This window comes from Neoarius graeffei, chromosome 28, assembly GCF_027579695.1.
Source record: "Neoarius graeffei isolate fNeoGra1 chromosome 28, fNeoGra1.pri, whole genome shotgun sequence".
NCBI classification, from domain to species: Eukaryota; Metazoa; Chordata; class Actinopteri; order Siluriformes; family Ariidae; genus Neoarius; species Neoarius graeffei.
The window spans coordinates 12952082-13021303 of record NC_083596.1 but is presented as its reverse complement, the minus strand read 5'-3'; the positions used below and the strand labels follow the sequence as shown (position 1 = coordinate 13021303).

At 41.2% G+C, this 69222-nt stretch overlaps 2 protein-coding genes across 3 annotated transcripts in view; both read right to left on the bottom strand.

Moving 5' to 3' along the window:
* Nucleotides 1–27875: 27875 nt before the first annotated feature.
* smyd1a (SET and MYND domain containing 1a) lies at nucleotides 27876–53516 on the bottom strand. Of its 2 annotated transcripts, XM_060913142.1 has the most exons (11): nucleotides 53307–53516; nucleotides 53050–53231; nucleotides 45210–45386; nucleotides 43190–43403; nucleotides 42393–42523; nucleotides 42162–42200; nucleotides 39421–39616; nucleotides 38372–38464; nucleotides 33835–33998; nucleotides 33582–33750; nucleotides 27876–28550 (listed from the first exon to the last, which is right to left on the bottom strand). In XM_060913142.1, exons 2-11 carry the CDS (start codon nucleotides 53184–53186, stop codon nucleotides 28425–28427), a joined length of 1446 nt encoding a protein of 481 aa, XP_060769125.1. In that variant the 5' UTR covers nucleotides 53187–53231; nucleotides 53307–53516; the 3' UTR covers nucleotides 27876–28424. The 2 variants fall into 2 exon arrangements, with proteins under 2 accessions (XP_060769125.1, XP_060769126.1); XM_060913143.1 differs by lacking the exon at nucleotides 53307–53516 and having other exon boundaries at nucleotides 53050–53299.
* Nucleotides 53517–66217: 12701 nt separating this feature from the next.
* Nucleotides 66218–69222, bottom strand: part of spra (sepiapterin reductase a) — a 15449-nt gene continuing 12444 nt past the window's right edge. Inside the window, exon 3 of the mRNA XM_060912172.1 lies at nucleotides 66218–69222. This exon is cut by the window's right edge and continues 452 nt beyond it. The gene's annotated coding sequence lies outside the window, so the exon portion shown is untranslated.

Genomic DNA, 69222 nt, shown 5'->3' with positions numbered 1-69222 from the left:
AGACTCTAAAATTAAAAAATTAAATTAAAAAATTAAAGCGAATAGCAGAAGTTTGAAATCGGCTTCTCAATATATCTGCCATAAAGCTAAAAAAAAAACAACTTACAAAACCTTTCATTTGACCTTTCAGAAGGACCAAACAAAACCTGTGATAATCAAAAGGTCAACTTTCTTAAAATAAACACCACTTACTTAATATCGAATCAGTAGCCTTGGCTAACCTCGAGGTGAATTTCGTTTATCTTTTTATCTGCTGATTATCTTCCGATACTACGAAGTTATAATGAGGATTCTCTTATTTCGTTTCTGGTTCTGACTGGTTCCGAAGTTTATCAAGAAATCGAACGGGTAATCAAACTTGATCAGGATAAGTGCTGATTGGTTACGAAGTTTTGCTCCTGTCATTTCGCTGGTTTGTTTACATTCTAAGCGGAAATGATTTTGTTGGACATTTTGTATAAAGTTTTTATTGATAGAATTTGCAAAAAATAAAATTAAAATGCTCTGTTTCTCAAAATCCAGTGAATATGGATAGAATAAAACAGTTATTCCACTCAATCCCGTCATACATGGCTTATAGCCAACTCCACGTTACGTGTCTCAGCTTGTGTATGACTCGATTTCGTGGAATAACTGTTAAATAGATTAAAAGAATATGAGAAAATACCACAAATAGTTAGATTGCCATCAAATTACATTACAGGCTTCTTAACTGTCTTGGCATGCTTTATCTTTTCTTTCCTACTCCTGCTGGCCTCATAAACATGACTAGTATCCCCCACTTACTCTGCTGCCCCCCTCCTCGCCAGTACCATACTGTACCTCAGACTCCTGGCCCACTCTGCACCCTACCACCTCAATAAACAAATCCAGTGACCCCATTTACTCTGCCCCCCAGCTCTTTACCTGATTTGCACATTTATCTTACTGTTTACCTGATTTGCACATTTGTTTACCCGATTAGTACATTTGTTTATTTTATCTTATTGTTTACCTGATTTGCACAGTGGCTTATTTATTTTATCTTATTTTTATCTTGTTTATTTAGTTCGTATTTCTTAACATCTTAGAATAGACCATTTTTATGTAGCTCCTTTATTAGAATAGGCTGTCTTTATTTAGTATTTATTTATTTAGCACCTTAAAGTGCATATTCTGGACCAATTTTTTTTTTAAATATGAAAGTATGTCCCTTTACACACTCATCCAGAAGGGTATTTTTGCACAAGGCTATCTGTCTACAGCAGAAAAAATTAAATAACAAAACGCATCTGGAAAAATCCCAAGGGAGTCTGGAGCCAGATTCGTGACGTCACCTGCGGAAGCGCCAGCAGGCTGCACGAGCTTGCACAGTTTAAGTGCACAGCCTGTGTAGACCAAGCGCTCCCATTTCTCTCTCATTGTCCGGTCTTTTGGGAAACGATGAGTACTAATCCCATCATGATTGGTGTTGCTCCACCCTCCTACGATACATCTGTTAACCATTTTAATAATTACGTGATAACGTTGAAGAAATTTGCAGAAAACTACCAGGTCGTTTTCTCATAAACAAACCAGCGCTGACGTAGGATTCAGAGGGAGGCGTCCCGCACGCGACATCACGAAAATCAATGTTTGCCGGGAAATCCAAATGCCACGTTTTTTCAGAGGCGGACCAATTCGCCTCAAATGGCTTGATTTCAACTGAATCTTTCTGGTATTGCGCAAGGTAAAAAAATTGCAGAGAATGCAGAATGTTACAGATATTTGACCAAAGTTTAATATAAAATAGGAAAATTACATTGATCTTGCTCCTGAATTTACCCGTGATATGCACTTTAACTCCAAGCCAAATTCCTTGTAGTTGCAACAATTACTTGGCAATAAAGTTTTCTGATTCTGATTAGAATTGTGTAAAATACGAACTGTGTACATTGGGATGTAATAAAATGTTTTAAAAATTGTTGATATACTCCAGGTATTGTGATAAGTATGTCTGTTAAATGTCACTAGTTTATAATAACATCATAGAAATCAGGAACATAAGTCAAGCTAGTTTTCCAAGTGTGTTGCATACTTACGGCAATATAACAGAAACAGCTCAAAACAGTGAAGACCCCAGGGATTATAACTCCATTCAAAAAAAGCACTAAATAGTGTGTCAACTTGTCATTTGGTATTATTTAGGTGCACTATTTGGTATGGTCGTGTGCACTTTTAAAATGGTGCATGCATAAGCATGAAGGGGAGCAAAGTTAAGTGTAACACATGACCAAAGGGCAAAGTACCAGGAATAGATTCACTGTACATACAGATTCAGCACCCTTCTGGAAAGAGTAAAATATAACAGCTGCTGTAGAATGCTTGGAAGTAAAATATATTTCATTTTATAGATTGATATATTTTTTCTTTTCTTTTTGCCACATTCATTCTTAAAATCTGGTTGTTGTTCATCATGTTACAGTGTAAACCTATGGAAGCCTGTTTCTGCTACCTGAAAAAAACAAAAGAGTGCCCTGAGAGCACAATATCCCTCGCTGGCAACTATATCCACGCTATAAGTATATATAGTTTTTTTTCTCTCTCCGTGCTTCCACGGAAGGCGGTCGCATTTTCTGCTCTCCCTCTCCCTCCTTTTTTCCCTGCTTGTGCTTCTGTGTCTTGTCTCGTCTGCTGTACTTTTTGAAGAGACTCTCCCTGCATTACTTTCTAAACTAAAAAAAGCATGGAATTGATAAACTGGTCTCCTAATGAAATTGACACAGTTTTCTCGATGAGAAGTTTGGGTTCGGGGGAACCCGTCTGTCCTGCTGGAACGTTTGCGGCTGGTTACATGATGGACGCGTGGGAGAGGTGGCGGGTCGTGTGCCTGGCGATTCTTTCTGTGGAGGACATTGAAGATATCTACCTATTTGGAACCATGATTACAGGACTTTTGCTGATTGGATTAGGCATTGCCCTGGAATATCGAGGAAATCAGACAACGGTGACAGCTGTTCAAAGCCCCACAAAGCTGCCCGATATGATTGAAGTGGTGGGCAAAGCTGTTGGCACTCAGACTGTGGACATTCAGAACTTTAACCACAAAATGGTTGTTATCTCAGAGCAGCTTTCAGCTTTGCAAGGAATACGTTTTTCGGAGATCAATTTGAATAGAATGGACGGAATGGACAGATATGGATGAGCGGTGTGGATGTGCAAAGACTGCATCTGGAAAGACCAAACAATACATATCTTATCGACATTCGGTGCCCTGAGACAGCACCGGCCTTGGTTCAGGCCATTGCTGAGACAACATTTCCCCCTGAAGGTCACTGCCGGGAGACACTCTCGCATTCCTCGCAGTCCTTCTCTAACTTTCCGCGGTCGCCATTTTTACCCCCAGTGTGACAAGCGGGTGCGTGACCAGTGCCTTCATGGCTGCAGGAGAGGATGGCTGCTTGCTTGCGCTGGATTACCTCCTCCCCTCCTCCCGATTCCCCCCCTCAAGTCCCGTGTTTAAAGTGTACTTGTGTTGTTGTTTGTGTTATTGTGTGCTTGTACGGAGGTTTTTAAATGCTCCCACAGTGTACTCCTGACAGGAGCATAGTGGGGGGGGTGTTCTTTTTTCCTCATCTTTCCTCATGTTACTACTGTGTTTCTTTTCTTTTATCCCTGTCTTCCTGTCCTGTTCCCCCTCTGTAAGGGCAGGTTGATGGCCAATTTCACTGGCAACAGTGACAATAAAGGGTTCATTCATTCATTCATTCATTCATTCATTCATTCATTCATTCAAGTGCTTAATACATCCACATAAAATTGTCAAAGTACAAGTTTGGTAATCAAGGGCCATAACTCTGGTGAAATGTGACCGAATTGAACGAAATTGTAATATGTGCATTAGTGACATATAACAAAGCCTTTTCCAAAGTTTCCGAAAATTCCTGAAAAAATTGTCAGAGGAGTTCATTTCAGAAGACGAGCACACTTTCACGAAATTATCAAAGTACAAGTTTGGTAATCAAGGGCCCTAACTCTGAAAAAATCCGACCGAATTGAACTAAATTGCAATATGTGTACTAACGACATATAACAAAGCCTTTTTCTAAGTTTCATAAAATTCCTCCAAGAATTGTGAGAGGAGTTCATTGCACACTTTCATGAAATTGTCAAAGAACAAGTTACGTAGGTAATCAAGGGCTGTAACGCTGGTAAAATGCGACTGAGCTGAACAAAATTGCAATATGCGTACAGTATTACCGACATATAACAAAGAATCCTGTCAAGTTTCGTGAAATTCCTCCAAAAATTGTGAGAGGAGTTGATTTCAGAAGGTGAGTACTCTTACCAGGATGGACAGATGGACATCGCCATGACATAATCCCCCTTCGGGCCTTTTGGCCAGCGGGGCATAAAAAACCTTATGTCGCATACCGATAATGGAGGAGAATGTTAAGGATCATATGGGAGATGAAAAGAAAAAAATGAGAGCATACTACAAGAACTTGGAAAGAGTTCTTGAAAGAGAATTGCTGAAAACACTAAAAGATAGAAGAAAGAAGTGGTTAGGATGTACTGAAAAGGGACAGGAATAGAAGGGAAACTAGAAAGGAAAAGGGGAAGAAAAAGAAGAAGAAGAAGAGATATACTAATGGGCAACTTGGGAGGAAGAAGACCGTATGGAGAATTAAAAAGAATAGTGGAGGATAGAGAAGAATGGAGGCTGTCAAACCTGTCAGAGGACAGAAGACTAAGACTAAGAAGAAGTCACGATAATGAGATACTATGTCCTAATTATGCCTTATGTTATAATAAAGACTTACTATTTCATAATAATGAGAAGATTTTCACATTATTATTATGATCATGAGAACTTAAGTCATAATTATGAGATACTTCTTCTATAAGGACACCACTGATGACGTTCTGACAGTCCATCATTGTTGTGTCTCGGACATTTAAACTTGGCAGTGCCCATTCCTCTCCAGGCTCGATCACTGGACAATTTAGAGTAGCCAGTTAACCTAACTGCATGTCTTTGGACTGTCGGGGAAAGCGGAGCACCCAGAGGAAACCCACGCAGACACGGGAAGAACATGCAAACTCCACACAGAAAGGCCCTCGTCAGCCATGAGATTTGAACCCAGAACCTTCTCGCTGTGAGGCAACCGTGCTAACCACTACACCACCCTAAGTCGTTATTATGAGAAAGGATTTCATTATTATGAGACAGATTCTGTAAGTAACAATTCTGAGATAATATCTCATGAGAGCGAAAGTCATAACTATGCAGAAATGATCTCCTTATTATGAGAAGTTACATCATAATAATAAGAAAACTTCTCATTATGATGGTGGCAGATATGGGCTTCCATAGTCAGTTATAAACAGCTGCATGATGATCTTTTGGATATTCATCTCCAACCCTCACAATAGAAATGTAATTATAATCTCAAAAGATTTCCAAAGTATTCAGCAGTCCATAAAAGTTTCATAATGCCTGTAGGTTCGAGACAAAATAGGTTATTCATTCATGCATTCATTCGTTTGTGCATTAATAACTAAGCACATTAACCAAATATACCATGCACTGAGAGGCTTCACTTGAAATGATGGATTCTCTGAGGTGACTGATATAACTGCTGAGTTACTGCATCTCTGCTTGGTTCGCTAGATCCTCAGTAGCAGAAGAAAGCACTCCAGATAGTCATCTCCACAGCTCAAAAAATTATCGGCTGCTCTCTGCCCTCCCTGGAGGAAATTTACATAACACGCTGCCTCAGTAAAGCTCACAGCATCCTTAAGGACCCATCACATCCCGGACACCACCTATTCGAACTGTTGCCTTCTGGAAGGCGTTTCAGGGCAATAAAAACAAGAACAATCAGACTGAAAAACATAACAGCACTTGTCGTGGAAACTCTCAAAACTTTCCCAAGCAAAAATAATCCAAAGTCAAAGAGGTTGCAGAAAAGTTTCGACCTTTATTAAATCAATGTATAAAAGCCGAGTACAATCTGCAGAGTGAACTGGTTCCAAATCATCTATTTTTATAGTATTCCACCAACGCCACTATGACTTACACTATGTAAGGATACATTTCAGCCTCGCTCTCCCAATATTTCCAACTTGAACTGCACTGTTCTTAGTTCAAGGACAGACCTCCCTGATTGTTCTTAATATTAAAACAAACCATCTGTGCTAAGTGACAAATCTGTATCCAAACAAGTCTTGAGTCTGCTTTAACACATGCTTCAGGGTTCCATTAACAGTATAAAGCTTTGACCAGGGCGGCATGGTGGTGTAGTGGTTAGCGCTGTTGCCTCACAGCAAGAAGGTCTGGGTTCGAGCCCTGTGGCCGGTGAGGGCCTTTCTGTGTGGAGTTTGCATGTTCTCCCCGTGTCCGCGTGGGTTTCCTCCGGGTGCTCCGGTTTCCCCCACAGTCCAAAGACATGCAGGTTAGGTTAACTGGTGACTCTAAATTGACCGTAAGTGTGAATGTGAGTGTGAATGGTTGTCTGTGTCTATGTGTCAGCCCTGTGATGACCTGGCGACTTGTCCAGGGTGTACTCTGCCTTTCGCCCGTAGTTGGCTGGGATGGGCTCCGGCTTGCCTGTGACCCTGTAGAACAGGATAAAGCGGCTAGAGATAATGAGATGAGATGAGATGAGCTTTGACCAATTTATTTGTAACATCAACTTCATTAACTCTTTACTGAAAATCAACACGACTGGCTTTGAATCAAAATACAATCATCATGAACCAAATTATTGCTTATGTGATTACATCAAGGTGTGTGTGTGTTTACATATGAATCAAAATACAATAATCATAAACCAAATTATTGCTTATATGATGACATCAAGGTCTGTGAGCGTGGTTACACATGTGTGATTATATTAAGGATATACAGTGGTATGCAAAAGTTTGGGCACCCCTGGTCAAAATTACTGTTACTGTGAGCAGTTAAGCAAGTTGAAGATGAAATGATCTCCAAAAGGCATAAAGTTAAAGATGAAACACACTTTTCAACATTTTAAGCAATATCGGTGTATTATTTTGGTTTTGTACAATTTTAGACTGGGCGGCACGGTGGTGTAGTGGTTAGCGCTGTTGCCTCACAGCAAGAAGGTCCTGGGTTCGAGCCCCGGGGCCGGCGAGGGCCTTTCTGTGTGGAGTTTGCATGTTCTCCCCGTGTCCGCGTGGGTTTCCTCTGGGTGCTCCGGTTTCCCCCACAGTCCAAAGACATGCAGGTTAGGTTAACTGGTGACTCTAAATTGACCGTAAGTGTGAATGTGAGTGTGAATGGTTGTCTGTGTCTATGTGTCAGCCCTGTGATGACCTGGCGACTTGTCCAGGGTGTACCCCGCCTTTCGCCCATAGTCAGCTGGGAAAGGCTCCAGCTTGCCTGCGACCCTGTAGAAGGATAAAGCGGCTAGAGATAATGACATGAGATGAGACAATTTTAGAGTGAAAAAAGGAACTTGCAAAAGTATGGGAACCCTAGGCGATTTGAACACTCAGATCACTTTGACCAAGGTCTCAGATCTTAATTAGTTTGTTCGGGTTATGGCTTGTTCACACACTCATTGTTAGGAAAGGCCAGGTGATGCAAATTTCAAAGCTTTATAAATACCCAGGCTCCTCTAACCTAGTCCCAAAAATCAGCAGCCATGGGTTCTTCTAAGCAGCTTCCTACCACTCTGAAAATGAAAATGGTTGAGGTCCACAAAGCAGGAGAAGGCTATAAGAAGATAGAAAAACATTTTCAAGTTGCCGTTTCCTCAGTTCGAAATGTAATTAAGAAATGGCAGTTAACAGGAACAGTGGAGGTCAAGATAAAGTCTGGAAGACCAGGGAAAATTTTCAGAGAGAGCTGCTCATAGGATTGCTAGAAAGGCAAATCAGAACCCCTGCTTGACTGCAAAAGACCTTCAGGAAGATTTAGCAGACTCTGGAGTTGTGGTACTCAGATCACTCAGTTCTACTGTTCAGTGACACCTGCACAAATATGGCCTTCATGGAAGAGTCATCAGAAGAAAACCTCTCCTGCATCCTCACCACAAAATTCACCGTCAGAAGTTTACAAAAGAACATCTAAACAAGCCTGATACATTTTGAAAACATGTCCTGTGGACCAATGAGGTTAAAGTGCATATCACGAGTAAATTCAAGAGGAAGATCAATGTAATTCTCCGATTTTATATTAAACTTTGGTCAAATATCTGTCACATTTTGCATTTTGTGCAATTTTTTTACCTTGCGCAATACCAGAAAAATTCAGTTGAAATCAAGCCATTTGAGGCAAATTGGTCCGCCTCTGAAAAAACTTGGCATTTGGATTTCCCGGGAAACATTGATTTTTGTGACGTCGCGTATGGGACGCCTCCTTCTGAATCCTACATCAGTGCTGGTTTGTTTATGAGAAAATGACCTGGTGGTTTTCTGCAAATTTCTTCAACGTTATCACGTAATTATTAAAATGGTTAACAGATGTATCGTAGGAGGGTGTAGCAACACCAATCTTGATGGGATTAGTACTCATCATTTTCCAAAAGACCAGACAGTGAGAGAGAAATGGGAGCGCTTGGTCTACACAGGCTGTGCACTGAAACTATGCAAAGCTCATGTAGCCTGCTAGCGCTTCCACAGGTAACGTCACGATTCTGGCTCCAGACTCCCTTGGGATTTTTCCAGATGCATTTTGTTTGTTTTTTCTGCTGTAGACAGATGGCCTTGTGCAAAATTACCCTTCTGGATGAGTATGTAAAGGGACATACTTTCATATAAAAAAACAAACAAAACTGGTCCAGAATATGCACTTTAAAATGGAACTCTTTGGCAGCAACAAGCAAAGGTATGTTTGGAGAAAAAAGGGCACAGAATTTCATGAAAAGAACACTTCTCCAACCGTTAAGCATGGGGGTGGATCAATCATGCTTTGGGGTTGTTGCAGCCAGTGGTACAGGGAACATTTCACAGGTAGAGGGAAGAATGAATTCAATGAAATTCCAGCAAATTCTAGAAGCAAATGTAACCCACCTGGCAGGTAAGTGACCACTGGACCAGAATTCTCTAGATTTGCAGGGAGAAGTGATGGAGGATAGGATTTGACACCACTTGAGTAAGAGGAAACACGCAGAGGTAAGTTTGAACAAGATCATTGTATTCACACACATAAAAAAAAGCACTTTTACAAATACAGCCGGCTTTCAGTTTGTTTTCTTTTAAAGTGTCTTTTAAATTGGTTGCACCCTTTAAAAAAATAAAATGTCTCTTCTTTTCCGAAAAAAAAAAGAATAGTTCCTCTCAATTTCTGTGAGTCTTTCTGGTCTTACCATACTGACAGGATGACAGATGAAAGAGGAGAGGGTCCTCTTCAGTCCAGATGTTCACATGGTTGGCTCGCCATCCCCCTCGTCAGGGAGAGAATTCAGTTCCATCCAAAATCCAGGGTATCCAAAAAAACCCAGCCTGTACAATATAACAGGCTTAAATAAATCCACTCACTTTTTTTCACTGTACAGTTTCTAACTATGATCTACCTCAATGTATAATACAACATTTAACTGTTAACTTAGAAAAGATAACTGCTGCATTAGTGATAACATATGAAGTATGTTAACGGAGGATGATGAGGGATAAATCTATAAATAGAATAGGGTTGATTTTTATATTAGAACTAACTTAGTATATGGTATATATGGTATATATTTATTTATGGGGATAGTTTATATATTTATATTTACAGGGATAGGTATGTAGTAGATATTTATTTTTGTAATTATATATTTATATAGATATTTATGAAGTGTATATATGGTATATAGTATATATATATTTTTTTGTAGTTATATATTTATATAGATATTTCTGATGTGTATATATGGTATGTAGTATCTATTTATTTTTGTAATTATATATTTATATAGATATTTATGAAGTGTATATATGGTATGTAGTATATATTTATTTTTGTAATTATATATTTATAAAGATATTCATGAAGTGTATATATGGTATATATTTTTATAGGTTTAATGTAGTTTGGATTTCGGGGTAGTTAAAAAGGGGTGGGAAATTAAAAAAGTATTGTACTTCTTCCCACTCCTTTTTCGAACAATGTGCGGTGTTTTGTAATGTCTTAGCTCTTTATGTATTTTATTTATTAATTTCTTGTTTTCTTTCTTTTGTATGTACAAATAGTTACATACATTTTTTATACATGTTCGAAAATAAATAAATTCATTCATTCATTCATTCATTCATTCAAATATCAGCCTCACAGTTTTTTATAATGAAAATAAAATCATTAATTGACTGATAAACAATCAAGAAACCCATATGTAAATGATTATAAAACCACTCACAGTTCAACAGTAATTACTCACACTGGATTAAGGTAAGTAAAATAATGTAATATAAATTTGTTGTAAGTTTGTTTCACAACCCTGATATCTCGTGCCTATGTGCAACAGCACAGTGCTGCACAGAAGAACGAAGCAATCTCATAACCCATGACACTCATCTTAATGATGTCTCTCTCTATTCACACAATGTAAATAACGTGCACACATACATGTTATTTACCTGCTGGGAGGTCCGTATCGTGAAATACCGTGACCGAGGTCTTGAAAGTACTGAGCGAGGCCCTCTGGGCCGGGGTCAGTATTCAAGGCCGAGGTCATGGTATTTCACCATACGGACTGACCTTAAGCTGGTAAATAATATATTTATTTTTTTCTTTACCAAATTCTAACAGAAAACGAGAGCACCCAAAAGGGAAAGCCGAGCTGAAGCAAGCCGCCGTTTTGAATCCTCATTCACGGCTGTAATGCAAATTGCTTCCTCCTCGGTATACAAGTGCACTTCCATGGCAGGAAAAAAAAACAAACTATATTTTTCTGCCTATGTAGTCCCCTATTTATACAAAATTGAGTCATTCAGGATTCAGCCAGGGCGGCACGGTGGTGTAGTGGTTAGCGCTGTTGCCTCACAGCAAGAAGGTCCGGGTTCGATCCCCGTGGCCGGCGAGGGCCTTTCTGTGCGGAGTTTGCATGTTCTCCCCGTGTCCGCGTGGGTTTCCTCCGGGTGCTCCGGTTTCCCCCACAGTCCAAAGACATGCAGGTTAGGTTAACTGGTGACTCTAAATTGAGCGTAGGTGTGAATGTGAGTGTGAATGGTTGTCTGTGTCTATGTGTCAGCCCTGTGATGACCTGGCGACTTGTCCAGGGTGTACCCCGCCTTTCGCCCGTAGTCAGCTGGGATAGGCTCCAGCTTGCCTGCGACCCTGTAGAACAGGATAAAGCGGCTAGAGATAATGAGATGAGATGAGGATTCAGCCATGTTTTTGCTCGGCGTTAGCAACAGTTACAGGTTTTTAGCTTTCTCCTGAAATGTTTTCTTTTATTTCTTCTTCCTCAGGGTAGTAAAACTCGCTTTCGCTGGTTTTCATGGATATAAAGGTTCAGATAAATGTAACAGTTAAAAGAAGCATAGAGATGTTGATAATCATGCACCAAGCAAAACACCAATTAGTTCTCAACTTATGCATAAAACAACAAAAACACTTGGAAAATATCTGCAGCTGGGGGCAGCCATTTTCTAAATATGTAAATTGTGGGATCACGTGGGCATGTCATCACCGGTTTTCGTGGATTCACGTCATTCTTTAAAGTTCAGTCATCTACGGTGTATCTGGTGGGCCATGTCACTGTTAAACATGTTTTAGGAACAGAAGAAACAATCATGAACAAATGAACAACAAAAACTGTTGATTCAGAAAATAAAATCACGTGAAAATACAACTGGATATCGTCTGGCAAGTGCCTTTACAGGCTGACGATGAATGACTGCTTGTCATTTCTTCAGGAACATTATGCTTGCTGGCTGCTTTGCAAACTGACACTCTATTATCCTTCACATCACAGAATGCATTGGTCAGTGCAGTAGGAGAGTAGGATCTGTGCTTGTGTCTTTTCAAGGCAGGACAGTCCTGCAACGATAAGTAGATAAGGGTTAGGGCTTCTTTGAAAATAAAAATTTAACATGAAAGAAGGACGTTGACAACAAATGGTGTTAAAGTGATAAAACTGATATAATGGACATGTCCTATCTGGGCATCCGTAGAAAGAAAAAAATGCATGGACACTTCCTGTGGACCACGTGCTTTTGTTGTTATGGACTTTCTCAATGGAAGCAGATGACATTTGAGCAGCTCTGTTCTAAGTTATCAAATATTAATAGGATTACATCTTTTTTTGTGAAAAGTTATAAATTGAAGCTATAGGCAAAATTATATTAAATACCATTGTATTTCAGGGTGGCACGGTGGTGTAGTGGTTAGCGCTGTCGCCTCACAGCAAGAAGGTTCGAGCCCCGTGGCCGGCGAGGGCCTTTCTGTGCGGAGTTTGCATGTTCTCCCCATGTCCGTGTGGGTTTCCTCCAGGTGCTCCGGTTTCCCCCACAGTCCAAAGACATGCAGGTTAGGTTAACTGGTGACTCTAAATTGACTGTAGGTGTGAATGGTTGTCTGTGTCTATGTGTCAGCCCTGTGATGACCTGGCGACTTGTCCAGGGTGTACCCCACCTTTCGCCCGTAGTCAGCTGGGATAGGCTCCAGCTTGCCTGCGACCCTGTAGAACAGGATAAAGCGGCTAGAGATGATGATGAGATGAGACCATTGTATTTCAATACCTGACTTGACACAATGCGGAACATTTTTCCAAAAATGACGTCTGCCAGACCACAGCTGTCAAAATGACCCCCGATGTTGGTTGACTGAACGCACATGCGTGAGAAAAAAACGCGAAACGGAAATTCCACGAAAACAGGTATTGGCACTGTACTATGTTTGTTGTTGTGAACAAGCGAGTTACCAGAGGTCCATAACCGGGGTCCGTACTGTAGGATACGGACCCGCTCGCCAGCCAAGCAGAGCGCAGGATTTGATGGAAACCGGACTGCGAAAAAAATAATCTTTTTTAACACACACACACGTTTTTCTCTTCTATCACAAGAAAATTAACACAACACTGAGTCAATCCATGTGAAATCACCATAATTCAAATGCATATTACAAATGTATGACAAGGTCTACCATAAAAACAATTATACCACTGGAAAGAGCTTGTTTTGATTAGCAAATGCACAAAATATGAAGTTGGTACCCTAAACCAAACTATAAATATTAAGGTATCAAGTACAGCATGTTTTACGATAGACAGAAATGCTGTTTTAAGGCATATAATCTACTAACAGACAAACTAGCAAAACATCATTTCATTGCCAAACACCAGAGTGGATATTTGAAGGAAAATCTGTCAGCGGATGAATGTATTATGCTTTTGGATTTTGCCGAAAACTATTCACTCTGTGTACAGGATTCTGCCCAGGGATACTACTGGGACAACAGCCAGTGCACTCTTCATCCATTTGCAGTGTACATTAAAGCAAAGAATGAAGATGGTACAAAAGTAACGAAATGCATCTCTATCTGCATAATAAGTGACTGCCTTAAACATGATACAGTGGCCGTGCATGCATTCTTAAAAAAGGTTTTACCATATGTATGCCATTTACATCCCCAGCTGAAAAAGGTCATTTACTTCAATGACGGATCAGCAGCCCAATACAAAAACTATAAAAAATTCACAAATCTAATAAAGCATGCAGACGATTTTGGACTTTTGGCAGAATGGCATTTCTTTGCCACTTCTCATGGTAAATCACCCTGTGATGGTATTGGAGGCACTGTAAAGCGGTTATCAGCTCGAGCTAGCTTGCAGGCAGTCACGAGTGATCACATGCTAACCCCATCTGATCTGTTTTTGTGGGCAGAAAAACATATCAAGAACATCCATTTCATCTGGGTTGGTACAGGGGAAGTTATGGAGAGTGGAAAAGCATTGGAGACAAGATTTTCAAGGTCAGCTACTATTCCTGGAACAAGAGACAACCACTCATTCGTTCCAGTCATGTCCAACCAGCTGCAGGTCAGCAGGGTGTCAGGTGGTCCTAGCTTCATTGTGGATATGGAGTCAGAATCAGCCACAAGTAATGCATAAAACCCCTGTTAAATCAGCAGTCTCTCTGGCAGATACAATTCCTGGTAAATATGTTGTATGTTTGTATGACAGACAGTGGTGGATAGGCAACATTCGTGCATTATCGGAGGAGGAACAAGATGTACAAGTAACATTTATGCATCCTCATGGTCCCTCTCAGACTTACAGCTGGCCCAGGAGAGAGGATAACTGTTGGGTCCCTCTGGTACATGTCATGAAAATCATTGATGCCCCACTTACATCAACTGGCAGGCAGTATAAACTTCCATCTGATGTGGAAAAGCAAATCAATACACTGTTTAAGCTCTTCAAATAAAGTATTTTTCATCTCATCATCATCATCTCTAGCCGCTTTATCCTTCTACAGGGTCGCAGGCAAGCTGGAGCCTATCCCAGCTGACTACGGGCGAAAGGCGGGGTACACCCTGGACAAGTCGCCAGGTCATCACAGGGCTGACACATAGACACAGACAACCATTCACACTCACATTCACACCTACGCTCAATTTAGAGTCACCAGTTAGCCTAACCTGCATGTCTTTGGACTGTGGGGGAAACCGGAGCACCCGGAGGAAACCCACGCGGACACGGGGAGAACATGCAAACTCCACACAGAAAGGCCCTCGCCGGCCCCGGGGCTTGAACCCAGGACCTTCTTACTGTGAGGCGACAGCGCTAACCACTACACCACCGTGCCGCCTAAAGTATTTTTAAGGTTGTTATTTTTCCTACACTGTAGGTTTGTAATTGTATTGTAATATGCCTTAAAACAGCATTTCCGTCTAACGTAAGACATGCCGTATTTGATACCTTAATATTTATAGTTTGGTTTAGGGTACCAACTTCATATTTTGTGCATTGGCTAATCAAAACAAGCTCTTTCCAGTGGTATAATTGTTTTTATGGTAGACCTTGTCATACATTTGTAACATGCATTTGAATTATAGGCGCAAAATGTTTTTTTTATATTTAAAGCCTAATAAATCAGAAAGTTTGATTTCTTTTGAACACATACCTAGTTGCCTAAAGAGTACTATAACATGAGTAATAAATAAGAAAATTTGAAAGATCTGGTGTGCTTTAATGTGGAGATATGGGGCATCAAAGTTGCTCCAAAGTACATTTTTTTATGATTTTCAGCAAGCCATAACTTGGCAAATATTGAACTGTGAACTTTCTATTTTAGTATTTAAAGGCATCTGGCATTGAAGAGCAATCCTTGAAAATTTCATGCATCTTGGATGAATAGTTTAAAAGTAATGACTTATGGAAGTTAGGTCCATTTTCTGTAGCACGAGTTTCAACAGTGAAATTGGGGCCACGCCCCTTTTTTAAAGCCCCTATATCTCAGAAACTAATGAAGATACAAGCCTAAAATTTTGTACACTATTTTTTGGGCACGCTGACAATATTTCCAGAAAGTATGAAGCAAATCTGAGATGGTCAATGGCAAACATTTTTCTAAATCTGGTGATTTGGGGTGGAATTACCCCACTGTGAGTTTATGCTCCAGTTCAGAGGCTAACACACCACGAGGTTATGCTAACTCGCGGGGCTAACTACTTATGCTTCACAGTACTCCCCGAGAAAAGAAAAGAATAAACACAGGTAAAGTTCCCAGGGTCGCTTCTCCGTGGTTCACTGGACACTCACGTATGAGTTCGAACAGTTCCTTCCTCTTTTTTTTAACAGTATGCACAATATCAAGTGTTTTAACAAGTTTTTTCACTCCTACTCCCGTGTTTCTGCTCTCCTCCTGTTATCGCTCTGTGTATCTCTCACAACGCGTCTTGGTAACCTGCGCCAAGGAGGCGGGACATGCATGGGCGTTGCCACCATTGAATGTGAAGGGGATGTGTCCCCTTCACATTTCATAATTCTTCGTTTGGACCCCCCCACATTTAACATAAAATATTAGTTCACCCAGCGCCGTTTCTATTGCTTCGTGAAAGAATCCATTCCACTTGATCGATAAGAGAATACACAGACCACTGAAAATCCACTCCGGGTTTTCTGGGCGTTACCTACAACAACTCACCGCACACAAGTGAAGTGAATCTCAGTGCAAGCAGATAGTGATGGGAAGTTCTTGTGGCATGGCTCCCAAAGAAGAGCCGGCTCTTTCGGCTCCCAAACGGCTCTTAATTTATTATCATCTGTAGCCTCATATTTTAGCCAAACTTGGCAAATATGAATGCTTTGTGTGTTGATAAACCCTTTTACATTTAGTGTTTTTATGAGAAGCCTTATAATTGCCTAATTTTGTGTATTTGTTCTGTTACAAAAGCAGACATTCTTACTTTTGTTTAAAGGGGAACAGAGGGCAATATATAGAGTAAATATAACAATAAAACACACATTGATGAACCTTATTCAAGACTTACAAAAGTTTTTTGTTCTAAGGTTGGAAAGTTATAGTGTTTTGAAAGTAGCTCGAGCAAACTATTTCTGCAGTTTGAACAGCCCACCATGATATTAATTTTATCCAATCAGAATGCACGTTCATTTTCTCTGCGTAACACTCATGACGTATGTATGTGCCCAGTTGTGTTGGCTCATTGAGGTTGGGAATAGCACGTGTGAAATACCTGTTTCTGCCTCTTGCAACGATTTCGCAAGTCCACGGGTCGCGCCTATCTCATTGCAGCAAATAAATTCTGCTGGACTCGTGAGCAACTCCACGTTACATTTTCCGCACGAGCACCACGCCGTGTCACCTGCATGCAGACACTCTGCCCCACGCTCGCCACGCCCATGGTCAGCATCAGTCTCATCCTCGCCGTCATCCGAGTTTTCTTCTCTTATTTCATCACTGGAGTCGAGAGTACCTCTCCTAGGTTCAAACTGGTACCCTTCTAAGCCATAGCCTGCTTGCAGTGTGTCTTGCGGGATCTCTTCGTATGATTCAACAGAGCTGTCGCTTTCACTTGATGCGCCCGACGCCATGATTACACGCTTCTCTCCTAGTGCAGTGGGTAGGGCTGACGTCACGGTCTTTTAAAAATGGCGACTCTTGTGCCGTTTAGTGTACCGACTATTATATTTACAATTACCAAGATATTTCGTTGTTTTCTAGTATATAAATTTGATAGAGGGTGGCACGGTGGTGTAGTGGTTAGCGCTGTCGCCTCACAGCAAGAAGGTCCTGGGTTCGAGCCCCGGGGCCGGCGAGGGCCTTTCTGTGTGGAGTTTGCATGTTCTCCCCGTGTCCGCGTGGGTTTCCTCCGGGTGCTCCGGTTTCCCCCACAGTCCAAAGACATGCAGGTTAGGTTAACTGGTGACTCTAAATTGACCGTAGGTGTGAATGTGAGTGTGAATGGTTGTCTGTGTCTATGTGTCAGCCCTGTGATGACCTGGCGACTTGTCCAGGGTGTACCCCGCCTTTCGCCCGTAGTCAGCTGGGATAGGCTCCAGCTTGCCTGCGACCCTGTAGAAGGATAAAGCGGCTAGAGATAATGAGATGAGATGAGATAAATTTGATAGAATACTTAAGAATACGTTACTTTGTCACATCAGCAACTGTATATATTATATTTGGTACCCCTTTAATATTTTAATCAAACTTTTAATTTAACACAAAAACAAATGAACAAAACACTGCAAACAAATCCACAGAACAGAACCAGAACCAAACTCAGTAACCAAACAGTATGTCCTCAGTGCAAGTTGGCATTCAAAAAAATCAAATGCCTCAGCTTGGATGGGCTGATACGGTTTCTCCTCTCAGTTAGTATATGCCCTGTTTTTGAGAAGACTCTCTGAAGGAACAGATGTTGCCACAATATACAGTCTCCCCTCCATCACCTTCACCAGGTGTGGGAAGACTGAGGCCTTGGCCTGCCACCAGCTCAGTGGGTCTTCTGCTCGTTGGATGAGGGGCTCCTCAAGATAACATCACATCTCCATTATAACATCAGCTGTAGTATTTCTCCTTGCAGCATCTCCTGTAGCTCTTTCATCAAAGATCCTCCACACAGCAGAAGTTTGTGGTTTCTCCTCCACTTGGCCCTCTAATGGTGGAGGTGGCTGGCTGCTGGGGGTGCATTTTGCTGCTGCGGCAGTACTTGCACTACTAGTAGCTGCTGCAGCAGTTGTTGGTTTGGGACCAGACACACCAGGGTCAGTAGACGTTGAGCCAGCTTGCCCTCTCTCCTCCAACTGCACTGTGGGATGGACAGTTCTGATGTGTCTATGCAGGTTTGTGGTGGAACCTGCTCTTACTGTTATTTTCATTTTACAGTGAAGGCACTCTGCTCTGCTATTCCCAATATCTTTAAACTGCAGCCAGATGCTGCTTCGTTTATGGGTGTCAGTCATATTTACGTGTTTTTGCGACGCACTCGCACTCTCCTCCTCACCGCTGTCTACTGTCTTGAGTGAGATATAAGCTTAACCTAATGGGGTATTCTTGGTTGATGGTGAATTGTTTGCAATATTTGCTCCCTCCCCAGACACAATGGACATAAGGAAATTCTTTACAAAGAAGCGGAAAGCAAGTCAAAATTTCCTCACAGGACAGGGTTTTTTTTGTCCCAATGGAAATGTTAGTGCAGTTAGCTGGCTAGTCAATGTTAGGAGATGTATCAGCTACCTTAATGTTAGCTATCATTTAATTCAAACCCAGTAGGCCTGCCTTATTGTAATGCTAAGAATGAGGTCAAGTCTGATCTGATGATATTTATTGATTCCCTGTTGTGATTTGAAGAACTTGTTTTGTCTGGTCTTTGCCAGTTTTCTGGAAAGTAACATGGGAAATCAGTATATGGGGAAGGAATAGTTGAAAGGAAAGCAATGGAGAGAGATGGATGTTATTCCAGGTGGACTGTGAAGGAAAGGGGGATAAAAGTTATGAAGTGGTAGAAATTGTGGTGGCACCAATGTAAGAAGGAGTTATATCTATAAATCTATTTGTTATACTAATCTGTAAATGTTACTGTAGTACCACCATTGCATGTAGGTCGACAAAACTGCAGTTGTTCATTGTGTGACGTTATCTTTTATGTGTCATTGCTTGACAGTGTAATTTTGTGTTATGAAGACTGCATGATGCCATGTCATTTTTGTTATGAGTATCACTAAATCGGAAAAAAGTAAAATGCACCCACTAAAGTCACTGTTGGTGGTGAACAAAATTGCACCTGTTCATTGTTTGAAGTTATTTTTATGTCACCATTGCTTGACACAGTGTGATTTTGTGTTATGAAGTGTGCATGATGCCGTGTCATGCCTGTTCATTGTGTGAAATTATGAATATTCTTATTTTTAAACATACAGTTGAGTGTCACAATTGCTTGGCACAGTGGCATGTTGTGTTACATCTAAAACTAAATAAAAAAGGAAACACAAAATAAAAAGTAAAATGCACCCATAAAGTCATTGTTGGTGATAAATTGTGTCACGGGCGGCACGGTGGTGTAGTGGTTAGCGCTGTCACCTCACAGCAAGAAGGTCCGGGTTCGAGCCCCGGGGCCGGCGAGGGCCCTTCTGTGTGGAGTTTGCATGTTCTCCCCGTGTCCGCGTGGGTTTCCTCCGGGTGCTCCGGTTTCCTCCACAGTCCAAAGACATGCAGGTTAGGTTAACTGGTGACTCTAAATTGACCGTAGGTGTGAATGTGAGTGTGAATGGTTGTCTGTGTCTATGTGTCAGCCCTGTGATGACCTGGCGACTTGTCCAGGGTGAACCCCGCCTTTCGCCCGTAGTCAGCTGGGATAGGCTCCAGCTTGCCTGCGACCCTGTAGAAGGATAAAGCGGCTAGAGATAATGAGATGAGATGAGATGAAATTGTGTCACATTCATCTCATGATCTTAGGCAGAGCAGTGGGTTTAAAAACAGGCTGATGAATATATGGACTAGTTGAACGAGGACTTATTGTTGAGTCTCTAAAATAGTCATTGAATTAAGTGACTTTTGTAGGTAAAATTAGGTGTTCAACAACCTGTTAAAAATACACCAGAATGCAGGAAATGGCATCTAATTAATTAAAAAATTTCTGGGGGAGGACCCCCAGACCCCCTGCCATTGTGTGTCCCCTACATTAAAAATGCTTCTGACACCCCTGGAGACATGAGTTGTTTTCACCAATAGCAATTCAGCTACACCACTATGAACGAATGAAATCACTTTTTCCTCACAGAAATACTACTAAAGTGGGAACAGACCTCTGAGATAAAATGAATTAATAAATTAAATGCAAAATTAAATAAAGACTATGATTAGGAATTAAATGAAAATAATGCTCAATGAAAGAAAAAAAGCATTTCTAAATGTTGCAACACTCTTTTTTTCCCCCTTCTCAACAGGTTACTCATTCAACAACAGGTAGGTTTCTTTCTTTCTTTCTTTCTTTCTTTCTTTCTTTTTTCTCCCAACAGGTTACAGAACTAATTTAACAGTTAGGTTTCTCTTCCCTTTTTTCCAACAGGTTACACAAACAACCCCATCTGTAAAAAAAAAAAAAAGCTTAAATTGAAAAGAGGATGGCTTCTACAAATGGATAATGAGCCTAAATACACCTCAAAATCCACAATAGACTACCTCAAGAGGCGCAAGCTGAAGGTTTTGCCCTGGCCCTCACAGTCCCCTGATCTGAACATCATTGAAAATCTGTGGATAGACCTCAGAAGAGCAGTGCATGCAAAACGGCCCAGGAATCTTTCAGAACTGGAAGACTTTGGCAAGGAAGAATTGATGAAAATTCCTCAAATAAGAACTGAAAGACTCTTGGCTGGCTACAAAAATTGTTTACAAGCTGTGATACTTGCCAAAGGGGGTGTTACTAGGTACTAACCATGCAGGGTGCCCAAACTTTTGCTTCAAAAATTAAAAAACAAGAAGGTCTGGGTTTGAGCCCCGTGGCCGACGAGGGCCTTTCTGTGTGGAGTTTGCATGTTCTCCCCGTGTCCACATGGGTTTCCTCCGGGTGCTCCGGTTTCCCCCACAGTCCAAAGACATGCAGGTTAGGTTAACTGGTGACTCTAAATTGACCGTAGGTGTGAATGTGAGTGTGAATGGTTGTCTGTGTCTACGTGTCAGCCCTGTGATGACCTGTAGAACAGGATAAAGCAGCTAGAGATAATGAGATGAGATAAGGGAATGAGTCATGCCTTTTGGAGATCATTTCATCTTCAACTTGCTTAACTGTTCACAGTAACAGCAATTTTGACCAGGGGTGCCCAAACTTTTGCATACCACTGTAAAATCACGACACACTGAACATGAACACCTGAAATGTGCAATATCCTTTGAATGTATGTATTTAAATGTGCAATATCTTTTGAATTTGTTTTTTAATGTGTGTCTTAGTATTGAACTTTTATTTATCTTTTATGTTATTTGCACCGGCAGAAAGAAGCCCTGAAGAAAATAATATTATGTCAGTTACTGAAGAGAATCCATAATTACTGAAGCCTCTTGGTGCATGGTATATTTGATTTATATCCCTCATCAAAAAAAAAAAATTTACAAACTAAAAGTCTCGTCTCGTCTCGTCTCGTCTCGTCTTCTTCCGCTTATCCAGGACCGGGTCGCGGAGGCAGCAGTCTAAGCATGGAAGCCCAAACTTCCCTTTCCCCAGACACCTCGGCCAGCTCCTCGGGAAGAACACCGAGGCGTTCCCAGGCCAGCCGAGAGACATAGTCCCTCCAGCGTGTCCTGGGTCTTCCCCGGGGCCTCCTCCCGGGGGGACATGCCTGGAACACCTCCCCAGGGAGGCGTCCAGGAGGCATCCGAAAAAGATGCCCGAGCCACCTCAGCTGGTTCCTCTCGATGTGGAGCAGCAGCGGCTCTACTCCGAGCTCCTCCCGAGTGACTGTGCTTCTCACCCTATCTCTAAGGGAGCGCCCAGCCACCCTGCGAAGGAAACTCATTTCAGCCGCTTGTATCCGCGATCTTGTTCTTTCTGTCATTACCCAAAGCTCATGACCATAGGTGAGAGTCGGAACGTAGATCGACCGGTAAATTGAGAGCTTCGCCTTTTGGCTCAGCTCCTTCTTCACCACGACGGACCGGTAAAGCGACCGCATCACTGCGGAGGCTGCACCGATCCGCCTGTCGATCTCACGCTCCATCCTTCCCTCACTTGTGAACAAGATCCCGAGATACTTAAACTCCTCCACTTGAGGCAGGACTTCTCCACCAACCTGGAGAGGGCAAGCCACCCTTTTCCGGTCGAGAACCATGGCCTCGGACTTGGAGGTGCTGATTCTCATCCCAGCCGCTTCACACTCGACTGCAAACCGCCCCAGTGCATGCTGAAGGTCCTGGTTTGAAGAAGCCAACAGGACAACATCATCCGCAAAAAGCAGAGATGAAATCCTGTGGTTCCCAAACAGGATTCCTTCCGGCCCCTGGCTGCACCTAGAAATTCTGTCCATAAAAATTATGAACAGAACCGGTGACAAAGGGCAGCCCTGACGGAGTCCAACATGCACTGGGAACAGGTCTGACTTACTGCCGGCAATGCGAACCAGACTCCTGCTCCGTTCGTACAGGGACCGGACAGCCCTTAGCAAAGAGCCCCGAACCCCATACTCCCAAAGCACCCCCCACAGAATACCACGGGGGACACGGTCGAATGCCTTCTCCAGATCCACAAAGCACATGTGGACTGGTTGGGCAAACTCCCATGAACCCTCGAGCACCCTATGAAGGGTATAGAGCTGGTCCAGTGTTCCGCGACCAGGACGAAAACCGCATTGTTCCTCCTGGATCCGAGGTTCGACTATTGGTCGAATTCTCCTCTCCAGTACCCTGGAGTAAACTTTCCCTGGGAGGCTGAGAAGTGTGATTTCCCTATAATTGGAGCACACTCTCCGGTCCCCTTTCTTAAAAAGAGGGACCACCACCCCAGTCTGCCACTCCAGAGGCACTGTCCCCGACCGCCACGCGATGTTGCAGAGGCGTGTCAACCAAGACAGCCCTACAACATCCAGAGACTTGAGATACTCAGGGCGGATCTCATCCACCCCCGGTGCCTTGCCACCGAGGAGCTTGCAAACCACCTCAGTGACTTCGGCTTGGGTAATGGACGAGTCCACCTCTGAGTCATCAGCCTCAGTCTCCTCAGTGGAAGACATGACGGTGGGATTGAGGAGATCCTCAAAGTATTCCTTCCACCGCCCGACAATGTCCCCAGTCGAGGTCAACAGCTCCCCACCCGCACTGTAAACAGTGTTGGCAGAGTACTGCTTCCCCCTCCTGAGGCGCCGGACGGTTTGCCAGAATTTCTTCGAGGCCGACCGATAGTCCTTCTCCATGGCCTCCCCGAACTCCTCCCAGTTCCGAGTTTTTGCCTCCGCAACTGCCCGAGCTGCAGCATGCCTGGCCTGCCGATACCCGTCGGCTGCCTCAGGAGTCCCGGAGGTCAACATGGCCCGATAGGACTCCTTCTTCAGCTTGACGGCATCCCTTACTTCCGGTGTCCACCACCGGGTTCGGGGATTGCCGCCACGACAGGCACCGGAGACCTTGCGGCCACAGCTCCGAACAGCTGCATCCACAATGGAGGTAGAGAACATGGTCCACTCAGACTCAATGTCCCCCGCCTCCCTCGGAAGCTGGGAAAAGCTCTCCCGGAGGTGGGAGTTAAAGACCTCCCCAACAGAGTGCTCGGCCAGACGTTCCCAGCAGACCCTCACCATACGTTTGGGCCTGCCAGGTCTGTCCAGCTTCCTCCTCTGCCAGCGGATCCAACTCACCACCAGGTGGTGATCAGTTGACAACTCAGCCCCTCTCTTCACCCGAGTGTCCAAGACATAGGGTCGGAGATCAGATGACACGACTACAAAGTCGATCATCGACCTCCGACCTAAGGTGTCCTGGTGCCACGTGCACTTATGGACACCCCTATGCTCGAACATGGTGTTCGTTATGGACAAACTGTGACTAGCACAGAAGTCCAATAACAAAACACCACTCGGGTTCAGATCGGGGAGGCCGTTCCTCCCAACCACGCCCCTCCAGGTGTCACTGTCATCGCCCACGTGAGCATTGAAGTCCCCCAGTAGCACAATGGAGTCCCCAGTCTGAGCACCCCTCAGTACCTCTCCCAGGGACTCCAAGAAGGCCGGATACTCTATACTGCTATTTGGCCCGTAGGCACAAACAACAGCAAGAGCCCTCTCCCCTCCTAGAACTGCCACCCCTCCTAGAACTGCCACCTTATTGTGGTGGAGGGGTTTGTGTGCTTGAATGATCCTAGGAGCTATGTTGTCGGGGGCATTATGCCCCTGTTAGGGTTTCCCAAGGCAGACAGGTCCTAGGTGACAGGCCAGACCAAGAGCAGTTCACCAAAAAACCCCTATGGAGAAAAAATCCAGGACCGTGACGTCGCCCGGTAGGACGCAGCCGGGGCCCCACCCTGGAGCCAGGCCCGGGGTTGGGGCTCGTATGCGAGCGCTTGGTGGCCGGGCCTTTGCCCATGGGGCCCGGCCGGGCTCAGCCCGAAGAGGTGACGTGGGCCCGACCTCCTGTGGGTTCACCACCCACAGAGGTAGCAGTAGGGGTTTGGTGCAGTGTGGATTGGGTGGCAGTCGAAGGCAGGGGCCTCGACGACCTGATCCCCGGACACAGCGGCTGGCTGTTGGGACATGGAATGTCACTTCGCTGGGGGGGAAGGAGCCTGAGCTTGTGCGGGAGGTTGAGAGGTACTGGCTAGAGATAGTCGGGCTCACCTCCATGCACAGCTTGGGCTCTGGAACCCAGCTCCTCGAGAGGGGCTGGACTTTCCACTTCTCTGGAGTCGCCCGTGGTGAGCGGCGGCGGGCTGGTGTGGGCTTCCTTATAGCTCCCCAGCTCAGCCGCCATGTGTTGGAGTTTACCCCAGTGAACGAGAGGGTCGCCTCTCTGCGCAAACTAAAAGTGTTAACTTTTAACTTATTTTATTTAACTTTTTTTTAAACCATGCTATCACCTGCCTATTTTTGGTATTTGAAAAAGAGACCAAGCAGTACATAAAAACAATTACTGACTCACAAAATTATTGATTTGTGTGGCTATTATTTTAATGTGTTCAGTTGAAAATCCCCCTGGCTGAAATGTTTGTTTTTGTTTCGATTGTATTAATGACTTGTCTGGGGAAAAAAAAGACTTGAGTCATCCGTATACCTTGAAATTGTGACATCAGTTCATGGTATATCCATGAGTTCATGACTGACTCACACCATATCAATTTTTTAATAATTATTATGATTTTTCATGTCAGGAGATACATTGCTTAATCAATGGTGGAACTATTTTATGTCACATGAGCCATCCTTGGCCAATCCATCCATTATCTGTAGCCGCTTATCCTGTACAGGGTCACAGGCAAGCTGGAGCCTATCGCAGCTGACTACGGGCGAGAGGCGGGGTACACCCTGGACAAGTCGCCAGGTTATCACAGGGCTGACGCATAGAGACAAACAACCATTCACACTCACATTCACACCTACGGTCAATTTGAGCCACCAATTAACCTAACCTGCATGTCTTTGGACTGTGGGGGTAACCGGAGCACCCGGAGGAAACCCACGCGGACACGGGGAGAACATGCAAACTCCGCACAGAAAGGCCCTTGCCGGCCACGGGGCTTGAACCCGGACCTTCTTGCTGTGAGGTGACAGTGCTGACCACTACACCACCATGCCACCTTGGCCAATCCCTGGATGGTAATTTTTTGATGAGAGATATGATTAAATTATATTGGCTGGTGTTGAGTGGTATATCACATATCTTCCATTCAGCTAGCATGATATTGAATGAGTCGAAGACAAGTAGCTGAATAGAATATATCTGATATACCACAAAAAAAGCCAGCCAATATCATCTCATCTCATTATCTCTAGCCGCTTTATCCTGTTCTACAGGGTCGCAGGCAAGCTGGAGCCTATCCCAGCTGACTACGGGCGAAAGGCGGGGTACACCCTGAACAAGTCACCAGGTCATCACAGGGCTGACACATAGACACAGACAACCATTCACACCTATGGTCAATTTAGAGTCACCAGTTAACCTAACCTGCATGTCTTTGGACTGTGGGGGAAACCGGAGCACCCGGAGGAAACCCATGCGGACACGGGGAGAACATGCAAACTCCGCACAGAAAGGCCCTTGCTGGCCACAGGGCTTGAACCCGGACCTTCTTGCTGTGAGGCGACAGTGCTAACCACTACATCACCGTACCACCCGCCAGCCAATATTATTATTATTATTATTATTATTATTATAATACATTTCTTTCGGGTGTTCAATGCATCTTTTTCTCTCAAAATTCTCTCAAAATCTTCCATATTTAACAAAGTAAACCTGGTGGCCATGTTTATTTACAAACTGTCACAGTTGCTCACTAGCACGGAAGTTTTATGTCTCTGACGTGTGACCTCATGTTGTCTTGACAACCATGCAATATTGTAAACCATATTCAACGCTCATTCTCCACTGGGTGGAGTGACGTAATACACGTAGGATAAGCGATATGCTAACAATATTGCATGCTATCAAACCAAATGAATGAAACCCACTAGAAGGGAATAGAATACATGTTTTTATTCCATCAAAAAAGTGTCCTGTATGTATAATAATAAAATATATTGCGTCCAATGTTCACATCCAGATATACATTTTAACGTTGCACAGAGCTTTCACACTAACCTGATACAAAATGTTCTTCATGCACACGGGGATGCTTTTATTATTCCTGTTTAACTGCAGCTCACCATTTTTCTTGTCTTTCTGGGTTCGCTGGTAAGCAGTGAAAAGTTAAACCAGGCTTATGTCTACGTCTGTTATTACATCCAAAAGCACTACAGGTCTCTGGCATTGTTCTTTTAGATGTAACTTCTACAAGTTTATCTGTAGATGTTTATTGAATTGGGCTTACAATCACTCGTGTACACTTGTGCCGGTCGTTGTCAAACACAAAACTCACCAGGCAAAATGGCCATATAAACATTCACAGTTGCGATGATGTCACATGAAGGTCCTCCATTGTTACTTATTTGCTTACATTATATTCATTATCTCATCTCATCTCATTATCTCTAGCCGCTTTATCCTGTTCTACAAGGTCGCAGGCAAGCTGGAGCCTATCCCAGCTGACTACGAGCGAAAGACGGGGTACACCCTGGACAAGTCGCCAGGTCATCACAGGGCTTATATTCATTATATTATATTATTTATTTGTATAAAAATATGACCAATGGAGAGTGTATATTCACTGTTTACATTCTTTGACTTAATACACTACAGGCTGTACCAGCTGCCTGAGGGGAGACTACCTGACACTAATTTGCACAATAAATGAAAAGAAACATAGCCTTATGCATTCGGGGCTTTTTTTGTTTTTGCTTTTTTCCCCATTGTACCGAACCGTAATGTCCAAACTGTGGTGTGAACCGAACCGTGTCTTCTGTGTACCATTCCACCCCTAAGAAACAGTAATCCAAGCTCAGGATTGAACCAGGGACCATGGAACTGTGAAGTGGAAATGTGACGTATTGCACCACCACTTTATATTTCTTTATACTTTTAATGTAGCTTTTTTAAGCATTAGATATTAAGTTGTACAATTCACTTTATAAGAATAGGCCAGAATAAAATTTCTATGCTTTGTGAGATATAAAGTCCAATGTATTAATTTTTAATAGTATTTGACTTAAATGCAATTACACTATGGTTATTTGTGCAGCAAGAAACAGAAACTAGCTTATCTTTGCAGGATTGACCTTTGAAACTATTCATTCATTCCACATGTGTAGACCTTTAATCCTTACCTAATCTGGATTATGGGTTAATTCAATAGCATATTTCATGATTGTCCTTCATGATCCCATTGTTTGCTGTGATGTGAATTGCAGTAATTAAGCACAGTCTGATTTTGTTTTATTTTTAATTCCTTGTAGATTGAAGCAATTCAGTTAGAAACCATGTTCAAGTCAACAAGAAGGTTTGGTATGTGGCTTGTCGGAGGTATGCACTCTGCCGAGTGTCCTTCTAGTTCAATATACTGTATTTTACAAAAGAAAAAATATACAAGATGTTATTTTCTGCAGTGTATGCCATGTAATCAGACTCTGTATTAGGTCCAAGAACCTTGTCCTTGCACCTTGGACAGTTTTCACAATGCTAGTGAGTGTTGTGTAAAAGTGTAAAGAACTAGAAACACTTTATTTGAAATTTATTGGGCAATTTCCATGTCTTGTAAGGTTTATTTACACAAAACATTTTCCAAATCAGAGAGACATACATGGAAATTTACCAACCAGTGAACTTTTTCCTTCTGTTTCAACCTCAACACTGCTACATTAATTTCACATTAGTAATTAATAGTTTTGAGGGCTTTTCCAGCTCTAGGTTGGGAAACTCCATCACTGCAGATATGCTTTTCTTAGGTGTGATGAAATTAGTTGCATGTGTTTGAAGATCTATTTGCTCTTGATTAGACGACTGGCCATGTGTTTGTTGCTCAGAGCCTCCTCACGCATCCTGTGGTAGACGTTTTCATTCTCCTTAAACATGCGCAGCTCCAGCTCTGTCTGTGTGCGCATAGCCTGGGGAGAGACGTACTTTACACATCAAATACTGTCTTCTGGCTTGCAACATTCAACATCCTGTGCTCATACATCTCATCTCGTCTCATTATCTCTAGCCGCTTTATCCTGTTCTACAGGGTCGCAGGCAAGCTGGAGCCTATCCCAGCTGACTACGGGCGAAAGGCGGGGTACACCCTGGACAAGTCGCCAGGTCATCACAGGGCTGACACATAGACACAGACAACCATTCACACTCACATTCACACCTACGCTCAATTTAGAGTCACCAGTTAACCTAACCTGCATGTCTTTGGACTGTGGGGGAAACCGGAGCACCCGGAGGAAACCCACGCGGACACGGGGAGAACATGCAAACTCCACACAGAAAGGCCCTCGCCAGCCACGGGGCTCGAACCCGGACCTTCTTGCTGTGAGGCGACAGCGCTAACCACTACACCACCGTGCCGCCCGTGCTCATACATGAAACACATAATAAGGACGTCTAAAATAATTTCAGAATTAACACTGTAGTGTTTTGATATTAACAATAATTTTACAGTCTCCTGAAATGCAATACAAATGTCGAGTGCAAAAGTTTGCACGCCCTTAAGACTGAATGAAGAAACCGTTTACTGTATAGCAACAAAATGCAGTACAAGAATGATATAAAATAAGCAAAATTTTTTTGAATTCCTTTCCGTTTCCATTTCTGAACATGATACTTAACAGCTATTCCATGAAATCGAGTCGTACATGAGCTGATAGCCAACGAGGCGCATAATGCTGAGTTGGCTATAAGCCATGTACTACAAGATTGAGTGGAATAACTGTTTTATTCTATCCACATACGCTGGATTTTGAGAAACAGAGCATTTTTATTTGTTTGCAAATTCGATCAATAAAAACTTTATAAAAAACATCCGATGAAATAATTTCTGCTTAGAATGTAAACAAACCGGCGAAATGACAGTAGCAATTTGTTGAAAAATGTGATAATAATAATTGTTGAAAATTAAAAAAGATACATTCTTGCCATCAAATACTTTTATTCCATATTTTGTTGCTTTTTTTGGTATTTTTTGATGTTTTGTTTTTGAGTCGAGTTTTATTTTGTCCTCGGTTGGTTCAGCAACACGAACCACCATTTTGTTCTTCTTCTTGTTTGTGTAGTTTGATGTTTGTTTGAGTGTTTTTGTCTGCCGGTTGTGGTGTAGCTCCAGACCCAGTTTTGGGCGTCGGTTCCCTCCAGGCCTTGGTTTGCTGTGGGTGATGCCTGTGCTCCCAGCTATGGACTGCAGTGAGCTCGTTGCTCATTTTACATTGTGGTTGTCCAGCGCTCTGTGCTTTAATGCTTGGCGTGATGTTCCGAGTGATGTTGCTTGGTGGCGTCGCGGAGGCTGTGCAGGCGGTTTGGACATACCAGCGCTCTGCATGGCGGTGCTTCTGTACTCGCTTTGTGGATCCATGGTGTGGTGTTCAAGCGATGTTGCTGCCAGCATCACGGTGGCTGTGCTAGATATGTGGGACTCGTTTTCGTGTGCCTTTTGGTGGGACTGTGGCTGCTACACCACGGGAATTACATCCTGACCCCTACTTGGTGGACTTTTTACTTTTATTTATTTATTTATTTATTATTTTATATTATTATTATTATTATTATTATTATTATTATTATTTTATTATTTTTTTTCCTTGTCTATAATTGTAAAGCGTCCTTGGGTTTCTTGAAAGGCGCTATATAAATTTAACTTATTATTATTATTATTTTCTTTTTCTTCCTTAGAGTTTTTTTTGGGTGGTTTGCAAACCAATCTAAAGGTGCATTACTGCCATCGACTGGGCTGGAGTGTGGAACAGGAGATACTGGGGAGGAAAAAAACTATATTCTTTTAGCTATTTATGTTTCTTTTAAATCCTTGATAACAAAGCTGTCATTTTGTTTTTCCCTACTCACGGTATATGAGCTGATATCCTAGTAGTAGAGTAGCCAATCAGAGCGCGCGATTGCTCATATCCAGTTAATGTGGAGAGAATAAACGGTAAATATTCTCCAATAAAATGACGACCGTTTGCCCTTACAAGTCACCTACACTATATAAACTGCACCAAAGTTTTTCTTCCTAAATATTTTTATGCCTCCGCCACCTTAAGGTGCAGGAGGCATTATGTTTTCGGGTTGTTTGTCTGTCCGTGCGTGCGTGCGTCCGTCCCGAAACCTTGTGAACACAATATCTCAAAGGCTAATGAAAGGAATTTCACCAAACTTTCACCATTTGTGTGCTTTGGGACAAACATTAACTGATTAGATTTTGAAGTTAAAAGGTCACAGGTCAAGATTACTGTGAGGTCAAATGTCCATTCCCAAACCTTGTGAACGCTATATCTCAAAGACTAATGAAAGGAATTTCACCAAACTTTCACCATTTGTGCACTTTGGGACAAAGATGAAATGATTAGATTTTGAGATCAAAAGGTCTAAGGTCAAGGTCACTGTGAGGTCAAATGTCTGTCCGAAAACCTTGTGAACACAATATCTCCAAGGCAAATGAAAGGAATTTCACCAAACTTTCATCATTTGTGCATTTGGGGACAAACATTAACTGATTAGATTTTGAGGTTAAAAGGTCACAGGTCAAGATTACTGTGAGGTCAAATGTCCATCCCCAAATCACAACTTAATAAGGCGTGTAGTCTACCAGGCGGAGGCATCCCCATCGACGCCATTGGTGTCGAGTTCTATCTAGTTCTGTTAGTTGTGCACTGCCGTCTTGTTTCACCCACTATTTGTGTCACATTTTGCGTTTATATTTCTTTGGAAATGAATTGTAAACTCTTTCATCCACCTTTCATCCATTCAAACACATCGACACTTCAGTTCTTGCACTCATCTGAAACTTTCATTCGATAACTAGGAGAAGCTATACTTGTACATCATTGTAAAAAAAATTCTGAGGTGTATTTTACTCTCTGTATTGTAAAAATTGTTACAGTATTATGTGAAATAATCACACTCTTTCTGAAAATGCAAATACTAATTTTGTTTTGTGGCTACCATTCTGGCGCTTAATATATGTAGTGTATATAACATAATTATCTCATCTCATCTCTCATCTCATTATTTCTAGCCGCTTTATCCTGTTGTACAGGGTCGCAGGCATGTAATTCACCCATTTTGAATACTTCCTAATAGTGTAATAAAGTATTAAAATATTTGTGCCTTATGTTTAAGTGTACTTGCCCTGTAGTTGTGTTTATCCTTTTGATAGTAGCCTATAAAATATTTCTTTTCACACATATTAGCTTGGGGCGGCACGGTGGTGTAGTGGTTAGCGCTGTCGCCTCACAGCAAGAAGGTCCGGGTTCGAGCCCCGTGGCCGGCGAGGGCCTTTCTGTGTGGAGTTTGCATGTTCTCCCTGTGTCCGCGTGGGTTTCCTCTGGGTTCTCCGGTTTCCCCCACAGTCCAAAGACATGCAGGTTAGGTTAACTGGTGGCTCTAAATTGACCGTAGGTGTGAATGTGAGTGTGAATGATTGTCTGTGTCTATGTGTCAGCCCTGTGATGACCTGGCGACTTGTCCAGGGTGTACCCCGCCTTTCGCCCGTAGTCAGCTGGGATAGGCTCCAGCTTGCCTGCGACCCTGTAGAACAGGATAAAGCGGCTACAGATAATGAGATGAGACATATTAGCTTCTTTGTGATATACAGCAGCATGTTTTAAATCCCATCTTTTAAACCTACTGTACATGTACAATGGCAAAGAACTTGTAGTTCATACATTTCATAGTTCAGACATTTGCAATATTTCTTCCGCCTTTGCATTCGTTATGTCACTGATCTTTGCTGGGTTAGACAGCTTTCTTGACTCTTAGGTATGTCTGTGGTTCCATCTAGGTTTTTTTTTTTTTAATTTCTCCTGAGTGGGATAATTAAATTATTTATTTATTTATTTATTTGTCTTTAGAGCTCGGATGTCAATTTTAGTTGTCATTGCCATGTTTTTATACTTTGGCATTTAATACAATGTTGCTTTAAATTTTGATTTTTAAAGAAAATGAATACATGTTCTTAATCCTGAGTATCTGTTGTTATTTTGTGAATTCTTACCTTTATAACTTCATTGTAACTTAAGGTAAAAAACACTTAAGTTGTCTACTGGTAGTGTGCATGAGGTAAGGGTTAGGGCTAGAAAACTAATAATATACCGAGAAGGGTAATTGCAGTAGACTTCAAAACTAAAAACTGGACTAGATGTATATAACCAGTAACTAATAGTATATTTCCAACATGCTATAAAGTATACTTTTATAAACTAAAAAGTGGACTAGAAGTGTGTAACGAGTAAACCAATAGTATATTTCCAGTATATTACAAAGTATCATCTCATTATCTGTAGCCACTTTATCCTGTTCTACAGGGTCGCAGGCAAGCTGGAGCCTATCCCAGCTGACTACGGGCGAAAGGCGGGGTACACCCTGGACAAGTCGCCAGGTCATCACAGGGCTATATTACAAAGTATACTTTAGTAAACTAAAAAGTGGACTAGAAGTATAAAACAAGCAAACTTGTAGTATATTTCCAGTATACTATGAAGCATGCTTTTGTAAACTAAAGAGTGGACTACAAGTATAGAACTAGTAAACTATTAGTATATAAGTTTACTTGTGGTATACTTGCAGTACAAAATAAAAAATACTAGTTGTATACTCAGAGTTTACTTCTCTTAGACTTAAAGTATACTTTTTATAAACTAAAAGTGGGCCAATTTAGTCCCAAGAAGTATTAGATTAGTTAACGTACAAGTGTCAGTATATCAGTATACTTGGTACACAAAAGTATACGTAAGGAAATATACTTTAACTTTACTTAAGTATACTTCTTTTTGATAAGGGAAGACAACAAAATGCACTTAAATCTAAACCTTTACGAATATCCACAACAGAGTTGATTGGTTATTTCTCCACAATCATGATCGAAGCAATGTTTAAACTATATTTAATACAAAACCACTATAGCTGCTGTATAAATGTGTGTCCTCTGATTAGTATGTTACCTCTAAGTCCTTTGTAATTGGGTGATGGGGTCCATGTGTAACCATGAGGATTGCATAAGCTTTACAGATCAGACCATGAGCAGCTTCGATCAGCCCTGCGTGCCAGTGTGTCACACCTGCTCTCATGGTAGCCATGCCAAGCTGAGCATTGTTTGGGTGATAGAGCTTCCTGATGGATACACAAAAAAGTTATGAATGACATGAGTGAGATATGGTCCGTTATAAGAACTACTCATCAAACATGCATGCTTACATGTAACCTTCGACCATCCTGCGTGTGTATTCTGCAGCCTCCTGGAAGGACTGCTGGTATGACAGCACCTCGCTGATCACCCTGAACACCTGCAGGAGGTAGAGGTGTGTCTCAGCCAGCACCGGTTCTTGCTTCTCCAAGCACTCACGGCAGATTTTAACGACCTACACCAGATACAGATGCCAAAAAAGCATCAGTGTGTGTCAGGTCTTGCAGAGCATCTATGTGGCAGCTAGATGGTAGATGTCTGGTGATTTAAACTACTGCTCATGTGGCATCACAGGGCAGAGTAACACACTCAAAGGAAATTTTTTTGAAAAGATTTTTTTGGGGCTTTTTTCACCTTTATTGGATAGGACAGTGTAGAGACAGGAAATGAGCAGGAGAGAGAGACAGGGAGGGATCGGGAAATGACCTTAGGTCGGAATCAAACCCGGGTCCCCGGATTTATGGTATGGCGCCTTATCCACTTGAGCCACGATGCCCCCACTCAAAGGAAATCTACCCTCTTCCACATACATGAGCCCATAATTAGCTTGTGTTGCTGTGATTGACAGGGGAGAAATTTTGCTTTCTTGGCTCCCAAGCATGGACAACTATTACATCATGGGAATAATATGGTTTTCAGTGCAATTTTCTCTCTTTTCATTTTACTTTAAAATATCAAGTAGAACTTGACTTATGATTGAGGTATGACCAAAAAAATCCAAAAAATATTTCTAAAGAAGTTTCACTGAAATAATTAGATAAACCTATATTTAAGTTCAGTATTAAATATAATAGAAAATGTCAGAATTTCACCATGTAATGTGTTTAGTCAGGCAATCACACATATTTTTGCCAACTATACAAATTCAATATTGTTGAAAATCTTTTTTTTTTGCTTAACTTCTCTTGACTCTCTCCAACTTGTCCCATTTATTTGGGGTCGCTGCCATGTGGCCCCTGTTGATCCATGTGTAATATTAACTGGAGCATAGTTTTATGCCAGATGCCCTTCCTGCCTCAACCTTGCCATTTCTGGGTTTGGGAAACAACCATTCACACCTATGGACAATTTAGAGTAGCCAGTTAACCTAATTGCATGTCTTTGGACTGTGGGGGAAACCGGACTACCCAGAGGAAACCCACACAGACACGGGGAGAACATGCAAACTCCACACAGAAAGGCCCTCGCCGGCCACGGGGCTCGAACCCAGAACCTTCTTGATGTGAGGCAACAGTGCTAACCACTGCACCACCATGCCACCTGCTTACTATCTCTTGACATGGAACAATATTTGATAAATAAACAATACAAAATACAATCTTATAATCTTCATAATAGAGTGTATTGTCTATTTATCATTTGTGCTGTATTATTTATTTGATCTATTACCAGACATCACTGTATAAACAACAGCCTGCTTCTTATGCACATGGTGTGTGTATGTGTGTATATGGGTTAGTCAAAAAGTAAAAGGTGTCCAATTTTAATAACTAAAACATGTTAAGACACGTCTCTTAGGCGTCTTGTACAGCTTTGACAAGTTTTATCATTATATCTTTGTCAAGCATTGAGCTGTATTACATTTTATTTGATCAGGTTTTTCAACCCTCAAAAATGAACAATTTTGAAATCAGAGCAAACATTAAATTTTTAACCAAACTTGAATGGAAACCTGTTAAAATTATTGAAGCTTTGCAACAGGTTTATGGGGACTCTTCACCATCTAGAGCTGTTGTTTTTGCTTGGATTAAGCGATTTAAGGAGGGTAGGGAAGAGCTCCAAGACAACCTGAGGGAAGGAAGGCCTTCCACTGCAAAAAATGAACAAAAAGTCGAGCTCGTGCGGAATCTGGTGGAAGAAGATCGCCGAATCACAGTCGATGCAATCGCCAATGAAGTTGGAATCTCACATGGTTCAGCTTTTTCAATTCTGACAGAAGATCTTGGTCTAAGTAAGCTTCCAGCTCATTGGGTCCTGAAAGTGTTGCGCGAGGATCAACTGGCTCAAAGATCTGACCATTCTTTAGCACTTTTGACCAGAAATGAAGCAAATGAAACCAATTTTTTTGAACGGTGTGTCACTGGAGATGAAATATGGATTCACCAATATGACCCAGAAAGCAAAATTCAATCAAAACAATGGCTACCAAGAGGAACAGCTGGGCCTGTGAAGTTCAAAGCAGAGAGGTCAGTTCAAAAGGTTATGGCGACAGTTTTCTGGGATTCAGAAGGAATAATCCGAATTGATTTTCTCGAAGGACAAAGAACAGTAACTGCTAGCTATTATGAAGGAGTTTTGCAAAAGCTGAAGACTGCACTAGCCAAAAAACGCAAAGGAAATTTGCACCGCCAAATCCTTTTCCATCATGATAACACACCGGCACACTCAGCAAAGACTGTTAGGGCTATCTTACATGAATTTCGATGGGAAATTCTTCCATACCCTTCTTATAGCCCTGATCTAGCTCCATCTGATTTTTTTTCTTTTCCCAAAACTGAAAGAACATTTGAAAGGAAGTCGATTTCAGTCCTTATACGAGGCAAAGAAGCAGGTTGTGACCTGGTGTGAAAGACATCCCCCAGAATTCTACAAAGAAGGAATTCTCCGATGGAAACATTGTTTGCAGAAGTCCTATCTCATTTCATTATCTGTAGCTGCTTTATCCTGTTTTGCAGGCGAGCTGGAGCCTATCCCAGCTGACTACGGGCGAAAGGCAGGGTACACCCTGGACAAGTCGCCAGGTCATCACAGGGCTGACACATAGACACAGACAACCATTCACACTCACATTCACACCTACGGTCAATTTAGAGTCACCAGTTAACCCAACCTGCATGTCTTTGGACTGTGTGGGAAACCGGAGCACCCAGAGGAAACCCACGCGGACACAGGGAGAACATGCAAACTCTACACAGAAAGGCCCTCGCCGGCCCCGGGGCTCGAACCCAGGACCTTCTTGCTGTGAGGCGACAGCGCTAACCACTACACCACCGTGCCGCCTGCTTGCAGAAGTGTTTAGACTTAAATAGAGGATATGTAGAGAAATAGCTTTGTTATTTTCATAAATAAAGATTTTTTTCAATTTTTCTTAGAACTTTTTGACTTACCCTCATATATATATATATATACAGGGGTTAAATTGGGCCGGGGCTGTCCGGGGCTGAGCCCCGGCACATAAGCTCCGAGCGGATGGCATATGATCACGCACACATCAAAAGCAACAAACCCTTTTCACGATTTTCAGTTCTGAATAATTAAATATCGTTTTATTAATCAATAAACCCATGACTTTTATGAAATAGATCATAGTTTTCCTGATAACAAGACGACCTGTCAAAGCTATTTAGAACAGAACTTGCGATCAGAGATTCTGGTTTCTGGAACACTGCGTGGGTTGCCAATTCCGCTTTTTATAAGCGACTTTGGGGTTTCTTTTTTTGTGAGCTCGCTTTAAAAAAAAAAAAAATCAGAAGTCGTGGTTTGCGGGTTTTTGGGCTTGTGTTTCAGCGTTGTGACTTGTTTATAATTTTCTCCGTACACCGTCTCCCCTTTTACCTGCATACGATCCTATTATTAGTGTAATTATTATTGTTATTATTATGTATTCAATTATTTATTTGGCATGTGGTGCTTTTTGTATTGTCTAGAACATACATAAGATGAGCATATTATAGCAGCAAAATAGAAGCACAATCATTTGAATGCAGCAAAACTTTTGCTGCATTCAAATGATTGTGCTTCTATTTTGCTGCTATAATATGCTCATCTTATGTATGTTCTAGACAATACAAAAAGCACCACATGCCAAATAAATAATTGAATACATAATAATAACAATAATAATAAATGCTTCCAATGTTATAGTGTTGTTTGTATTTGGTTGCATTCACTGCATGAATATATTTGATTGACAATTTGACTGACAGTGTTTTGGCATATTTAACATTTATCCTCCAAAATAAATCAACTGTTTTGGTTTAAGATTGTGCAAGCCTTCAAATTTTCTCACTGAACATTTTTCACCTGTAGGCATGTGACAAGATTTAACATGATATTGCTCAACCTACCTCTGTAAAGTCAGCTAACAACTTATTAAAATGCACCAGAATTCAGCAAATAACATGTATGATAATAAAAAACTTCTGGGGGAGGACCCCCAGACCCCCCACTAATCATTTCCTTCAAACCAATGTACAACAACCTGTACAATCTGTTACATTGGCCAACCAATCTACATTCAAACTGCCATAATGTGTAGGGGGGCACTACAAGACACACATAGGCCTACAACACACAGATAAGGTGTATATCTCTGTGCAATATGATATGGTTATCAAATTAGAGGGTTATTTTCCAAAAAGTATATTGGGGCAGGGCGGCAGGGGCAGGGGCGGGTACGAGGCAGAGCCCCCCCACATAACCAATCCCAATTTAACCCCTGTATATATATATATATATATATATATATATATATATATATATAGAGAGAGAGAGAGAGAGAGAGAGAGAGAGAGAGAGAGAGCGATTAAAACTTTATATATCTCTTACCTCATGAAAATTTCCTTCCATGTGAGCTTGTTCAATTTTAGCCAAGGCCTCCACACTAAAGTCTGTAACCTTCTTTACCAGCTCGGCCGAAGGCTGAGGATTCAGTAGAGAAACTGAGATAAAATCACATCCCATACATCACCACAAGACTTAATTAAAGTCTTAACATGGTGTATGGTTTAACATGGACTTTTTCATAACTGAATCATGTCACTGATTTAACGCCACTCTTTTTTTTAGCATGTATCTCACAGATATGTTCCTCTTATTACCAGCATGTGGTCTAAATGCAGGGTTTTAAGAAAAACTTACCAATATGACAATGAGTTCTCAGAAAAAAATATCGGACATTCCAAACAATTCCTAGTAAGATTGCATGACATTATATAATTTTTTTTTAAAGCTGATCTGAGCTCTTAGTACAATTTCTAAGACATTTTATTAACTTTTTATATATTAGGTCTATATAAGGAATATAAAATGACTGGGTATGCTACTAAAGGAAACTAATCAGTGACAGAGTGGTGTGATGCTGTTGCTACCCAGAAGTTGATTGATTTCCAAAAACAAGACGTCAAGAAGTGTTTTAATTCCTCTTATATCACAGCAAGCTTCCAACTCTTACAAGTCTTGTTTTATGAAAGAACAAGAAGTCATACTTTTTTATCCATTTATAGTTACATTTAATTATCAATGATTATACATTTTTTTTGCTAAATGATGACACATTTAAAAAAAAAATCCATTTATTATTAGCCTAAGATTTTCTACAGCGTTCCCTATACAAGTCCCTGTCAAAATGATAACACGTTAGAAAGAGCACTTTAATTAAAACCTATCGTTTGAACTCCAGATGGAATGAGGGTCAGAGCTGTTGCTACAGAACATTAATCAGCACCTTCTGACCAATCAAATTCAGGAATACAATATGAGACTTTTTTTCCACTCTGTAAAGCATCCTTGTCTTTGCAATAGGCACTATATAAGCTGAGTTCCTAAACTGATTTTTACCAACATGTCAGTAGACAATATGTTAGTAGTGGCCCCACCTTTTTGCCATCAGTCTCTTTCACCGCCATCATGAGGTCATCCTTGATGCCATTGCTGCAGTGCTCACACTTGCAGTCAAAGTAATACTGCTTCTTGAGCAGCTTCTGACGATCTTTGGATAAGTTTAAGAAGTCCACATAGCTGACCGTCAACTCAACACCTTCTGGGATGCTTTCTAAGGCACGCAGCTCAATCCTACCATCAGGACAAAACAGCAACATCATCAGAGGGAAGGAGAAGGAAGAGAAAGGAAATTTAGATGAAGCATTACACAGGAGAACATTATTACCTCCGCCAACTTTGTTGGAGAACATTATGTTTTTGTCTCTGTTTGTCTGTTCCCAATGTAACTCAAAAAGTAGTGAATTGAGTTTGATGAAATTTTGAGAAAAGGTGAGCCATGAACCAAGGAACAATTGATTACATGTTGATGCAAATCCAGATATGTATATGGATCCAGGATTTGTCTTTCTTTTTTTGCCTGTTCCCAACATAACTCAAAAAGTAGTCAATGGATTTTGATGACATTTGGTGTACAGCTTTAGTATTATCCTAGGTTCAAGTGATTTGATTTTGATGTTGATAATATGTGGCTTGGCAGAGGTATGCACACTACCGAGTGCCCTTCTAGGTGTCAATTGATGCACTCAAATGTTTTGAGTTGTAAATACATGCTTTCATGGGGATCTGAGGTTATACATGGAGAAAAAAGCACTCTGAACACAAGCAAGATGCATAAAATTAGGCTTAACTAGACAATAATGATCCATGCTTCTGAAGCAAACAATTCTATTCAATCTATACACATGAGTCTATTGGAATGCATCTAATGCAAATCACAAAAGCAAGTCAAGCCATATAAGTCTAAATTGAAAGTCCTTGTATGCTTTAATTAAAGGTTCTGACTGCAAAGTTGAATTCTGGGCAAAATGTTCTATTTCTATTGCTGTTGTTTCTATTAAGTTTCGAGATGTTTCGCTGCTGCCCACATCATGTACCCTATGTGTAAATGTTTTGCCAAGATAAAATGCCTCCTGCATTTTACTATTCCGGAGATCGCCGATGCAAGTGAGCAACAATATCACGTGTGTTTGATCTACTTTTAACCAAAACAAGTCGGCGTGGGCAAACATGGCGGACTCTGCTCTCCCGCCAGCTAAAAGCCAGTGGAAAAGAAAAGAAAAGCCTGCCGAGTGAGTGCAACTGCAAGATAGAGCAAGGTTAGATGATGTGTCATTTTTCTGGACAGATAACTAAATCAGGCGGCACGGTGGTGTAGTGGTTAGCGCTGTCGCCTCACAGCAAGAAGGTCCTGGGTTCGAGCCCCGGGGCCGGCGAGGGCCTTTCTGTGCGGAGTTTGCATGTTCTCCCCGTGTCCACGTGGGTTTCCTCCGGGTGCTCCGGTTTCCCCCACAGTCCAAAGACATGCAGGTTAGGTTAACTGGTGACTCTAAATTGACCGTAGGTGTGAATATGAGTGTGAATGGTTGTCTATGTGTCAGCCCTGTGATGACCTGGCGACTTGTCCAGGGTGTACCCCGCCTTTCGCCCGTAGTCAGCTGGGATAGGCTCCAGCTTGCCTGCGACCCTGTAGAAGGATAAAGCGGCTAGAGATAATGAGATGAGATAACTAAATCATTCTAGCTAGCATTTAGCTATCTTTGCCTTAGAATGCATGGGCTCGACTCCACAGTAGCGAGTACGGAGTTATACACCTGATCTTACAGAGAAAGAAACGATAACACAAAAGCAGTAACAGAAAAATATATATTAGTCTTTTGTTTCACAGATCTATTCGTGAATGTCAACCACAAATTACATCCCTGCGACTCAAAACTCTCTGAAATCGATGCAGAATCACAATATTTTCCACGCATCACCATCTTAGTGTGATGCAGTTCCATAGTTATGCTAATTAGTTAAAGCGCCTCACGTTCTATTGTTTCCGTAGGGCCGTACTGTTTACCTTAAGAGGTAGGATATTCGGTCCCAAAACGGAGAAAAGCGACCCTCATTGCATCAAAATGATCACATGTCTTTTACATGATATTGTTCTTGTGAGACATAGGAAAATCTCATCTCATCTCATTATCTCTAGCCGCTTTATCCTTCTACAGGGTCGCAGGCAAGCTGGAGCCCATCCCAGCTGACCACGGGCGAAAGGCGGGGTACACCCTGGACAAGTCGCCAGGTCACCACAGGGCTGACACATAGACACAGACAACCACCCACACTCACATTCATACCTACGGTCAATTTAGAGTCACCAGTTAACCTAACCTGCATGTCTTTGGACTGTGGGGGAAACCGGAGCACCCGGAGGAAACCCACGCGGACACGGGGAGAACATGCAAACTCCACACAGAAAGGCCCTCGCCGGCCCCGGGGCTCAAACCCAGGACCTTCTTGCTGTGAGGCGACAGCGCTAACCACTACACCACCGTGCCGCCCACATAGGAAAATGTCATGCACAATAAAATACATTTGAAAAATGTCAGATGACTTTGCAGGCAGCACCTTTTAATATAAACAATCATTTTACTTCACACTAGCTGCTTAGTTTAGTAACATGAACACCACTACACAGGCTATATTTAATAAAAGTCATGTACAGATCAAACTATACAGTCACAAGGAAGAACTGAATGAACCTATGATTTATAGAAGTGATATGGAAAGGATGCTGTAAATAAGTTCATCAAGACAAAGGTTAAAATTCAGTTACATTCCACTAGCCTACCTCCTCTGAGAGTGTAAAGCTGAGTCCAGAGCTGTCTGACTAGAAGAGAAGGCAAGAGGCCAGATCACAGACGACTACAGAGCAACATTACTGAAATATTATTTTACTTGCTTAGCTCGACCTGGTACTAGATTTCCCAAGGGGGGAAAAAATACAAATGTACAGTTCTGGTTCGATCACAATTTACTGAAAAGCACCACATACTACAGAAGGCTTGTCAGGACATCTCACCTGCCATGATTGAGAATGACTGTACAGTTGGGCCAGCAGTCATGGTTGACCAGACAGAGGTTAGGAAAGAGGCCCACCCCGACTGCCTGGAGCCCACGCTGGTCACTCATAGTGTAGGCATTGCAGTTAATCTGAAGAGGAAATACAGAGATGAAGCACTACACGTGTTGGTATAGTGATAGAAATATATGTTTGGCATGCTGTTCTGTTTGCTACTTGTTCTTGAAACTGGAACAGGCAGGCTGTTCTGATTGCTACTTGTTTTGATTAAGTTAAATCCTTGAGATTTATCTTTGTTCGCACATTCTGCTCTCTGCTTAATGAAGGTTATGTTGACCAGTAATGTCTTTCTTCTTTTCATAAGACTATGATCCTGACAGGTGATGTAATAGTACATAATGTCTCTCTTCTTTCATACAGTAGTGTAGTTTAAACCAGTGATATAATGCTTCATCACCCATTGACGTTATGCGTAGATAACTTAGCTTCATCAAATAAATAATTATCATCCAATCACATAGCTACAACACACTCTTGAATGTGAATATATATTCATGTTTGTCCTACAATAAACTGAGAAACATCTCTGAACAGCTGTGCCTGTGATCGATCTGTGAGGCAGAATCTGTTAGGCGGCAGAAGTCTACATCCCTAGATCATACTTTGTCAATTCCTTCGGTACAGACAAATCAAAAACCTAACATATAGCCTTCCACCAGCCTTATGTTTTATATACTGTGTATTCTGTTGTCGTTTTTATTATAGAGTTTAAAGGTGGACAGTAAAGACATGCCTACCACACCAAAGATATGTGAGACGTAGTCTGCGGTATACTGCTTGCTGTTGCCTTGCCAGTAGTCCTGGAAGTTGTCAACATCCACTTTAAGCTTTTTAAGGTCCTCTGGGGTCATTGCAGAGATGTGGTCCTCCAAGAGGTCTAGAGTTGTCAGCTGTGTGTCAAAGACTTTTCCTTTGTGCTTCTGCATGCGCCATATAGCTCGCGCCGCCAGACTGAAAGGAAAACCTGACACTGAACTTTAAAACCTACAGGAACATGTTTGAATTTTCCAGAATGACAACACATATCCATACCAAGTTATACGTTCAGTAATTTGATATGTTGTGTGACACACTTAACATAGCAATAGTAATAATAAGACTGCAATTGACTTGCTGACTTTGGGACTGCGGTTGTCGTGACCGGTTTTGCGCTCGGGTTTCCGTTGGTGGGGGGTTTATAGCATCAATGAAGCTGACTTTATGTTCGGACTGTTAATGTTATAGTCATGTTGTCTGTTGTTGCCCAAATGAGGATGGGTTCCCTTTTGAGTCTGGTTCCTCTCGAGGTTTCTTCCTCATGTCGTCTGAGGGAGTTTTTCCTTGCCACCGTCGCCACAGGCTTGCTCATTGGGGATAGATTAGGGATAAAATTAGCTCATATTTTAAGTAATTCAAATTCTGTAAAGCTGCTTTGCGACAATGTTTATTGTTAAAAGCGCTATACAAATAAACTTGACTTGACTTAATAATAATTAACATAAGCTAAGCTAATTTCTGAGAGAAAGTTATAATCATAAATGTTCATAATCTTTCCTGCTTATGTTAGGATGTGAGCAACATCATTAAAGATAAAACCTGACAGGATTTCTGATTGGATTTTTATGTCATATGCATAAATTCTCATAAAGACTACTTATAGCTAAAATAAACTTATATTACAGGATTTCTGAGGGAAAATACGAAATAAATGTTCACAATCTTTGCTGCTAATGCTGGAAAGTTGACTAACATATGGTAATCTGACAGGATTTCTGAGGGAAAATCATTCATAAATGTTTATAACCTTTGCTGTTAATTGTAGAGCATTAGCTAACATAAGCTAAGCTAACCTAACAGGATTTTTTTGAAGGAAGGTCATTCATAAATGTTAATCATCTTTACTGCTACCACTAGAAATTTAGCTAATTAGATAATGTGACGAGATTTCTGTGAGGATTTTATATCTTATGTCATGTTTTTAATCTTTCCTGCCAACATTAGCCAGATACCTAACATAAAGTGACGATTTATTAAGGAAAGTCATATTCATAAAAGTTCACAATATTTACTGTTAATGTGAAAAGTTTCTAACATAAGATAACCTCAAATGATTTCTGAGGGAAAGTTGTATTCATTTAAAACTCAATCTTTCTTGCTGATTCAAGAACGTTAGCTAACAAGCTAACTTGACAGGATTTCTAGGGGTTTTTAAGTCATATTCATAAATTTTAATAATCTTTATTGCTAATTTCAAAACAGTTTGCTAAACTAACCTGAGAGGATTTCTGAGGGATTTTACAGTCATATTCATAAATGTTAATAATGATCACGGCAAATTCTAGAAAGCTAGTTAACATAAGCTAACTTGACAGGATTTCAAAAGGAAAATCATATTTATAAATGTTCATTTACTGGCAAAATTAGCCAGATAGTTAACATAAGCTAACCTGAGAAGATTTCTGAGATTTTTTTTTTTTGTCACATTTATAAATGTTTACAATCTTCAACATCGATGTTAGCAACACGGCTATCTTGACAGAAGGTTGCAGACTTCCTTGGGTACAATTATAAGTTATTAAGAACTGTCCGTATAAATGTCATATGTACTCAAAGACATTAGCCAATCCTTTTCTCTCAACTTGTAAGATTTCATGCATGGAAATTCCTATGAATCTGATATCATTAGATGATGGTTGGTCTCAGATGGATGGATGGATGGATGGAGCAATGAATGCCATGTTGGTCTCTCATGCATCACAGCATTGAACCTCTACTCACCGCACATTCTCACTGGGTGCCTTGCCACGCTGTTTGATGGCGGCACACTCGTTCTTGTGTTCCTCCCATGCAGCTCGTTGGCACGTGCGGTCACAGTAGTAGGCAAACTTACACTGGGCACAGCGGTGTGGATTAACCTGTCTGCGGAAGCAGCTGTGACATACGTCCATGGACAGACTGCAGACCAAAAGGGGAGAGTAATTAAGTACAGGGAGTAACTTCAGTAATGTAGTACATTATTAGAGTATATATTAGAGTATATATTATTTACTCACTGTATTTTAAAACAGATTGATTACACTCTAATCTTATAAACAATATGGACAAAAGTATATATACACCTAACCATCATACCCATATGTACTTGTTGAATATCCCATTCCCTTCGCTGCTATTATATATCCTCCACTCTTCTGCGAAGGCTTTCCACTAGATTTTGGAGCATGGCAGTGGGAATTTGCCCATTCAGCCACAAGAGCATTAGTGATATCAGGCACTGATATCAAGGGAGGAGGTCAGGGGTGCAGTCAGCATTCTGTTTCATCCCAAAAGCGTTCAGCCGGGTTGATGCCAGGGTTCTGTACAGGCCACTTGAGTTCTTCTACTTTGACCTTGGCAATCCATGTCTTCATGAACCTCACTTTATGCACAGGGGTATTGTTATGCTGGAACACATTTTGGGTCCCTTATTTCCAGAGAAGGGAAATCTTACAGCAGCTATAGCATACAAAGACCTTCTGTACAATTGTGTGCAATTTTGTGGTAACAGTTTGGGGAAGAACCACATATGGGTATGTGGTCAGGTGTCCACATACTTTTGGCTATATAGTGTATTTTTGGAATTCACAGGATGACTTTTTTTTTTTGCTTCAGACAGACAACTGATCGGAGAATCATACCTCCAAATACACACTCCGTATATGACTGGCTGTTTGTGTATGCACATGCAAGTGCAATACTTCGATAAATATGAAGAAATAAATATATAAGGCAATAAGGAAGCTAAAATAATAAAAAAAAAACTGCAACATTATGTGTATTGGTTTTGATGTACAGTATTTAACAGAATTAGTCTGGGACATAATAAACAGGTCGAATTAAAGAGATATTAAATATAATATTGAAAGAAATACTGATGGGAATTTCAGAAACCTTTGTGTTTTTGTTGCACATGCAAAGAGTAGCCACATATTAAAAGATATATTTATCCCAGGATGACCGTCCAGTGCCTGTTTGTCTTTCACTTACTTCAAATTCATCTGTATACACCTGTCAGGCTTCATTAAACAAATCGCTCGTCCTCATGGCTTTCCAATGTTTTTATGGCAATCAACCCATGGTAACAGACAAAAGTATTAAAAACTCACCGCCTCCAATACAAATACAAAGACAAATATCCTGTTCGCCAGATTGGAAGCAATTCCCAAACGGCTTGGACCCTTTATAAGGGCAATATTGAACTTATCTCCATCCATCCATTTTGGCCTATCACCATAGTGACATGGCCGCTCTGACGACTTTAGCCATCAAAGTATCTGGGAACATTATAGTAGTGGTTTCCCGTTGCCTTCTACCGGATTATTATAGAGGTTTCCTCCTCTGGTCTTATCTCAGGGGACATAATATCAAATACAAACCCACAAGGGATATTGTGTTTTTATCTTTGATTTATGGCTAAGATCATCCTGGGCTATATGCCATTGTCATGATGCTTCATTTAACAAAAAGCAAAGTAATGTCATGCTTTCATGATTTTTTTTAATTTAAATTTTAAGATAACAACTATAATAAAAGTGTACCTTGAAAAAATGATAAATATTGGATGGTTTATGTGATGCCAATTTTAAAAAAGAAAGTCTACTGTGGAAAAAGTCTACTTTTTCTTCATCCATCCTTTCTTTTCTGTAAAAGTCACTACACAGTGCCCTGCTATCATTTAGTCCAACAATAATGGAAAGCAGTGTTTCTGTTTATAAAGTCTTTAAGTGGAAAGTTCTGTGTGCTAGCATCTGACATAACCTGTCTACTATGCAAACTCTTCTTACTTTTTATGGAAGTGAAACGGTGATCCAGTCACATGAGAGTGAGACCTGTTTTATCCTTTGGCTGTCTAAGAACCTTGTAGAGTACATGTAAAGCTAAATATTCAGGGCTAGGATCTGTTTTGAACTGGTGCTACATATGAATGTCATTAAAAAAAAATACAGTTATTAGAAATTAATATATGACATTAATACAAGCGAGAATAATTCATAAAAATAAAATCATAAACCAGAAGCATAAATCATCGAAGTCATCCAACAATGAATATCTGAACGCGCTTCTGTCTAGAAATAGTCCTGAAGTACATTGCCATCAAGTCATAGGATCTGAATCACGTGATTCTGAATTGCACCCGTTCTCATAAAGTTTCACTGCAGCTAGCTTACAGCAAGGGCATTAACAGTGATGGCAGTTTACCCTGTCCTGATATTCTCCAGTTGTTTCCTATTAACACACACTTTAATCCATTCAGAACCACCAATTTTGCTTAGCATAGTTATATACGGTACCGGATAAAATACAAAGAGAAATGTACTGTAGTCTGCACTGTAAAAGAATTTACTGCAAACTATACAATAGCACAGTATATATTTTTCTCTATTATACTGTCCATTTTATACAGTATTCAGCTGTAAATCAACAATAATTTACTGGCAACTGTTGTCCAAAACTGACTGTAAGCTACATAAAATGTACATTTTATTTCTTGAACGTTTGTGAACCCTTTAGAATTTTCTATATTTCTGCATAAATATGACCTAAAACATCATCAGATTTTCACACAAGTCCTAAAAGTAGATAAAGAGAACCCAGTTAAACAAATGAGACTAAAATATTATACCTGGTCATTTATTTATTGAGGAAAATGATCCAATATTACATATCTGTGAGTGTCAAAAGTATGTGAACCTCTAGGATTAGCAGTTAATTTGAAGGTGAAAGTAGAGTCAGGCGTTTTCAATCAATTGAATGACAATCAGGTGTGAGTGGGCACCCTGTTTTATTTAAAGAACAGAGATCTATCAAAGTCTGATCTTCACAACACATGTTTGTGGAAGTGTATCATGGCATGAACAAAGGAGATTTCTGAGGAACTTAGAAAAAGCATTGTTGATGTTCATCAGGCTGGAAAAGGTTACAAAACCATCTCTAAAGAGTTTGGACTCCACCAATCCACAGTCAGACAGATTGTGTACAAATGGAGGAAATTCAAGACCATTGTTACCCTCCCCAGGAGTGGTCGACCAACAAAGATCATTCCAAGAGCGAGGCGTGTAATAGTCGGCGAGGTCACAAAGGACCCCAGGGTAACTTCTAAGCAACTGAAGGCCTCTCTCACATTGGCTGATGTTAAATGTTTATGAGTCCACCATCAGGAGGACACTGAACAACAATGGTGTGCATGGCAGGGTTGCAAGGAGAAAGCCACTGCTCTCCAAAAAGAACATTGCTGCTCGTCTGCAGTTTGCTCAAGATCATGTGGACAAGCCAGAAGGCTATTGGAAAAATGTTTTGTGGACGGATGAGACTAAAATAGAACTTTTTGGTTTAAATGAGAAGCGTCATGTTTGGAGAAAGGAAAACACTGCATTCCAGCATAAGAACCTTATCCCATCTGTGAAACATGGTGGTGGTAGTATCATGATTTGGGCCTGTTTTGCTGCATCTGGGCCAGGACGGCTTGCCATCATTGATGGAACAATGAATTCTGAATTATACCAGCAAATTCTAAAGGAAAATGTCAGGACATCTGTCCATGAACTGAATCTCAAGAGAAGGTGGGTCATGCAGCAAGACAACGACCCTAAGCACACAAGTCGTTCTATCAAAGAATGATTAAAGAAGAATAAAGTTAATGTTTTGGAATGGCCAAGTCAAAGTCCTGACCTTAATCCAATCGAAATGTTGTGGAAGGACCTGAAGCGAGCAGTTCATGTGAGGAAACCCACCAACATCCCAGAGTTGAAGCTGTTCTGTACGGAGGAATGGGCTAAAATTCCTCCAAGCCGGTGTGCAGGACTGATCAACAGTTATCGGAAACATTTAGTTGCAGTTATTGCCGCACAAGGGGGTCACACCAGATACTGAAAGCAAAGGTTCACATACTTTTGCCACTCACACATATGTAATACCGGATAATTTTCCTCAATAAATAAATGAGTATAATATTTGTCTCATTTGTTTAACTGGGTTCTCTTTATCTACTTTTAGGACTTGTGTGAAAATCTGATGATGTTTTAGGTCATATTTATGCAGAAATATAGAAAATTCTAAAGTGTTCACAAACTTTCAAGCACCAATGCACTGTTAAATGTTCTTTAAATATTACAGTTAAATTCTATACACTGTTTAAACATGCATGTAATTTGTTCCTGTTGTTGTTGTTTTAACTTAAAATTGGGCGACATGATGTTGCAGTGGTTAGCACAAAAGCCACATAGCAAATCAAGAAGGTTCTGGGTTTGAACCATGTGGCTGACCGGGACCGTTCTGTGTGGAGTTTGCATGTTCTCCACATATGTATGTGAGTTTCTTCTTGGTGCTCTGGTTTCTTCCCACAATCCAAAGATATCCAGATGAGGTCAACTGGCTACTCAAATTGCCCATAAGTGTGAAGTGTAGCCCTGTGATAGATCTGCGACCTGTCCAGGATGTACCCTGCCTCTCAATCAATATCAGCTGGAAATGGCTCCAGCTCATCTCTGACTCATAATGGATAAGTGGCATAGAAACACTTGTTTCTTTAATGATAAATATTCAACATGGATAATAATGTGGAAAACAATGAATGTAACTGATGAGCAATTTCAGCGTTATGGACGTGACACTTGAACTCAAAATGGCAACAAATGACCCAGTGCATGTTTTATTGTCTCCCAGTATTTAAACAGGTGTTGCATATTTTAAGGCTGTACCATACTGGAGAAGACGGGCAGCACGGTGGTGTAGTGGTTAGCGCTGTCGCCTCACAGCAAGAAGGTCCGGGTTTGAGCCCCGTGGCCGGCGAGGGCCTTTCTGTGCGGAGTTTGCATGTTCTCCCCGTGTCCGCGTGGGTTTCCTCCGGGTGCTCCGGTTTCCCCCACAGTCCAAAGACATGCAGGTTAGGTTAACTGGTGACTCTAAATTGACCGTAGGTGTGAGCGTGAATGGTTGTCTGTGTCTATGTGTCAGCCCTGTGATGACCTGGCGACTTGTCCAGGGTGTACCCCGCCTTTCGCCCGTAGTCAGCTGGGATAGGCTCCAGCTTGCCTGCGACCCTGTAGAACAGGATAAAGCGGCTGGAGATAATGAGATGAGTTGAGATGAGATCTTACTGAAGACCTGTTTGCAGGAAGAATGGGATAAAATAACACCTTAAACGCTCCATCACGTGGTGTCTTCAGTCCCTCAACATCTTTTTTGAAATGTGTTGCGAGCATCAAAATTGAAATTAAGCACTTTGAGTCTTACCACAAACTCAGCTGGTCCTGACTGAAATGAAACATTAGCCATGGATGACGTTGTTGCAGCTAAATATTCAGGATGCATTGCATTTCTTCATCCTTGACCCTCATACAGTTTTAGCCTTTAACACTTAGCTGTTAAAAAATACCTGTAAAATTCTAGCATTTTTATCAGTATGGCCTCCTGAGGCCCAAGCTGTACACATCTGGTTTAGTGACTTTACTCCATGTTTGAAGTTCTAATCTATACCTACCCATAAGAGCTGCTAGAGTATCAAATGATCAGAAATGTGTTTTGAAAGCAGTGTAGAGCTCACAGCAGAGGCCTTCCATATCACTTCACTGCTCCAAAATCTTTTTATTAGTAGCACGATACCTGTCATACCATTAGCTCATTAGCTTTTTATTGCTAATTAGACCATTACCATTCTGTCTTCTCCTCTTTCACTTTTATAGCCTTGTCAATTACATTAAAACAAATGGACCATGATGAAACTATTCAACGCTGTGTGTACTAACAGAAGTTTAGCATAAAGTTCTAAGGTAGATAACATGCATTATACCTAAGTATTAAGTGCTATTTACAATATCATATATCATATTATCAGGTTGGGCGGCACGGTGGTGTAGTGGTTAGCGCTGTCGCCTCACAGCAAGAAGGTCCTGGGTTCGAGCCCCGGGGCTGGCGAGGGCCTTTCTGTGTGGAGTTTGCATGTTCTCCCCGTGTCCGCGTGGGTTTCCTCCGGGTGCTCCGGTTTCCCCCACAGTCCAAAGACATGCAGGTTAGGTTAACTGGTGACTCTAAATTGACCGTAGGTGTGAATGTGAGTGTGAATGGTTGTCTGTGTCTATGTGTCAGCCCTGTGATGACCTGGCGACTTGTCCAGGGTGTACCCCGCCTTTTGCCCGTAGTCAGCTGGGATAGGCTCCAGCTTGCCTGCGACCCTGTAGAACAGGATAAAGCGGCTAGAGATAATGAGATGAGATGAGATATTATCAGGTTAATAAACAGGCTTTTTTTTCATCAACTTTACATAAAATTATTAGGATGCACTGCAAAATGCATAATCTTGAGAAGAGAAAATGTCCTGAAGAGAGGCAAATATAGCTAACGTTTTTATTATATGAGGAAGATAAAAGTATTTAACTACTAGCAGAAAATCTTGTTTTCTTTAAGCATTTATTCTTTTTGAAAAAATCAAAATTTCCTATAAGTGCAGTAAGACAAAAGCTGATTCCTGAATATTAGAAGAAATTTTGAAGTACACTCCCTGGCCACATTAATAGGAACTTGTTCTTAATTCTAAGATTCATGTTCTTGGCTGCAGGAGTGGAACCCTACTGTTGTGTGCTGAGATACTTTTCTGCTCACCATGGTTATAAAGAGTTGCTATGAGTTACTATATCCTTCCTGGCAGCTCAAACCAATCTGGCCATTTTCCTCTGACCTCTTATCAACAAGACGTTTCCACCTACAGAACTGTCGCTCACTTGATGTTTTTTGTTTTCCGCACCATTCTGTGTAGAGACTGTTGTGTATGAAAACCCCAGGAGATACCCCAGCGGTTACTGAAATACTCAAACCAGTCCATCTGGCTCAAACCAACACCCATGCCACAGTGAAAGAAAGTCACACTTTGAGATCACAATTTTTCCCGTTCTGATGTTTGAAAGAAGTGAACAGTAACTGAAGCTCTTGATTTGTATCTGCATGATTTTGTGCATTGTGCTGCTGTCAAGAGATTGGCTGATATAGGTAACTGCATAAAACAGCAGGTGGATAGGTGTTCCTAATAAAGCAGCCGGTGAGTCTATCAGTCAAATAATATGATAATTACATATCCAAAATGAAAAATATTAGATATATTTTCCATTGTTTTAGATGTTCTCTACAAAACAAATTAAGTTCTAAAGTGTAGAAAGTGTCATTCAGAATATCAGTATGTATTAATATTCTGTTAATGCTACTTTTTTAGTTTTTGCTGTTTTGAAAAAATGTTCATATGCAGCATTGATTTTAGGGGTGGGGCTAGAATCTATACTTTAAGACTTAATTTTTTTCATGACAGGTTTGAACAAAATTGAACGAACAAAACTCTTTGCGCTTATACACAAATTTTCCAACAAATGAAATCGTTATGACTAAATATGAGACCATACTGTACATAAATATAACTTACGTTTATTAATGCATCTATTCACTTCTTCTATATTGGGTTAATGATAAGAATCTAAGTAAAAATTAATGATATAATTCTTTTTAATATTAACTGTGCTAGTTGGTTTCTATTCAGAGTTCATTCTTATGACCAATTCCCAATGGTAGTAACACACAATCCAAACACTGATCCTACCTATCAAAGACCACAGCAGCGAAGCTGGCCTCTGCAAACACCACCTCACCAGCCTTCATCTCCTTGGTGGTCCGGAGGCCGCGGCCTTTCTCTCCAGCTGCAAACACCTCCACAGCATCCATTTTCTGTTGGGTCATCTTGCAGAAAGAGAAAGGTGGCTGCTGCTTGTGCTGAGAGAGGAACTGCACACACAGTGCACACTGACTTTCACTGAAACTTACCTAACCAGTACCGTACCTCCCCAAAAATAGACTCACCTCTCTCTCTCTCAGAGGTGGACTATGTACACCATGAAGGGGGTGCTGGAGGAATAGTCCTGATGCATGGTGAAGAAACTGGATGCATTGTAGAGGTTGTGGGAGTGTGTGTGGGAGTGTATGTCCTCCCCTTGTTTGGGAGAAGTGAGGCTCTGAGAGTATTTTTATCCAGCAGCTGCATCTGCCTGTCACAGGGGAGCAGTATGGGATGGTATGACTGCTGTGAGACCCTCAAAACAACCTGCAACCCAACAACCTCGACATTTTATTACTATTTATTTAAACGCAGTGTAATATTCTGATATTTGGATGTTAATGAAAGTGATTGCTTTCTTTTTAATTTCAGCTACAGAGGAACTGGTTAGTATGTTGGGAGGTAAATCTAAATAAGGACAACCCTTAACAGTTCTACATAGAACTGTACATAAATGTTCCCCTTTGTCAGGGTTCAGTCTCCACCTAGTCCGTCCTTTGCCTGGTAGTCATTGGTTACAAGTGCCTAGAAAAAGAGAGAAACAAGACACACAGTTGTCAGGTTTTGCTCAATCCAAAGTTTACTGGTAAATCATGAGTACACACTCACGGGCCACTCCAATAGGGACTTGTTCTTGATTCTAAGATTCCTGTTCTTGGCTGGCAGGAGTGGAACCCAATGTGAGATGCTTTTCTGCTCACCACGGTTGTAAAGAGTAATTATATGAGTTACTATATCCTTCCTGGCAGCTCGAACCAATCTGGCCATTTTCCTCTGACCTCTCTTATCAACAAGTCGTTTGTTTCCACCCATAGAACTGTCGCTCACTTAACTTGATGTTTTTTTTGTTTTTCGCACCACTCTGTGTAAACTCTACAGACTTTTGTGTGTGAAAACCCCAGGAGATACCCCAGCAGTTTCTGAAATACTCAAACCAGTTCATCTGGCTCAAACCAACACCCATGCCACAGTGAAAGTCACACTTTGAGATCACAATTAAACAGAAGTTTAGCATAAAGTTCTAAAGTAGATAACATGCATTATACCTAAGTATTAAGTGCTATTTACAATATCATATATTATCAGGTTCATGAAGAGGCTTTTTTTTTCATCAACTTTACATAAAATTATTAGAATGCACTGCAAAATGCATAATCTTGAGAAGAGAAAATGTTCTGAAGAGAGGCAAATATACGGTAGCTAACGTTTTATTATATGAGGAAGATAAAAGTATTTAACTACTAACAGAAAATCTTGCTTTCTTTAAGCATTTATTCTTTTTGAAAAAATCAAAATTTCCTATAAGTGCAGTAAGACAAAAGCTGATTCCTGAATATTAGAAGAAATTTTGAAGTACACTCCCTGGCCACTTTAATAGGAACTTGTTCTTAATTCTAAGATTCATGTTCTTGGCTGCAGGAATGGAACCCTACTGTTGTGTGCTGAGATACTTTTCTGCTCACCATGGTTATAAAGAGTTGCTATGAGTTACTATATCCTTCCTGGCAGCTCAAACCAATCTGGCCATTTTCCTCTGACCTCTTATCAACAAGACGTTTCCACCTACAGAACTGTCGCTCACTTGATGTGTTTTGTTTTCCGCACCATTCTATGTAGAGACTGTTGTGTATGAAAACCCCAGGAGATACCCCAGCGGTTACTGAAATACTCAAACCAGTCCATCTGGCTCAAACCAACACCCATGCCACAGTGAAAGAAAGTCACACTTTGAGATCACAATTTTTCCCATGCTAATGTTTGAAATTAACATTAACTGAAGCTCTTGATTTGTATCTGCATGATTTTATGCATTGTGCTACTGTCAAGGGATTGGCTGATATAGGTAACTGCATAAAACAGCAGGTGGATGGGTGTTCCTAATAAAGTGGCCAGAAAGTGTATAGAGGACTCTACTCAAGCCAAGTGCTTACAAATATATATCAGAATAGCAAGTTAGGCCAGTCTGTACCAGTTCTGTGATATGCAGAGAGTACATGAGAGACAGAGAGCACAAATTAAAACAACACCAGACAGTTAAGGCTTGTCAGCAATAGATGATTATAAGGGAACATTATGTTACAGATAATATAATCACAGAAAACAAGAACAAGATGACATTATTCTAAATTGCCATATAAACAGTTTGCATACAGTGGATATAAAAAGTGTACACACCCCGTTAAAATGATCGGTTTTTCTGATGTAAAAAAAACTGAGACGATGATAATTTAAAATCTTTTCCCCACATTTAATGTGACCTATAACCTGTACAATTCAATTGAAAAACAAAGAAATCTGCTAGGGGGAAAAACATAAAAAATAAAAAACGTACAATAAGCTGGTTGCATAAGTGTGCACACCCTTAAACTAATACTTCGTTGAAGCACCTTTTGATTTAATTACATCATTCAGTCTGTTTGGGTCTGAGTCTATCAGCCTGCCACATCTGGACTTGGCAATATTTGCCCACTCTTTCTTGCAAAAGCGCTCCAAATCTGTCAGATTGCAAGGGCGTCTCTTGTGCACAGCCCTCTTCAGGTCACCCCACAGATTTTCAATTGGATTTAGGTCTGGACTCTGGCTGAGCCGTTCCAAAACTTTAATTTTCTTCTGGTGAAGCCATTCTTTTCTTGATTTCGATGTATGCTGAAGGTTTTGGGCCAAAATTGACTGGTATTTAGAACTGCTCATAATTCTCTCTACCTTGACTAAAGCCCCTGTTCCAGCTGAAGAAAAACAACCCCAAAACATGATGCTGCCACCACCATGCTTCACCGTGGGTATGGTGTTCTTTTGGTGATGCGCAGTGTTGTTTTTGCGTCAAACATACCTTTTGGAATTGTGGCCAAAAAGTTCAACCTTGGTTTCATCAGACCATAACACATTTTCCCACATGCTTTTGGAAGAGTTGATGTTTTTGGGTTGTTGTTTTTTTGCAAGATTTAGCCGGGCCTGGATGCTTTTCTTTGTAAGAAAAGGCTTCCGTCTTGTGACTCTACCTCATAGTCTAGACATGTGGAGAATACGGGAGATTGTTGTCACGTGCAGTACACAACCAGTACTTGCCAGAAATCCCTGCAGCTCCTTCAGTGTTGCTGTCGGCCTCTTGGCAGCCTCCCTGACCAGTTTTCATCTTGTCTTGTCATCAATTTTGGAGGGACATCTAGTTCTTGGTACTGTTACTGTTGTCCCATATTTTCTCCACTTCTTGATGGCAGTCTTCACTGTGCTCCATGGTATATCTAATGCCGCGGAAATGTTTTTGTACCCTTCTCCTGACTGATACCTTTCAACAATGAGATCCCTTTGACGCTTTGTAAGCTCTCTGTGAACGCTGGCTTTTGCTGGAGGATGCAACTGAGTAAATGTCTGAACTTTATTTGGGGTTAATCATCTCATCTCATCTCATTATCTGTAGCCGCTTTATCCTGTTCTACAGGGTCGCAGGCAAGCTGGAGCCTATCCCAGCTGACTACGGGCGAAAGGCAGGGTACACCCTGGACAAGTCGCCAGGTCATCACAGGGCTGACACATAGACACAGACAATCATTCACACTCACATTCACACCTACGGTCAATTTAGAGTCACCAGTTAACCTAACCTGCATGTCTTTGGACTGTGGGGGAAACCGGAGCACCCGGAGGAAACCCACGCGGACACGGGGAGAACATGCAAACTCCGCACAGAAAGGCCCTCGTCGGCCACGGGGCTCGAACCCAGGACCTTCTTGCTGTGAGGCGACAGCACTAACCACTACAACACCGTGCCACCCTGGGGTTAATCAGAGTCATTTTAATTGATGGCAGGTGTGAACCCAAACAGACCGAATGCTGTAATTAAATCAAAAGGTTCTTCAACAAAGTATTAGTTTAAGGGTCTGCACACTTATGCAACCAGTTTATTGTACGTTTTTTATTTTTTATGTTTTTCCCCCTAACAGATTTGTCTCATCTCATCTCATTATCTCTAGCCGCTTTATCCTTCTACAGGGTCGCAGGCAAGCTGGAGCCTATCCCAGCTGACTACGGGCGAAGGGCGGGGTACACCCTGGACAAGTCGCCAGGTTATCACAGGGCTGACACATAGACACAGACAACCATTCACACTCACATTCACACCTACGGTCAATTTAGAGTCACCAGTTAACCTAACCTGCATGTCTTTGGACTGTGGGGGAAACCGGAGCACCCAGAGGAAACCCACACGGACACGGGGAGAACATGCAAACTCCGCACAGAAAGGCCCTCGCCGGCCCCGGGGCTCGAACCCAGGACCTTCTTGCTGTGAGGTGACAGCGCTAACCACTACACCACCGTGCCGCCCCAACAGATTTGTTTGTTTTTCAATTGAATTGTACAGGTTATAGGTCACATTAAAAATGGGAAAAGTTTTTAAATTATTTATCGTCTCATATTTTTTTTACATAAAAAAACCCTATCATTTTAATCATTTTAACACTTTTTATATCCACTGTAACTATTTGAATAACCTTTTTTTTGTCTGCTAATGTATTAAGAGATTTTACAGGGTTTTTGTTGTTATTTGGTTGTTGATTTGGGGTGACATTGATCCATTATACAGTACCTTATACAGGAGACTTAAATACACTTTTTACTGTTTTGACTATTGGGAAGTATTCAAAATGGGTAAATTATGTAATTATTATTATAATTATGTTATGTACTGTGTATACTATATATATTAAAGTGCATATTCTGGACCAATTTCTTTTATATATATATATATATATATATATATATATATATATGAAAGTATGTCCCTTTACACACTCATCCAGACAGGTATTTTTGCACAATGCCATCTGTCTACAGCAGAAAAAAATAAAATAAAACGCGTCTGGAAAAATCCCAAGGGAGTCTGGAGCCAGATTCGTGACGTTACCCGCGGAAGCGCCAGCAGGCTGCGAGAGCTTGCACAGTTTCAGTGCACAGCCTGTGTAGACCAAGCGCTCCCATTTCTCTCTCATTGTCCGGTCTTTTGGGAAATGATGAGTACTAATCCCATCAAGATTGGTGTTGCTACACCCTCCTACGATACATCTGTTAACCATTTTAATAATTACGTGATAACGTTGAAGAAATTTGCAGAAAACCACCAGGTCGTTTTCTCATAAACAAACCAGCGCTGACGTAGGATTCAGAAGGAGGCGTCCCGTGCATGACGTCACGAAAATCAATGTTTCCCAGGAAATCCAAATGCCAAGTTTTTTCAGAGGCGGACCAATTCGCCACAAATGGCTTGATTTCAATTGAATTTTTCTGGTATTGCGCAAGGTAAAAAAATTGCACAAAATGCAAAATGTGACAGATATTTGACCAAAGTTTAATATAAAATCGGAGAATTACATTGATCTAGCTCCTGAATTTACCTGTGATATGCACTTTAAGGGCCAGAATTGCAGCCACAAAACCAGATTGGTATTTACATTTACCTTTTCAGAACGAGTATGATTATTTCACGTAGTACTGTAACAATTTTTATGTTATGCCCAGGTCAGAGGGCAGGCTGCAACTAGTTTTCAACTACTTGCATCTACCTGCAATAACAAAATCACAGGTAGACGCAAGACTGGTCTTGCTTCGATGCACAACAACGCAGATAATGGCAGTCTACAGTCTTTAGTGGACGCAGGTTGACGCAAGTGGATCATGATCTGTTCGCATTTCAGCTGCGATTCGTTTGCAATTGGTGCAAATAGCAGGTTGACGCGTGTAGAGGCAGGCAGTCGTGCAACACTTGAGCAGCTAGACGCAGGCTGACACAGGGGAAGACGAGTCTTTAGAGATGGCTGCGATGCAAATAATTTACAACAACCTGCGAGCAGTCTTATGGGCTTATATTTTTAAAGGTTTTCTGTGCACTGCGTCAACCTGTGTCTAGCTGTGTCTGCTTCCGACTGGCGGATTCAGCTTAGAAACTCTGCGTCTTGCAATACGTCTGACCACAACGAAGGATTTGACGCAAAACACCTGCATCCACCTGCGATCAGTCGCCACTCGACTGATCGCAGGTCACAGCAGGCGTCTTTCTGCCGTCTGACCTGGGCATTACAGAGAGTAAAATACACCTCAGAATTTGACCAAATCTACAGTACCAGTCAAAAGTTTGGATACACCTTCTAATTCAATGTGTTTTCTTTATTTTTATTAATTAAAAGATACTTCATGTCTTAAAGTCATGAGGGATGTTGTTTCTCTTTGCTCAGTTGAGCGGTTCCTGACATAGTATGGATTACTGCAGTTGTGGTGTTGAATAGGGCTATTTACTGTATTTGTATTTACTATTTGATCTCACTCGCATTAAGAAGGCAAGAAACTTGTCCACTAATTAACTTTTGACGAGGCACAGCCGTTAATTGAAAAGCATTCCAGGTGACTACCTCATGAAGCTGGTTTAGATAATGCCAATAGTGTGCAAAAAGTCAGCAAGGTAAACAGTGGCTACTTTAAAGAATCTAAAATATGAAACGTTTTGTTTTCTTAACTTTTATTTGGTTTACCACATAATTCCATATATGTTCTGTATGTTATTTCATAGTTTTGATGTCTTCAGTATTGTTCTACAATGTAGAAAATACAAAATACAGAAAAACCTATGAATGAGCAAGGGTGTCCAAACTTTTGACTGGTACTGTACAGTATATATACTATATAACAACGGGAAAAGGATTTCCATATTCTAAACATGAAAATATTACTTCATATACCTGTCCTAATGAGGATCTCCAAAGATATGGAAGCATGGAAGACACATTTGGAGATTGTGCCTCCTTTGAAAAATTATTCGAGATATACCTAACAGCCCTTAGCTTCCTAAAAAGAATTGCATTTGGGATGCTTTCTGATTGAAAAACACTCAGGTGTATGGTTCTGTTTTAAAAAAAAGCATTCTGAGATACTTTTCTGCTCACCACGGTTGAAAAGAGTGGTTATTTGAGTTGCTGTAGCCTTCCTGTCAACTCAAACCAGTCTGGCCATGGGTCGTTTCCACCCATGGAGCTGTCACTCACTGGATGTTTTTGATTCCTTCACTTGATTTTTTTGTTTTTAACCATTCTCTGTAATCTCTAGAGGCTATTGTGTGTGAAAATCCCCAATCAGCAGTTTCAAAGTCTTTGAGATCACATTTTCCCACTTTCTGATGTGAACATGGCCGATTGGGTAATTGCACAAGAGTATGTGCACTTTTTCTGAATGTTTTTTTGCTCAAATTTGCCTAGAGACTATGAGTGCATATAAATCATAAAATCTTACTTCACCCAAGACCCCTCATACACTCTATCACTTGAACTCACAAATGGCCCTTGGAGTCACCATCATTGCCATTATGGATTTCTTGCCCTGTAATCTACAACCGTAATGACTAAATGAATGCGGACATAATGAATAATAGGCAACTGGATGTAACTGTACTGATTAATTTTTTTAAACAATTCTACACAATTTAGTGTTTAGTCTAGAAAATGCACCTTCTTGACTGTAATTTCCTCTGACTGTCCCTCCAGATGACTTTTCCAAAACCATAATGTTTTTTTTTTATTTAGCTTCGCCTCAGAAATAATAATACAAGCAAAAAACGAATTAAGGTATAGAAACTAAAATATAAAAAAACTATTACAAAAAAAGTGAGGCAGGGTAACCACAACAGTCCTAGACCAATTACTGTGGGCCCGACTATAAAAATAAAAAACTGAAATTAGAATAATTTACGAGCCAAAAACGAGTGATATGAATATACAAACCCAAACATAATCTAAAATTAGGCTATATACTAAACAATTAGGCATGATAGCCACAATAGTCAGTAGGCCAATTACTGTGGGCCCGACCATAAAAATAAAGTAACTGAAAACTAGGCTATTTAAATATTTAATATGGACAATAAATATATACTAATTTAAAAGCAACATGAAAGTTCTCCTAATAGGAGACGAGGCTTATTGCATTTTATGCAGATGGATTTGTACGATCTAGGATCATCTGCATCGTAGCACTGTAACAGTGCATTTCTATAATAGCTTAATAACAACGATTTAAAGCTTCTTAGCGTAACATCAGTATATCTCAAGTGTTCAGGTAGAATGTTCCACAACTGAGGCTACATCCACATGACAATGGCAACGAGATTTTAAAAAAAAATATCGCGTCCACATGGGCAACGGATCAGTAAAATATCAGGTACATATGGCAACGCAATGCTTGCTGAAAACGATGCAATACACATGCCACACCTCTAGGGGCGCTGTAAGACAGTCCCATCGGAGACACCAGAATAATAGAAGAAGTAAGGATGCATGCGCATAAACTGTTATGCGCGAGACTTCATATTAGCCACAGTCAGAAAAATCTGTTTGTAAAATTACGTTATAATGACCAAATACAATGAAAAGTATTTTTCCAGTCTCACCTGTGAAAGGTAATCCCATGTGATCTCGTTTGGACGGCAAACCTGTTGGTACAGTTAAACGCAGCACATGAATGAGGCATCTTTATTCTCCGCTTTGCCCCATCCAATATGGCGGCGAGGATGACGTATGATTCTACGCGGAAGGCGGCGTCTTTAATGGTCCGGAATAAATTGAATGCTACACGTTGATGGATTAATTTGTTCTTCTACGCCCTTTTTGAGGAATGTATTGTAGGACTTAAACCAACATCCGAAGAGGTGAGATCACTCCTTTTTTTTTCCCTATTTTTGCTGGCGGGATTGACTCTGCCCTAAGGGCTATTCTCTCTCTCTCTCTCTCTCTCTCTCACTTTGCACCATTACACAATAAATATTCACAGTGAAAATATTTTGTAAGCGCGTTTCATGAACCAAGTTATAGGATTTGTTGACAACTCGCATCGAGTTCGTTACACTTCTACCTGGCGTGAAGCACATGTGGTTGTGACGTCATCGTAAACAAATCCGTTCTACTCATCCAGACGACTTCGCAACGGCGCCGTTGCCAGATCTTTCAACTCTGGAACCCGTTCTCAAAAGATTTCGTTTTGGGGCACCCAAAACGCCGGTGCCGTGTGGACGCCAGGCCGAAACGATAAACAATTTTATCAGATTCACCTGAATCCGTTGCCGTGTGGACAGGGCCTGAGAAGTTCGTAGAAAGAAGGATCGCTGATGGGTGACTGTTTTACATATATCAGGGCGGTAGCTGATGGCCTTTGTGTTGGCTGATGATCTTGTAGTTCTGGTAGGAATTGAACGAGTAGGAAGAACATCAGGAGAGACTGTAACCAGGCCAGTAGTGGCTTTAAAGAAAAAGATTAGATTGTGGATCACAGTCGAGTTTATTTCTGTGCAAGTTTTATTCAGTGCTACCAGAGGCTGATGAATCTCTCCGAACAGGCATGGATGTTTCCATAATCTTCCTGAAACAAATGTTTATAACGAGAGTGTGAGATTTGTTGTGTGTTGTGTTTAATGAAAACCTTTCCAGAGGTTGTAAGCTGCAGAGGATCAGATGAGACAAAAAAAACACTGTGACAGTTTGGAACATTTGTAGCCAAGGTAATTATTTGTCTGTCTGCTCGAACACGGAGTAGAAAATACATACGTAGCCTAAAATACACAGTCAGGTCCATGAGTGTTTGGACAGTGACACAATTTTTGTCATTTTGCCTCTGTAGACCATCACAATGGCTTTGAAATGAAGCCATCAAGACTGGCCATTCAGTTATAATTCAAGAGGTTTAACAAAGGTACTGTATTGCATTAACTGTTTAGGAATTACAGCCATTTTCTCAGGCTCAAAAGTAATTAGACAAACAAAATATAAGCATCATTTTTAATACTTGAATCCAAAACCTTAGCCTGAAGTCTGGAGCACATTAACATCACCAAATGCCCAGTTTCCTCCCTTGAGATGCTTTGCCCGGCCTTTACTACAGCCGCATTCAGTTGCTGCTTGTTTGAGTTTTCCTGCCCTCAGTTTTGTCTTCAGTAAGTGAAAAACATCCTCAATTGAGTTGACTGACTTAGCCATTTATTAAAAACATTCCATTTCTTTGCCTTAAGAAGCTCTTGGGTTGCTTTTGTGGTATGTTTTGGGTCATTATCCATCTGTACTGTGAAATACCATCCTATCATTTTTGCAGAATCTGGCTGAATCTGAGCAGAAAGTACAGTACAGCTCTATACACCAAAATGCATCCTGCTACTTGTATCAGCAGTCACATCATCAATAAACACCAGTGGCCCAGTTCCGTTGGCAGCCATACATGCCCATGTCTAGCACGTTTGACAGATGATGTGGTTATGCTTTGGATCATGAGCCCTTCCGTTCCTCCTCCTCCATACTCTTCTCTTGCAATAATTCTGCTACAAGTTAATCTTGGTTTCATCTGCCTAAAGAATCTTGTTCCAGAACTGGACAGGCTTTCTAGTAAAGTCTAATCTGGCCTTTCTGGACTTGAGTGTTATCAGTGGTTTGCATCTTGAGGTCAACCCTTTATATTTACATTTATGAAGGCATCTCTTGATTGGGGCAGCACAGTGGTGTAGTGGTTAGCACTGTCGTTTCACAGCAAGAAGGTTCTGGATTTGAGCCCAGCAGCCTACAGGGGCCTTTCTGTGTGGAGTTTGCATGTTCTCCCCGTGTCTGCGTGGGTTTCCTCCGGGTGCTCTGGTTTCCCCCACAGTCCAAAGACCTGCAGGTTAGGTTAATTGGTGGCTCTAAGGCCCTGTCCACACGGCAATGGATTCAGGTGAATCCGATACAACTGTTTATCGTTTAGGCCTGGCGTCCACACGGCACCGGCGTTTTGGGTGCCCCAAAACGCAATCTTTTGAGAACGGGTTCCAGAGTGGAAAGATCTGGCAACGTTGCCGTTGCGAAGTCGTCTGGATGAGTAGAACGGATTTGTTTACGATGACGTCACAACCACATGTGCTTCACGCCGGGTAGAAGTGTAACGAACTTGATGCGAGTTGTCAACAACTCCTATAACTTGGTTCATGAAACGCGCTTACAAAATATTTTCACTGTGAATATTTATTGTGTAATGGTGCAAAGTGAGAGAGAGAGAGAGAGAGAGAGAGAGAGAGAGAGAATAGCCCTTAGGGCAGAGTCAATCCCGCCAGCAAAAATAGGGAAAAAAAGGAGCGATCTCACCTCTTCAGATGTTGGTTTAAGTCCTACAACACATTCCTCAAAAAGGGCGTAGAAGAACAAATTAATCCATCAACGTGTAGCATTCAATTTATTCTGGACCATTAAAGACGCCGCATTCCGCGTAGAATCATACGTCATCCTTGCCGCCATATTGGATGGGTCAAAGCGGAGAATAAAGATGCCTCATTCATGTGCTGCGTTTAACTGTACCAACAGGTTTGCCGTCCAAACGAGATCACATGGGATTACCTTTCACAGGTGAGACTGGAAAAATACTTTTCATTGTATTTGGTCATTATAATGTAATTTTACGAACAGATTTTTCTGACTTTGTGGCTAATATGAAGTCTCGCGCATAACAGTTTATGCGCATGCGTCCTTACTTCTTCTATTGTTCTGGTGTCTCCAAAGGGACCGTCTTACAGCGCCCCTAGAGGTGTGGCATGTGTATTGCATCGTTTTCAGCAAGCGTTGCGTTGCCATATGGACCTGATATTTTACTGATCGTTGCCCATGTGGACGTGATATTTTTTTTAATAACATCTCATTGCCGTTGTCGTGTGGATGTAGCCTAAATTGACCATAGGTGTGAATGGTTGTTTGTCTCTATGTGTCAGCCCTGTGATGACCTGGCAACTTGTCCAGGGTGTACCCCGCCTCTCGCCCGTAGTCAGCTGAGATAGGCTCCAGCTTGCCCGCGACCCTGTACAGGATAAGCAGTTACGGATAACGGATGGATCTCTTGATTGTAGACTTTGACACTGATTGGCCTATCTCCTTGAGAGTGTTCTTGACTTGGCTAGATGTTGTGAAGAGGTTTTTCTTTACCAAGGAAAGAATTCTGTGATCATCCCCTTGAGTTGTCTTCTGTGGTCTTCCAGGTCTTTTAATGTTGCTGAGGTCATTATTTTGTTCCTTCTTTTTTTTATAATGAATGTACCAAATTGTTGATTTGGCCACTCCTAAAGTTTCTGCTATCTCACTGATGGGTCTGTTTTGTTTTTTCAGCCTAATGATAGCCTCCTTCACTTGCATCGACACCTCTTTGAACCGCATACTGAAAGCTCCCATGAATAGCTGCCAAATGCGAATTCAAGCCTTGGAATCAACCCCAGACCTTTTATCTCCTTAATATGAAATGACATAATGAGGAAACGGGCCATAACTGGCCACGAAACTGCTTATCAGCCAATTGTCCAATTAGTTTTGAGCCTGTGAAAATGGAGGGATGATGTAATTCCTAAATGGTTAATGATGACTTCAATTCAAATCCATTGTTAAGCCCTTTGAATTATAACTGAACGTCTCACTTCAGTCTTGATGGCTTCATTTCAAAGCCATTGTGATGATCTACCAGTGTGTTGCTGTCCAAATACTTATGGATCTTACTGTAAAACAATCAATATTAATTAACGAAGAAAATATTTTCCTGGGTGAAGAACAAATGCTTGAGTAAGTGTTTAGAATGCAGGATTAAATGTAACGCAACACCCATGAGACAGATCATCACTTACGTTCTAAATAAACAGGCACTCCCATTCTCACCAGCTTCTTTTTTTATATGGGACATAGGACCTAAGGTAGGGCAGATCATACCCATCTCCACATGGAGACATTGCAATATTTTCTGTTGGAAATGTACCATGTACAATGGGTTCAGCTGAAATTCATCATTTGTACATGTGGAAAGTATCTTTTTTTTTTTCCCCCCAGCTTCCTTCAGCCCAGGATGCGAGAAATTTGGTCTGTAACATTGGTGGTGGTGGTGGGGCTAAACTAAAATAAGGTCATACAAGTAAATTAAGGCACCTTTATTACATTTAAGAATAATGCAAGTCACAAAACCACAAATTACAGAAGGCGCTTCCATCTGCTCCAAATTACAGAAATTATCAACAGAATTGGGAATGTCACTGTGATTTAGTTTAATCTAGGTTAGAGATGCACTGATACCACAATTTTGGGCTGATTTTGATTGGAAATGTATAAAAATCTACATAGCCATTTGTTCCCATAAACAAACACACACACACACACACACACAAAGAAGATCTGTAAAAGAATTGGCACCTCCTTATTTCTCAGTATTCAGTAACATAGCAGTAGCTTTTTACTTTGCTAGCTAATCAATTTGAACAACACATTAGCTACTTCAAACCGGACTAATATTAGGTTAAATATTCTACTGTGTAATTAAACCAGCTACAAATTTTGCCATCAAGCGAGCTAATATTAGGGAAGTCAGCTACACTGTCAGAAACAGGGCAGTGGCGGCTGGTAGTCTTTCAAACAGGGGAGGCTGGTCGGTTACGATATTTCCAGATTTTAAAAGAAAAAACATCAATTTTGCCCATACTCTTGCCTCTGATCTGGCTGATTGTTGGCAGGGTCACAAACTGTGAAATAACAGGTTCTTTTGGCCCATTAGCCTACTGTCCAATATACATGATGGTGGTGTTGGGGGGGTATATTTTAACATTTTATATTTTAAAATTGTGGCATGTTGTTTAAAAATTGATCATTATTGAAAACAGCTCTTTGTCAGGAACCTCAGCAGTAGAGCTGGGTGCCACACATTTCATTCAATGACACTTTCCCTACATTTTACTTATTTTGACTGAGAAATGTTTTATTGACAATTTTGATAACCCTTCACTTTTAATCCAGGTCTGTAGTGTGAAATGTTCTCGGCTGTGTTTTTGTTTAAAAATGTTTTCCAAATTGTAGCTGTGTTTAATTCATATCCAGAAAAATATATATTCCAATATAATATACTCAGCATAAACATTTTAAATAGATTCTATATTTTTGGTCCATCCATGACATATTACTAAAGTAGCCTATTTACTGTTGTTGATGTGGGTCACTTGCTGTTAGCCAATTCACTTTCTCGTACCAGGAGAGCTGAAAGGAACGAGTATTATTCCCTACCTTTTTCACCAAGTCAATTTGAGGCGTCGGTCTACCCTGCTCTTTAATTTTAATTTTTTCCTCGAAAGGAAGACTGGCAAATGGCTTCGCCAAAATTAAATCAGCAATGCTTGGCATCCGTGCACAGCTTTCTTGCTAGCTGACTAGCCCCCTCAAGTTCAGTCACTCAAATAAACGAAATTTCTGGAACTAAGATAGCAAACTTGACAACACTATATTTACAATGAAAATATATACAAACTAAAAAAGCTGGTAGAAACCGTATGTAATGAATGAAATTGAAATGTAAGCTGATCTCTTACAATACACCACAGCACTTGCGAATCCGCATGGGGCTGAACTGAAATTCACCGCTGCCTGTCTATAGTTGAAACGAGCTGTCAATCAAAGAAAATATCCGACCGCTTTCACCAATCACCAGTCTCCTCACGGAAACTGCCATGTCCCTCCCACTGTGAGGCTGGGAGTCCGTGGGCGGGCATTTTCGCAGTAGTTGTCCAATAACCGTCTTGCATTTTGAGATTGAAAAGCGCATCGCTCCCAAATGCCATTGAAGTCCACTGAGGCTGGGAGTCCGTGAGACTCCGTGGGCGGGCGTTTTTGCAGTATTTGTCCAATAATCGTCTTGCATTTTGAGATTGAAAAGCGCATAGCTCCCAAATGCCATTGAAGTCCACTGAGGCTGCGCTGCATCGCGCTGTCACGAGGGGGAAAAACTTACGCACACAAAGTTATAACGGAATGATTTCGCACTGTAGTTGGGTTGAGCACATGTATTTCTATGATTCTGGATCTGAAATAGCAATGTTATAAGGTCGGCTATAACATAAGCCTAGTGCAATTCATCCTACACGATGTTCGTCATTTTTAAAGGAGGCTGAGCCTCCCTCGTCGTCTTAGAGCAATCGCCCGTGAAACAGGGGTACAGTAGAAGTCCATTTCTGTCCCCCAAGGTACAATATACACTATTATTATACATGCAGGACACTTTTTCGATGGAATAAAAACATGTATTCTATTCCCTTCGAGTGGGTTTCATTAATTTGGTTTGATAGCATGCAATATTGTTAGCATATCGCTTATCCTACATGTATTACGTCACTCTATCCAATGGAGAATGAGCACTGAATATGGTTTACGACACTGCATAGTTGTCAAGACAGCATGACGTCACGTGTCGGAGACGTAAAACTTCCGTGCTAGCGAGCGACTGGGACAATGTGTAAACAAACATGGCCACCAGGCTTGCTTCATTAATATGGAAGATTGAGAGAATTTTGAAAGAGAAAGATGCATCAAACACCCAAACGGAATGTATAATAATAATAATAATAATAATAATAATATTGGCTGGCTTTTTTGTGGTGTATCAGATATATTCCATTCAACTAGCATGATACTGAACTCATCTTCAACTCTGATATACCACTCAATGCCAGCCAATATTATTTAAATGTAGCCCCTAGGGCTCGTTATTGGACCTCAAGGTAACTATGTGTACCTTTTTAGGGCCATAAAGGTACATATACATTCCCAAGCAGTATATAAAGGGCACAAATAAATACCTTAGAGGGTACCGATCCAGTGACAAACCATTGTACCCCTAAAGGTTCAGTAATGTATTTATTTTCTGAGAGTGTAGCTAACATTCGACTAACTAACTGTTTGTAATGTTGTTGTGGGTGAACTTACAGCTTAATTGCATGTTATACACTGCACTTTGGCAGATAACAATAAACTTGAAAGCAACTATTCTGTGATTAGAACCTGTCGTCAAGTCTGCCAGCGAGCTACCCAATATCAGGAAGCTAATTTGGCTAATTATTATATTCTGATTCAATCCAGAAGCCAGGTTTGCTAGTGCGTAGTATGCTAG

What these genes read in the sequence shown, in the direction of transcription:
- smyd1a (XM_060913142.1), bottom strand. Translation starts at nt 53,186, where the DNA reads ATGACCCAACAGAAAATGGATGCTGTGGAGGTGTTTGCAGCTGGAGAG. An exon ending in GCTGCTGTGGTCTTTGATAG is followed by an intron (nt 45,387 to 53,049) that starts GTAGGATCAGTG and finishes TTTGGTCTGCAG; the next exon opens with TCTGTCCATGGACGTATGTC. An exon ending in GCTTTACACTCTCAGAGGAG is followed by an intron (nt 39,617 to 42,161) that starts GTAGGCTAGTGG and finishes TCCTGATGGTAG; the next exon opens with GATTGAGCTGCGTGCCTTAG.